The following is a 72,089-nucleotide window of genomic DNA, read 5'->3' on the forward strand; positions in this document are numbered from 1 at the left end:
TTTACTCCTCGGCCCGCAGCACCATTTGGAGCACTGACCCACCCCCATAAGAAGGAGCGGGCTGGTTGGCGCTCTGGCGCTCCTAATGGTGCTCTGGGCTGAGGAGTAAGCAGATAACAGCATGCGGCACTGAGGAGAAGGGTAATAGACATATCTTCCTCCTTGGCGCCCCAATTAGTCTAACCTGCTGATAGTTCTCCCCCTTTAAGTATAGTGACTAGGTTGCGGAGATGCAAAACATTGAAAACTTTATGAGTGAGAGTGATGAATCTCATACTGTGACCCAATCACTCCTTCTCGTTTTTTTTTAGAGATTAAAGGGGTACTCCAGTGAAATAAAAATAACCTGCAATGAAAAGGTTAGGTAAAGTTATATAACATTGCAATATACTTACCTAATGGATTCCTGCAGCTTGGTCTTCTTTTTGGTCCCAGCTCCTCCCCACAGGAAGTTGAAAATGTCAGGTCCTCCACCAGACTGTCGACCCCCGTTTTCCGCCGCCGACGATACGTCACTAACCGCCCTTCTCGTCTCTCCTGCATATGCCAATCACTCCTGGTCAGTCCGTGTCTTCCTGCTTTCCTCCGATTGGTCTGCAGTTGCAGCCAATCAGCTCCCTCCCTGTGCACTTGCTCTGTTGTCAGGAAGTGTCCTGTGCGCAGGTCACACAGGGCCTCCTGCAGAGATGACAGCTGGGAGCCCGGCATATCTGCAGACTTTCTGTTCCTCCAGGAGAGTCTCCCCTGTCACCGCACTGTCCCCAGGTAAAGCTGCCTGTAACCCGGCCTCCTGGCTTGATGTGACCCTCTCCGGTCAGGCATAGGGCAGAGTAACCATGTCAGCATGTGGAGAGCAGGAAGAACTTTCTGCTGCTCCTCTCATTGTCCCCTACAGTCCACACGCTGACATGGTTACTCTGCTCTATGCCTGACCGGAGAGGGTGACATCAAGCAAGCCTGTGTACACTGCACATATAATAATTATCCCCCGAAAGTGGTATTTCCTTGTATTACTGCTAATGGCAGCCTTTAGATTAGGGCTCTGAGGGCTGCAATAGAGCCATTGTAAGAGATCCTCTCCGGTCGGTGTGTGTGTGCGGCATACGGCTGAGTGTGCAGGAGACTCTGCTCTGACTGCACTGCGCCCGGTGAGCGATCAGAGGAGAGTCTCCTGCACACTCAGCCGTATGCTGCACTCCAGTACTGCACAGGGGCCCTGAGGGGGAGAGGGGCCAGCTGGGGACTGCAGCCACCTGTCAGGCAAGATGTGGAAGGGAAGAAAGCTCGGCTGGGGCTGGCTCTGCACACACAGCCACTCCCATCCCCCAGAGGGCAGCATCACAGAGCGGCCGCCTGTACTCCCCTCTCTCTCCTACGAACTGTGCTGTGCAGAGAGGAGCACAGTGCACGGCTCCATCACTCTGCTCCCCTCCCCCGGCAGTAGAGAGGTCTGCACATCCTGCTGATCAGAGCAGGCCCATCCCCCCCACGTCGGACTAAGGAGTAGAGCAGCCCCTCCCCCAAACCCTCACCTGGAATGGAGCATCAGAGTGGGAGTGTTGTGCTGTGCTATGTGTGAGGTAAGAAGTGTATGATGTGTGTGATGAGGTAAGGAGTGTATGATGTGTGTGCTGTGCTATGTGTGAGGTAAGAAGTGTATGATATGTGTGATGAGGTAAGGAGTGTATGATGTGTGTGCTGTGCTATGTGTGAGGTAAGAAGTGTATGATATGTGTGATGAGGTAAGGAGTATATGATGTGTGTGCTGGGGTAATGTGTGAGGTAAGGAGTCTATGATGTGTGTGTTGTGCTATGTGTGATGAGGTAAGAAGTGTGCTGTGCTATGTGTAATGGAGTAAGTGTGCTGTGCTATGTGTAATGGAGTAAGTGTGCTGTGCTATGTGTGATGAGGTAAGGCATGTATATGTGTGATGAGGTAAGAAGTATATGATGTGTGTGCTGGGATATGTGTGATGAGGTAAGGCGTGTATATGTGTGATGAGGTAAGGAGTGTATGATGTGTGTGCTGGTATATGTGTGATGAGGTAAGGAGTGTATGATGTGTGTGCTGGGATATGTGTGATGAGGTAAGGAGTGTATGATGTGTGTGCTGGGGTAATGTCTGATGAGGTAAGGAGTGTGCTGTGCTATGTGTAATGGAGTAAGTGTGCTGTGCTATGTGTGATGAGGTAAGGAGTGTGCTGTGTTATGTGTGATGAGGTAAGGAGTGTGCTGTGCTATGTGTAATGGAGTAAGTGTGCTGTGCTATGTGTAATGAGGTAAGGAGTGTGCTGTGCTATGTGTGATGAGGTAAGGAGTGTGCTGTGCTATGTGTGATGAGGTAAGGAGTGTGCTGTGCTATGTGTAATGGAGTAAGTGTGCTGGGCTATGTGTGATGAGGTAAGGAGTGTGCTGTGTTATGTGTGATGAGGTAAGGAGTGTGCTGTGCTATGTGTGATGAGGTAAGGAGTGTGCTGTGCTATGTGTAATGGAGTAAGTGTGCTGTGCTATGTGTGATGAGGTAAGGAGTGTGCTGTGTTATGTGTGATGAGGTAAGGAGTGTGCTGTGCTATGTGTGATGAGGTAAGGAGTGTGCTGTGCTATGTGTAATGGAGTAAGTGTGCTGTGCTATGTGTGATGAGGTAAGGAGTGTGCTGTGCTATGTGTGATGAGGTAAGGAGTGTGCTGTGCTATGTGTAATGGAGTAAGTGTGCTGTGCTATGTGTGATGAGGTAAGGAGTGTGCTGTGTTATGTGTGATGAGGTAAGGAGTGTGCTGTGCTATGTGTGATGAGGTAAGGAGTGTATGATGTGTTATGAGGTGAGGAGTGTATGATATGTGTGATGAAGTGAGGAGTGTGTTGTATGTGTGATGAGGTGAGGAGTGTATGATATGTGTGATGAAGTAAGGAGTGTGTTGTATGTGTGATGAGGTAAGTGTGCTGTGCTATGTGTGACGGTGCATCAAAGCGGCCCGTCCCCCCTCCCCCCTCCCCCTGGAAGATGCATAAGAGCGGACCACACAACACCCTACTGCCCCCCTCCCCGGGACAGAACATCAGAGCGGGACCAGCAACAAGGGAAGGGGGGGTCAGGTGGGATAGTGTGTGTAGGGGGGTCAGGTGGGATAGTGTGTGAAGGGGGGGTCAGGTGGGATAGTGTGTGTAGGGGGGGGTCAGGTGGGATAGTGTGTGTAGGGGGGGGTCAGGTGGGATAGTGTGTGTAGGGGGGTCAGGTGGGATAGTGTGTGTAGGGGGGGGTCAGGTGGGATAGTGTGTGTAGGGGGGGGTCAGGTGGGATAGTGTGTGTAGGGGGGTCAGGTGGGATAGTGTGTGAAGGGGGGGTCAGGTGGGATAGTGTGTGTAGGGGGGGGTCAGGTGGGATAGTGTGTGTAGGGGGGGGTCAGGTGGGATAGTGTGTGTAGGGGGGTCAGGTGGGATAGTGTGTGTAGGGGGGGGTCAGGTGGGATAGTGTGTGTAGGGGGGGGTCAGGTGGGATAGTGTGTGTAGGGGGGTCAGGTGGGATAGTGTGTGTAGGGGGGGGTCAGGTGGGATAGTGTGTGAAGGGGGGGTCAGGTGGGATAGTGTGTGTAGGGGGGGGTCAGGTGGGATAGTGTGTGTAGGGGGGGGTCAGGTGGGATAGTGTGTGTAGGGGGGTCAGGTGGGATAGTGTGTGTAGGGGGGGTCAGGTGGGGGTAGTGTGTGTGTGTGGGGGGGGGTCAGGTGGGATAGTGTGTGCAGCGGGGTAAAGTGGGGGTAGTGTGTGGGGGGGGTAGGTGTATTGCAGGCAAAGGGGGGGGAACTTTATTACTATGGTGGGTACAGCAGGAGCATTATTACTATATAGGCATAGGGCACATGAGTGGAGGCATTTTACTATGGGAAACACAGCAGGTGGAATTATTACTATATGGAGGCACAGTAGACATTATTACTATATGGAGCAAAGCAGGTGGCATTATTATTACCAACATTATTTGCATTATTTGGTAGGGGTGCAAGACCACCTCTATGCTGCAATACACACACTGCTTCTTCCTAGTAACCCAAATCTTGATAAAAGCCCCCCTTCCTTCCCCAGCACTGAACTCAATGACCTGGGGGGGGGGGGGGGCGGCTTGAAAAAGCTCTGAGTGACAGAGCGAAACGTCGCATTTGTGGGATCAATAAATCACGATTTTGATTGAATCCGGAGTGCCGTGGTGATTTACCTTCAGTAGATAGATAGATAGGAAGGAAGAGAAGAAGCAGCACTGCATAATGTTGTATTGGTGGTGCCAGCGGATCTTGATCCAGACCAGAGATCATAATAAGTATATAGCCAGAGAATCCACAGCACTCCAGCGTAGTGAAAAAGCTCAACAAGTTGTGGTTATTCAGTCAATTCATAGTGCAACACTCCAAGCGCAACGTTTCAGTGACTCTCTGTCACCATTTTCAAGCGTGAATACATGGTACAAAACTCAGGTATATATATGCAAAGCACAACAGTGCTGTAAATCCTCTGCATAGATAGATAGATAGATGGATAGGAGATAATAGATAGATAGATAGATAGATAGATAGATAGATAGATAGGAGATAGATAGATAGATAGATAATAGATAGATAGATAGGAGATAGATAGATAGGAGATAGATAGATAGATAGATAGATAGATAGATAATAGATAGATAGATAGGAGATAGATAGATAGATAGATAGATAGATAGATAGGAGATAGATAGGAGAGCAACCAGGAGAGATCAAAGTTGGGAAACTACAACTCCCATAGAGTATTGTCCCTACATCAGGATAATGGGAGCTGAAGTTTTGCAACTTGGATTTCTCCTGGTTGAATCACTACAATTTCTATCCTCATATTGTGGTGGCGGTGCAAGATGGGAGTTGTAGTTCTTCAACCCGTGAGCACTCCAAGTTGAATAACTACTAGACCCATCATCATGTTGTGGTGACAGTACAAGATGGGAGTTGTAGTTCAGCAACTTGGAGCTCTCCTGGTTGCATACCTACAAGCCCCATCCTCATGTGGTGATGGTACATGATGGTAGCTGTACTAATGTACCCAGGAGAACTCCAGGTGGCAGAACTTCAACTCCCATCATGTAGTGTCACCAGGTCATACTGGGATTTGTAGCTACGAAGCCAGTAGTGAAATACCCCTCTCCATACTATAGAGTTGCCAAGACGCACTGGGGGGGGGGGGGGGGTGGAGGTGAGCACAATTATTCCTGCATGGTAAAACTACAGATATGTATTTACAACATGACCAGGTCAGCAGGGTTGTTTCTGCTTTTCTGTGAGGACAATCTTTACACACAAAGTATGTTGCTTAGCAACAGGATTGGCAGTTGGTCCTGTGGTAGGGTAGTGAGGAGAAACAGAGGGGACCATAGAGAGGCCAGGGGACTCCTAGAGCGTCTTGACAGCCAGAGGGGAATATAGAGAGTCAGACTGGAGCGCATGCCTGGAGAAGTTGATGAAACAGGAAGCAGATAAGTTTTTGATTGAATCAACGTAGGTACATGGGGGCTACAAAGGGGAGTTTAAAAAAAAATATATCACAACAAGACAATATAATGACACACCCTACAGATGTATGAATAAATTTGTTTTTTTTTCATGATCACCGGAGTACCCCTTTAATTGATTGATACTACTCATCTGGTTATCTGATAGAGATAAAATGATTCATTAACCCAATCAGGAGCTTGTAATACCCAATAGGAATGAGAAGTAGAAGACATTGTGTGATGCTATATACTTAGAGGGGTATTCCAGGGGACTGAATATTAAAATTACATAGCTATGGAAGAACCTTTCAATCCGGTTCTGTTGAGTGTCTTGTGGGCAATATACTGTAGGACATGAGGGGAAGAGCTGAGAGAAGATAACCAAAGTTTTCTATGGACTGATTTAATATTTTTGTGTCAAAACTTGTGTGAATGCTCTCAGGATTCATAGAGAGAGTCGCTAGATCCTGCCTCAATCCCTTCACACATTGAAAAGCCTGTAAGACCTGCTCGCACATAGAGAAAGCCTGTGAGTCCTGCTCGCATATAGAGAAAGCCTGTGAGTCCTTCTCGCACATAGAGAAAGCCTGTGAGTCCTGCTCACACATAGAGAAAGCCTGTGAGTCCTGCTCGCACATAGAGAAAGCCTGTGAGTCCTGTTCGCACATAGAGAAAGCCTGTGAGTCCTGTTCGCACATAGAGAAAGCCTGTGAGTCCTGTTCGCACATAGAGAAAGCCTGTGAGTCCTGTTCGCACATAGAGAAAGCCTGTGAGTCCTTCTCGCACATAGAGAAAGCCTGTGAGTCCTGCTCGCACATAGAGAAAGCCTGTGAGTCCTGCTCGCACATAGAGAAAGCCTGTGAGTCCTGCTCGCACATAGAGAAAGCCTGTGAGTCCTGCTCGCACATAGAGAAAGCCTGTGAGTCCTGCTCGCACATAGAAAAAGCCTGTGAGTCCTGCTCGCACATAGAGAAAGCCTGTGAGTCCTGTTCGCACATAGAGAAAGCCTGTGAGTCCTGTTCGCACATAGAGAAAGCCTGTGAGTCCTGCTCGCACATAGAGAAAGCCTGTGAGTCCTGCTCACACAGAGAAAGCCTGTGAGTCCTGCTCACACATAGAGAAAGCCTGTGAGTCCTTCTTGCACATAGAGAAAGCCTGTGAGTCCTTCTCGCACATAGAGAAAGCCTGTGAGTCCTGCTCACACATAGAGAAAGCCTGTGAGTCCTGCTCACACATAGAGAAAGCCTGTGAGTCCTGCTCACACATAGAGAAAGCCTGTGAGTCTTGCTCGCACATAGAGAAAGCCTGTGAGTCCTTCTCGCACATAGAGAAAGCCTGTGAGTCCTTCTCGCACATAGAGAAAGCCTGTGAGTCCTGCTCGCACATAGAGAAAGCCTGTGAGTCCTGCTCACACATAGAGAAAGCCTGTGAGTCCTGTTCGCACATAGAGAAAGCCTGTGAGTCTTGCTCGCACATAGAGAAAGCCTGTGAGTCCTTCTTGCACATAGAGAAAGCCTGTGAGTCTTGCTCGCACATAGAGAAAGCCTGTGAGTCCTTCTTGCACATAGAGAAAGCCTGTGAGTCCTGCTCGCACATAGAGAAAGCCTGTGAGTCCTGCTCACACAGAGATTTGCAACAACGGCCGTAATTTATGCAACACATACGTTGTATGTGAATGAATGGAATCCCGGCCAGAGTGTATACACCTAGTATATGCTCCGGCCGGGATTCCATCTGGCCGCAAGAAAGATCGACATGTCAGTTTTCTGCGGCCGCTATTCATTGAATACAGGACTCAGATACTCTATTCATGGGTGGGGGCGCTGCTCCTCTGCCTGCCACTCCTCCCAGGATGCCGGGAAAAGCTGGATCCAATTCTGCAAAACTTCTCCCAGTTAAACTATATAGCTTCAAGCTCACTACCTCACCCACTATCCTATGAGGCCTGATACACTAACTTCTCAGGGGCAGCAATGAGCATAGGGGGCATGGTATTTCAGATTAGACATTGATATATAGTTATGTTACAAGACACAAAAATCTAGGTCATAGTTTTATAAGAAAACATCGGTGATGATCATTACCCTGGGCCATTATCTTTATGGCCCGAGATAACCGGCGAGAGTCCAAATAAATTATGGCTCCTACTTAGGGAAGTGCTGGAGATCTCAGGCCGGTTTATTACTATTATAGTTTGATATAACCTGATAGAGTCAGACAGTCCATACACCGGTCACACACTTTTTAGGAAGTTATGTGTCCAGGGATGACGTCTGGAGCGGCAACCGAGATAAAAAGAGAGAAGGACGGGAATCCAGGAACCAGAGCAGAAGATCCGCTACAATCTACAGAGCGTCCGACAGAAAGGGAAGAATGGTCCTTACAAGAACATCTCTGATACTGGTGAGTGTAAGGCCATATTACACCATTATGTTGAGGTTCATTATGCTAAAAATCTTTTAGGGTGCCTTCACACCTACCGTATCGCAGTAGAAAATCCGCTGCAGATCCGCAGCAGATCAGCAGCAGATTTAACTAAATGAATGAACACAGCATTAAATACGCACTGTCAAATCCGCTGCGGATCCGCAGCAGATTTGTAAGTGCGGATTTAGTGCTGTGTTCATTCATTTAGTTAAATCCGCTGCGGATCTGCTGCAGATCCACAGCGGATTTTCTACTGCGATACGGTAGGTGTGAAGGCACCCTTAATCTAGAATCCAGCAATCAGTCAATTCCAATAATTGGGGGGGGGGGGGGTTATTTACCTGCATATGGGGGGGGGCATTATTTACCTGCATATATCTATATGAAGGATACCCTGGATGCCAGATTGATTTTCCAGTAATTCCTATAGGAAGATATGATTTTATTTGTTTGTTTTGTATGGCTAGATTTACACACAGAATTTCATTTTAGTGTGTTTTTATTTTTAATGTTTTTTTATTAATAATAATAATGATAATAATTATTATTATTATTATTTTAAAAAATGCAGATATATGGCATAAAGTAAAATACTATAAATTCTCCTCTATACAGTGTTCTAGGTCAGTGTTTTCTGGGAAGCTAAAATATGAAGGAGAGAATTTATTAAGGCTGGTGTAAAAAAAGACAAAAAAGCTCAACGTTTTTGCACAAAACACAGGAAAAGTTGCTAATAAGCCAAGTGATGGTTCAATAATTTGCATCAATTTTTTTGCCAAATCCATTTTAGACACTACCGGACATATGGGGAGATTTATCAAACATGGTGTAAAGTGAAACTGGCTCAGTTGCCCCTAGCAACCAATCAGATTCCACCTTTCATTTTCAAAAGAGGCTGTGAGGAATGAAAAGTGGAATCTGATTGGTTGCTAGGGGCAACTGAGACAGTTTCACTTTATACCATGTTTGATAAATCTTCCCCATAGTGTCTATCAGTAGTTTAAAAAAAGAACTTCCTTATAGGGGTTATCCAGGCTTAAAAAAAAACATGTCGGTCTCCTTCCAAAAACAGTACCTCTCCTGTCCTCTATTTGGGTGTGGGTTTTGCCGCTCAGTTCCACTGAAGTGAATGGAGGTGAATTGTAATACCACACACAACCTGCAAACAGGGGTGGCGCTGTTTGTGCAAGAAAGTAGCTGTGCTTTCTTAAAAACAAGACACACATAAGTCTTTCTTCATTACTCAGGTGACTTTCCTGGTGTCACTCTGCTCGTCAACCATTCTACCAGATGAATATTTGTCCCAAACTAACATACAGGAAGGATCTAAAGATGAAGAGCTCCCCCTACAGGCCAGAGTCAGATGTCCAGGACGAAGGAGTCACCACCTGCCGTCCTCTGTGACAGTGGACACCAGTCTCATCTACACCAGTTATCTGGATAGGTTTGTGAGGATGAGGAATATCCACAGCCGCTCTCTATCACCCTGGGACTATCGGTAATGTACTTGCTGTTAACAACTCAAAAAAACATCTGTTTTGTGGCAAGATCATTCACTCTTAGGTGGCATGCACATGTCCATGGTATAGGGTCCGCAAAGGGCATTGTGATTTATTATGATGCCAGGAGCTCCAAAACAGTTAGTGCAGGAGCACGAAGCTTTAACTGTTTAAGAGCTCCCGGCATCATAATAAATCATGAAGCTCAGAGTTCCTTAAGATTAATCCGTGACATACAGTCCGCTTGCTGCCATATATCACAGACATGTAAATGCCTCCTCCAGTAGCCTATTTACCATGATTTACGCCTGCTAGTTCACGGGAAACACCTTGGCTGAAAACTATATACATAAGAATTAAGTGCTAATAGATAATACATGTGAATGACCTTAATTGAGAACTCCGGGCCCCATCTAAAAATCCGGTGCAGGCAGAGGTTGGGGGGAGCATAATAATGAATTTATACTTACCTGTCCCCGTGCCCCCACAGCTCTGCTTCACCACTCCCAAACCTCTGCCACCCTCCTGCAGCTTCTTCTTCTGTATCACATACTGGGTGAGAATGCCCACTCGGTTGAGACACTGACAGGCTAAGCAGGTATTTCCCACCAGGGCATGACGATGCAGGAGGCAGGGAGAAAAAGAAAAACTGCGGCTGTCAGGGAGCTGTTGACGTGGCACTGCAGGGGAACAGGGACAGGTAAGTATAAATTATTACCGTATGTTCCTTCCACCCCCTGCCAGCACTGGATTTTTAAATGGGGCACAGAGTTCTTCTTAAACTAATTGTTTCTTCTTTTTCTTCTATAATTCCAAGTAGTACATGTTATAATATCATATTGAGGAAAACGGCATTGTCCTTGTCTTGTAGCAGCCTCTAGTTCTCATTTCACTGCCAGCACATTCCCAGTAAATGCTCATAAATCTCCTAAGATCCCCAAATCCATCTAGAGTAATACAGCAAATAGGGAAAAGTGGAGGAGGGGGATGCAGCTGCAGTTCTTAAAGGGAAACTATCAGAAGGTTCTTGCACCCTGTAGCGGCCTACGTCATCTTTCCAGCGCTAAGTCTTGTTTTCTTCATAGGTCCTGCCGTTGCGGAGAACTTTAATCCGAATGAAAAATGCAAATTAGCTCATTTAGAGCACCTGCCATCGCCTGCCACCTCCTTCGGTCACGTCACCTAAAGACACATCTTGTGACTGAAGGAGATAGCGGGTCGGCCGAACTCCTCCAGTGCTCATAAGGAGCTAATTTACATATTTCATTTGGATTAAGGTTCCTCAAAATGGCGGGATCTACTAAGAATACAAGACTGGTGTTGGAAAGATGACATAGGCGGCTGCAGATCAATAGTTTCCTGTTAAACTAGTAGCAGGGGGTTCAAAATAAAAAGAATAGAACTTGCTTACTTATCAAACATGGGGTAAGAAATTGCTGGCAAAGGGAAGAAAAACATCTAAAATCGTCAGGATACATAATAGCAATATAAGAATGCAACAAGTGTAATATATTTTCTCTAATACTTTGCATTATACTTTCCAGTATCAACAAAGATCCCAACAGAATCCCCATTATGATCGTTGAGGCCAATTGTCTCACTTCTGGTTGTGCAGACACTGATGGCAATGAGAATCCCAGCCTGATCTCCTACCCCATCCAGCAGGAGATGATTGTCCTACAACGGAAAGAGAAAGGCTGCAGCTTCTCCTATAGACTGGAGACAGTGACAGTCACAGTGGGCTGCACCTGTGTCAAGCCATTCGACTCTTACTGAATTTTCAATTTTTTTTTTCTATTATGTTCTGTGCACAAATTCAACAGATTAATATAGTTGTGCAGCATTCTCTATTGTAATCAAATAAATTGAGTTTTCTATTATTATCTTAAAGCAAATAAAAAATGTCTAAAAAAATATATTAAAAATATATTAAATATCAGGAAATAAATATAGACAGAGTTTTGGGGATTTGGGGCATTTGTTTCCTTTATATTTAACTAATAAATAAGAAAATAAATTGATTCCAAATTTTTGTCTATATCATTTTAAAATTATTTATATAGCACCAACATACTCTATAGCACTGCACAATACAGAGAGGACACATATAGACAAAATCAGCATGAAAAAACAGTCAACGATGAAACAAAAGGAGAGAGGAACCTGTTCATAAGAGCTGACAATCTATAGGACATAGGAGTGATAGTGCTTGTATTGTACAATGGTACTGCCCTCTTTTCTGCGGCATAGTCAGCATAAACCTTCATGAGCCACCAGCCAGTGTATGTGTATGTACAGATATAGGTCGGAATCTCTCGCGGCACCGTAGAAAACTGACATTTTTCTGTGGCCGCTAATTAGTAAATATCGGGCGCAGAAAACCCTGTCAGTGCACACTATGGATGAAATTAGGAAGAATAATCCCAATAAACCAGAGATGGGAGGTTTGGATTATGGAAATTGTTCCAGATTGTTGTCAGATCATAGAGCCCAGATGGGGTGGTAGACAAAAATGAGGAAGGAAAATTAAGGAGAGGCAAAACTGTGAGAAATTTGTGGGTGTGAGGTATGAACCTTTAAATTGTGACCCAATCACAATTTGGGTGGGGGGAGGGACAAGAGTGTCACATCACCCACTGCTACACTCACAGTCAGCGCCAACATTGTAGCACTGTACAGAGATGTACGGCACGATGTGGGTGGCACGAAACCTGCAAAGTATCTCCTGCTACAATGACTGGTGCACTGTGGAGGCTGGCCTGGTAACTGTTATATTTGCACACACCAGATCAGCAGTGTATAGTATGGGCACAGGACTGCTTCTGAACACGGTCATATGATATGACCAGTGGGTTGCAAAGAAAAACAAAGGTATAGTGGAGGAGTCAGTAGGCCAGTTGGAAAACAAGCAAAGAGACTTCCCTGTTGGTTTGTCCTCTGTATTTTTCTATATTCAAAATAGCTAATGCCTCCAGAGAGAGGAGGAACATCTATGATCTGTCATCCTCCTCCTGTCCCTGTATGTCTTCAGATGATCCTGGGTGCGGGGTAACCTGGAGTTTTGTTGTCACCTTCATTATCAATCAGTAACCATACTTGTCATATATGGGAGTCGGGGTCCTGCGCTGTCAGGGAAATTTAACAGTGCGGGACCGCATATAATGCTTAGTAAATATTAACAAAGAGATGACTGAACAGTCTGACTGCACTCAGGATTTGTAGTCTGTAACCATGGACACACATAGGTTAATACGATGGCTGCATACAAAAAGGCTATTTACAAAGTTGTTTCATCTGTTTTTATTTTTTATTTTTTTATTTCTTCATTATATTACACACAAAATTGCATCCAAATCATTTAAGAACCTAACAATAGGTATACTTTATATATATATATATATATATATATATATATATATATACATATATATATATTCACTATATACACACTCATAGGGTGATAGTTAATCACATTACTTAATAAATATAAGTATAAATATGCATAACCTTTTCATAAATATATAATAAATAATAATAATAAATATTTGAATGATCAAACCATTAATACGGCACAACCCCCCCCCCCACCACCACCACCACCAACACACACACACACACACACACACAGAGTTCTATAATACTATTACAAATTGCATAGTTTTGACGTTTAAATAAAGTTATTGAAACTGTTGCCCATGACAACCAATCAGATCATAGCTTTATACTTGCTAGGAAACTAATAACTGAAATTTGATTGGTTACTATGGGCCACACTTTCAGTATTCTTTACAGGGAAGAATACCCAGTCCGGCCTGAAGTCCTTGTTGCTAATAGCAACTAATCTGACTTCTGCTTTAAATCATATTAGAAAGCTGACCTTGTTACTACGAGTAACAAGATTATCTCTTAATGAATGGGGCTCCGTTACAATGTCGTCTCCTATTCAAGGTAGTGGGTGATGGGCCGGACACAGGTGCAGCCCACAGTGACCATCTGCTTCTCCATCTTATACACAGGGAGGCATCCTCTCATCTCACGACGCAGGACCAGGATCTCCTGTCTGATGGGGACTGAGTTCATGCTGAGGTCCACATTACCCTCAGAGTCCATACAGCCATGGTGGAGACATCTGGCCTCATTGATGACCACAGGGAGCCTGTTATGGTCCACATTAGAGCTGGTGGAAGAAGAAAAAATATTGCAATTGAAATTAGTTTTGCCATATTCCACCTCTTAAAGGGTCTGACCAAGGATTAAAAGTTATCCCCTGCCCTCAGCTAGTCAACATTGCAGAGTGCTGGGCTTAGCAATATTCATAAGGCCTATGGAGAATGAGTGGAGCAGTGGCTAAAGAGGTCACTGCCACTCTATTCACTCAGGGAACAGCTTACCTCCATGCCTGTGACTAGTGGGGGCCCAAGTGGTCAGACCTCCAGAAAATGGCCAGGTGGATAGGGGTAACATTTAATCTTGGGACAACCCCTATAGCACCTGGGATGCTGAGGAGAAAGATATGTGTGTTACCTTCCTCCTCAGCGCTGGCCCTGCATTGTTAGTCTTGTGCACTGTGGGTCATCGGCCCACTCCTTCTAATGATAATTAATGGAGTAAGCGGGCCAGATGACACAGCAGTGCTCCTAACATTGCACCGGAGAGAAGACTACTCTGACTAACAGCGTGGGACCAGCACAGAGGAGGAAGGTAACACACATACCTTCCTCCTCAGTGTCCCGGGTGCTATAAGGGGCTATCAGCAGGTTAGATTCAGCACGTTGGATAGTTCCCCTTTTAGGGTGCCTTCACACCTACCGTATCGCAGCAGAAAATCCGCAGCAGATCCGCAGCAGATTTAACTAAATGAATGAACACAGCATCAAATCCGCACTTACAAATCCGCTGCGGATCCGCTGCGGATTTGACAGTGCGTATTTAATGCTGTGTTAATTCATTTAGTTAAATCTGCTGCGGATCCGCAGCGGATTTTCTGCTGCGATACGGTAGGTGTGAAGGCACCCTAAGAATACTTTAATAAGTCTGAACTGCCTAACTGCTTCTTTCCTTTCTAATAAACCTTTATGGTTTGGTAGTTAACTCCAATTCTGTACCCTGTGTCGGGAAGCTGAACATGAAGGGCACACCATGTTCAGCTTCCTCTCCAGCTCTCTCTACTTACCTTAGAAGTATACCCTCAGAGACAAGAGGGGGCCATGTTGCCGGCAGGACAATATCTGTCTAATGTTGCTGATGTTGCAGTGACATTGGGCAGCTACTAGTGCTCAGTTACACCCATATGTGATGCTAGCAACATGCGCCTATACCTCTCTCTTTTAGAGCCAAGCAAAGACAGGAGTAAGACCTTTTCTCCTCCTTCGACAACCCCTTTAAGGAAGTAATAAGGGGGTGTCCATTGCTGCCTGGTCACAGTGACTATAACATTAACATACTATTTTATGTTATATAATATTATTTTACATTATACATATTTTGATATCTACCTGTATTCCCATGGAGACATTGAGCGACCCTTGATGCTGTTGGTCATGAGCTGCGCAGAACTCTCACTGCTGATCTTTATATCGACCCTCATATGTGAAGGAAATGTGGTGTCCAGTGCAAAAGGACACCTCCTACTGGGCACTAGAGTGTCAGCCCACTCATCATCAATCGGTGTCTGTCCTTCTCTTCCAAAGACATGGGAGCTGAGACTCCAAAAGAGCAATATGGAAAAAACCTGTAAACATAATGAAGTGGGTCACTGTTGGTGGAAGGTGGAAAAGCCCCGATCCATAATCTAAGTGGTATGTGGTAAGGCTGTCTTTAGTTGTCAGCAGCTCCTTAAAGTGACTTTTATACCAGTGGCAGAACTTTGACAACTTCTCATTCAGTTCTAAGAACAGGTGAGTTGTCGGTATCCAGACAAAAGATATGGGATCATAATGTATCTTAGGAAACCATAGTCAAAACCTAAAATGGCTCCTTATGTAAATAGGGGGCAAGGCTAAGGACTCAATGGTGAGTCACGATTTGGTTCTATTTGAATGTAGACAATTTTTCCAGGGGTCTTAATGGACACCAGATTGGTGTTGACCTTGACCTAAGCAACTATAAAGACTATGTAACAATTGGACAAACTGGACCTCAAAATCTGGTTGGATCTCACAAGTAGACAGAGAGGAACCAGAGCTCTTACCATTGATGTTCCCCAGTGGGCGTCCATTGTTCTCATAGATGTGCTCTGGAGAGGCTCCGCTGGTGGACTGTGCTGTGGCTCTGACTCCAGGCCCCATTATATAAGGGACACAGTTCACTTTGGGTTTTCCTGAAATTTTCATAACCTAATATCCCTGTTTCAGTGGAGCAATGAATTTCTTAACAGATTTTCAATGTTAATATGAAATATTGGAAGAATTTACAGGTCAGGAACATCTGCAGCTATGGAATCCCTCCATTACTGATTAACCAGAAGACGCTGATACTGAAGTCCCTGTTATCTGTGTCCGACAGAGATAAGAGCTGTAAACCTCAAATGGGAATGGTAAAGATGAGCTGTGAATGAATTCCTAAAGGGATTTTCCATTGACGGGGTCTATAGGTATGTATGTGGTTTACATGAAAGTGCAGGTCGTTTTACATTAAAGCAAAACTGTGACCCCCCCCCCCCCCACTTACCCACACTCGTTTCATTTTATCAGTGGGCAATGTTACTTAGATGGGCTTCACGTCAGTTTAGCCCCATCTCCGAGATGAGGAGGTGATCCAACTGGTGTGTGTCACCTAAACTTTCTTTTATTGTCTGATTTTTTTTTTTTATTTAACTTTTTGTGCGTTGTTATGAGGGCTGCCATATTGCCTAGGCTGTTCTCAACAGCACTTAGTGACATGCTTTACAGCAAGACTCATGGACATAGATGACAATAGACAAAGTCTGTCCCCTTGATATGAATGAGAAACATTAGTGAGCGTACTCTTTGACCTGTGAAGAGGTCATTGCACAGAGAGCTGCTATTTTCTCCTCAATCTACTGGTGTCACATGTCGCTGCAATTCTGTACAGATCACTTTACAGCAGCCTACTCTAATTACCAGAGACACAACAGGAAGTCTCAGCTTAGTTTTAGCCCCAGTGATGGATATGAGAACTGCAAGATCTCAGGATTAGTTTATAATATAGACAGAAAAATAGAAAAAAAAAGAAAAGAATTTCACAAAAAATTCTTAAAAATTCATAAAAACATTATTTAAATCACAAATCACTTTCTGATCATATATTCCATTTAGGTATAGTATCTTAATCAGCACCATAGAGTTGAATAGGGCAGCCAATGTCCATAAAAACAGGATCAGAATGGGTTTACAGTGATCAGACTCCCACCGATCACACAATTGTCACCTCTTCTTTAGATGTGTTACAGGAAAACCCCTTTAAGTTATATTGAGGTATGGGCAAAAAAGGTCTAGGAAAACATGGCTGCATTTAAAGGGAACCAGTCAGCATGATGGTGTTGATATGGTTCGCAGCAGCACAGTACAGATATGTCCCGCAGCTTGTGAAGCATACCAGCCACGGCTGCAGCATAAGCTTTACAAGGGGTAAAAATGTTTTATTGCGCTGTGCAAGGTCAGGAGAGGGGCGACAACTAGTCATCTGGGCAGGGAGCCAACCATCACTAGTCACTGCTCTCTGCCTGTCAGCATGCAGTGTAGGGATGATTGACAGGCAGAGAGGCCACTAATGGGTTTCTCTGCCTGTCAGTCATCTGTGTACTGTGTAAAGCTACTGCTGCAGATGTGACCGGTAGCAACAGGGAGTTGCACAGTAGATCTATACTGTGCTGCTGGGAACCATATCAGCACAATTGTACTGATTGGTTCCCTTTAAGATCAAACAGCATAATAATGGTTCACAGACTGTATGCAGATTTACAGTCCAGTGCCATTCATTTCAGTAGAGATGAGCTGCTTTACCTGACAAAAGTCCAGAGACAGGTATCTTATGGGTGATGCTGCTTTTAGAATAAAGCAGCTATGTTTTCCTCAATCCTGGAAACTCATTTAAGCATCTCTTAAATTGTTCTTTGGTCACCAAGGTTGTCATGGCCAAGAGTATGGAGTAATAGGGGACTGATAAATCATGATCTTATTTATGACCTGTACACAGCTCCTACCACAAGGTGGTGCTCTAATGACTTGTATAAAAAAAATTCAAACAGATATGATAGATAGATAGATAGATAGATAGATAGATAGATAGATAGGAGATAGATAGATAGATAGATAGATAGATAGATAGATAGATACATAGATACATAGATAGATAGGAGATAGATAGATAGATAGATAGATAGATAGATAGATAGATAGATAGATATCAGTAAATGTGAGCAGCACCACGAAAGAAAACTGATAGTTGATGCCAGCGGACAGGTCCTAGACCACGAACCACAGTCAGCTAGAAGGAAATACTCCGCAGCACTCCACTTACCTGGAGTGCTGCGGAGTATTTTCTTCTAGATAGATAGATAGATGAGAGAGAGAGATAGATAGATAGATAGATAGATAGATAGATAGATAGATAGATAGATAGGAGATAGATAGATAGATAGATAGATAGATAGATAGATAGATAGGAGATAGATAGATAGATAGATAGATAGGAGACAGACAGACAGATAGATAGATAGATAGATAGATAGATAGATAGATAGATAGATAGATAGATAGATAGATAGGAGATAGATAGATAGATAGATAGATAGATAGATATAGATAGATAGGAGATAGATAGATAGATAGATAGATAGATAGATAGATAGATAGATAGATAGGAGATAGATAGATAGATAGATAGATAGATAGATAGATAGATAGATAGATAGATAGGAGATAGATAGATAGATAGATAGGAGACAGATAGATAGATAGATAGATAGGAGATAGATAGATAGATAGATAGATAGATAGATAGATAGATAGGAGATAGATGAAAGATTTAAAATCTTAAACTTTAAGACTATTGCACTAAAGAACTTCATAAAAGTAGGAACAAAAGTGTTTTTTTCTTGACCTCAGAGTTCATGATAAGAAGAAATAAATTATAGCTGACATTGGGGAAGTAGCAGGGTCCATGACTGGGTCCTGTTATCTAATAACGCAGTCACATGACAGCGCAGGAGAGTCATCGGGACAGTCCGGGGTGGCAGTCATACCTTACCTAGTGGCTGGAGAATGAAGGAAAACTTCTGGAACTTTGGAAAACTTTTTGTTTAAGGTGGAGACATATCCTGTTCCAGTAGTATAAATATAAGACCAGAATTTGGGATGCAATGTTACAAGCTCCGGATCTGTGGGAACATCACCCGCATTCAACACCAGAAGCAGAATGGTCCATCCCGGAGCAGTAGGCATATGTGTGAGTAAATTATCTGTATACTCTATCATAGTAAAATATGGGTGGAAATCATTTTCACCTTCATGCAACTTTAATAATTGAAAGATTTCTTTCTGGAGGTTCTCGAGTCAGTTTTATATTAATATCTTACAGCTCTACCTTATTATATCAGTGATCTCAGTTAACATCTTAGGCTATGTTCCCACATAGTATTGTTGCTCAGTATTTTGGCCAGTATTATTCAACCAAAACCAGGAGTGGATTAAAAACACAGAATAACGGAAATAATTTGCCATTAAATGACAGCCATCCACTTAATTCGAACAGCGTGTGAACATAGCCTTAAACTGGATGTATACATTAGAAGAACATCAGCCAACTCTGCCCTACTCTACCCTAATGGCAGAGTTTGGAGGCAGGAAAGATTGGACTGTAGGATTCTAATATGTCCTAAGGTAGATAAGTCGCCTCCAGAGATGTCTGGCAGAAGCTTATACTCCTCTACCTGTTGAGGAATAATTGGGGCCTCTATGGAATTAAAGGAAATCTCCATCTCTAAACATTGTGTCCTTTTTTTTTTCAGTCCAAAATTCAGTACTGATCAATTATGTAATAGCCAACAGCACAATAGCTCCAATTGATAGTGCCTATTTTAAGCCACCACTAGGGGGAGCTTTAAACATTATTGCATACTGTTTTATTAATGTAATGACGTAAGTGTGCAGTATGCTCCTATGCTTCTCCTAGTGGCTGCAGGAAACAAGAATTTTCTAACTGTGGACAGAGAATTAGATCTCGGTTTTAGGAAAACGCAGTTCCAGTCAGTTTAAAGATATAATATGAAACAAATTAAACACAATTTTGGACTCTTAAAGGAGAAAAAAAATGTAAAAGATGTCCAAGGGTGAACAATCACTTTAACACCAATTATTAGATACGAGCATTGGATTTTAGTAAGTCTTACAAGTTGATCTATTTCCTCAGGTGGCCGTCCTGGTGTCTCTCGTCTCATCGGCCGTTCTACCGGATGAATATTCTCCATACATCAACTCTCAGGAAAAGTTCACAGATGAAGAGCTCCCTCTAGAGGTCAGACAGAGATGCCCCACAAAGAGGAACCGCCGCCTGTCCACCTCTATGATGGTGGACATCAGTCCCATTGACACCAGTTATCTAGACAGATTGGTGGAGATGGAGGACATCAAGACCCGCTCTATATCACCCTGGGAATACAGGTAACAATCCGCTACTTTTTGGAACCCTACCTGTATAAGTCATTAAGTGGGGGTAAGATTCTGGCTTACCACTAGAACTACCTCTCCTCCTAGTGTCGCCTGTAGGAAGCTACCTTATCAATCAATGTCTGACCCAATAAAAATCCTTGCAAAATGACCAGGGATTTTAACCATTTCAGGGACATCCATCGGTAGACAGCCAGGACCGTATTTACGACTAGGCACCCGTGGTCCGGTGCCTAGGGCAGCACCTTGCAGGGGGGCAGCACCAGGGAGCAGGGGAAGGAAAAAACTTGCCAGTAAATCTGTTGTCTTTTCCAGGGGGGGTGGGGGGTATAGTAGTATTGGTCAGGTCTGGTAAGGCCAATCGGTGCGTGAAGATGGTGTGTCTTCAGGTTTAGTGCCTAGGGCAGCAGCAGTTGTTAATATGGCCCTGTAGACAGTCCAGTTGGGGTTCTTGGCCCCTCCTCTTATTGGACAAGGAGGAAAAGTGTCAAAAAGTAGCTTTTTTTGCCCATATGATTCCAGAATCCTGACACATTAGAAGTAATAAATCTTCCCCGATATTCCTAGATAAAAAGTATGTCTGTCTTCATATACTGGTTGGATCTCCGCAAAGTCCAGAGCACATTACCTTTAACCATTAACAATAATATTAGGGGGAAATTCCTTCTCAATTGTTCTGGCCGATGTATGAATCAAAGTACAGTAATTGCATTGAGAAAATCTGCAGTGTATATCAGTACCAACAAAGTGTACTGTATACCGCTATATAATAATGATAGTTACCAAATAATTACAGCATCCCCAGTCATTGCATTTGTCTCCAGCCATCATGGTCATCAACTTCACCCTCAGGGATTCTGCAATCTGCCTCTTGAGGTGAGAAACTCATCTCCCCTCATGGTAGGTATGGCCTTAGAGATAGATAGATAGATAGATAGATAGATAGATAGATAGATAGATAGATAATTGATAGATAGATAGATAGATAGATAATTGATAGATAGATAGATAGATAGATAGATAGATAGATAGATAATAGATAGATAGATAGATAGATAGATAGAATCATTTAATTGATTTTATATTTTAATCTTTTTTTTTTCTCTTTCAGTCTGAATACAGATCCCAACAGATTCCCCTTTGTGATCTCCGAGGCCAATTGTCTCACTTTAACTTGCATAGACGCTGATGGAAATGAGAATCCCGACCTGATCTCCTATCCCATCCAGCAGGAGATGATGGTCCTACGACGGGAGCAGAAAGGCTGCAGCTTCTCCTATAGACTGGAGACTGAGGAGGTTACAGTGGGCTGCACCTGTGTCACACCTATCGTCACCTATTACTGAATTTTATATATTTATTCTAATATGCTCTTTGTAAAAGTTGAACAGATTAATATAGCCGTGCAGCATTCTTTATTGTAAGCTAATAGATATTTTTTTATTGTTATTTAAAAGAAAATTCTAATTTTCTAACCTAGATATGTCAAAAAATTCTTTGCTGATAATTTTCATAATATATATTTTTACTGTATATGAGATAGATATGACATAGATAGATAGATAGATAGATAGATAATAGATAGATAGATAGATAGATAGATAGATAGATAGATAGATAGGAGATAGATAGATAATAGATAGATAGATAGATAGATAGATAGATAATAGATAGATAGATAGATAGATAGATAGATAGATAGATAGGAGATAGATAGATAGATAGATAGGAGATAGATAGATAGATAGATAGATAGGAGATAGATAGATAGATAGATAGATAATAGATAGATAGATAGATAGATAGATAGATAGATAGATAGATAGATAGGAGATAGATAGATAGATAGATAGATAGATAGATAGATAATAGATAGATAGATAGATAGATAGGTAGATAGATAGATAGGAAATAGATAGATAGATAGATAGATAGATAGATAGATAGATACAGTCTAAAGAATCATGATTACCTATACAGGAGATCAGGAGGATGCGGTACCGGGATGACGTACAGTGACCTGGGGTGATGCAAACTCTTGGTGGATTCTCCCAAGTAACGGATCGCCTCCGAGCTACTTTGTTTATTTGTTTTTTTCATGCTATGTTCACCAACCAATGAAGTAACAGAGCGCGAGTATGCGCAGTTGCTGCTAAGGTTCGGGAATCCTCTTCTATGGTGGTGAGCCGGAATTGCTGTGAACAATCAAGGACTATGTTTCTTCTTGTATAATTTTGAATAATTTTGCTCTGCCGTCTAGCTTGAGCGTTGTTTTTAATTACTACATATTGCACGTATATATTGTAACACTTATGTGCATTTATTAACAATGTATACAATGTCTGCTAATGAGACTCTTATCACGTGCACTATACACACCAATCACTTACTCACATTGATTATCTCACCTGTATAAGAAGGTCTGTTGTTTGTAGTGTGGTCATGCTTGAAAAAGACGACAGTGGTCGTTGAAACGTTGCTATGGACTGTTATTGCTGTGCTGTATCACTATGATTTGAAATAAATCACGTTTGATTTCACCGTATCTGGAGTGCTGTGGACGATTCCTTGAAGTAGATAGATAGATAGATAGATAGATAGATAGATAGATAGATAGGAGATAGATAGATAGATAGATAGATAGATAGATAGATAGATAGATACCAAAACGATATCTTGGAGCAGCACAACTGAAGTCGCTGAGTTGGGTGCCAGCAGGTATAGTCTTGACAAGACTTGCTTGATAGATATAGAAATCGCCCACAGCACACCGGTCGTATCAAAGAAAAGTGAATTTATTTCATTGTGAAACAGCACAGCAAACAGTTACATAGCGACGTTTCGACGACCTCCGTCGTCTTTTTCAAGCATAATAACATAGTGAATATCAGACCTTCTTATACAGGTGAATTAATTAGTGTGAATCCATGATTGGTGTAGAAAGTGCACGTGATTACGGTTTGTCTAGCAAACATCATTTCATTTACATATTATAAAAACAGTTATATCAGTGTTTATACATGTGTATAAAAAAGTGAATAAAAATAGAAATAGAAAAAGCTCGAGCCAGACGGCGAGTACATAGTAAGTCCATAGGTGAATATAAATAGTTAAATTCAGTTGAAGCAGGCTTCATCTCACCACCCATAGAGTCAGAGATCGAACCAGGGCAGCTGTCAGCTGGATCATGTTGATGTTCAAACAACAAGACACCCATCAGAGTCAGGTGTAGGAGGAGCATGATAGGAGTAGTAGTGCTGGTGTTGCTCAGTCAGTTCAGTGATAGATCGCATCACCCCAGCGGTAAAAAACACGCCAGTACCGCAATCTGTAAACACCGGTCTAACTTACCAGCCAACACGCATATCATGATTATATACACAGTTATAAGCATTAGGCATTTCGTAATAAACATAGGCAATATTCGGTACTTGGGACGAATTCTTAGGGAAGTGCAACACCCCAGATCATGCATTGTGTTCCGGTACCGCATCCTCCCGTCGTCCTGTGGCCACTCCAAGCCCCTTTCCCAGAAATCACTCTATGTTGCCCAACATGCTAAAATCGCTGTGTGTGAATAGTGGCAAGCAACTCTCAACTTGATAATTTCAAATGCTGCCTCAAATCCTCTTTAAGAGGGAATAAATGCTACCTCGGTACTTATTAAAGATGGAATTCATGCTGCCTCGGTTCCTCTTTACATCAGTAGGTGGTGAGTGAGTCCGCTTCATAACTTCATACATTATCTAAAAAAGAAAATATAAATATTAGTAAGATACAATAAATTATATAGAAGATCCAATATGTATAAATTTCTACCCTGGATTAGTTAGTCAAGGCTACAGGAGAGACCCAGTACGTACACATCTCATCTAGTTGTGTGTTTAGATGTTTTGTATTCCACATTGAGTCCGTCCGGACCCAATGCGTCAGTCTTGAATATCCACTGCAGTTCTCTTTTATGTAGTGCAAGTTGTCGATGGCCCCCTCGTGCAGGCATATCAATTCTGTCCACTATCATACATTTAAGATCGTTCTCATTATGTTTGGCCTCAGTAAAATGTTTGGAGACTGGAAGATCCATTTTTTGTTTCCTGATACTATACCGATGTTGTGTTAATCTGGCTCTGAAATCCCATGTAGTCTCACCTACATAAATTTTTTTACAGGGACACCACAAAATGTATACCACATAATCAGATTTACAGTTGAGATAATGTCTGATCTTATACTCTTGTTTTGTTTTAGGATGAATGAAACTCGGACCTTTTACCAAATACCTGCAGGTCACGCAAACCAGGCAAGGAAAACAACCTAAGTTACGCGATCCCAGGTAAGTTTGTGTGTCTTTTTTCTTTTTAGAGATATCCGTTTTTACTAGTTTGTCACGTAAATTTTTACCCCGTCTATAGGATAAGAGAGGAGGGGTTTGAAATTCTGGGATTCCCGGGAAGCTGTGTTTTACCATGGACCAATGTTTATTTATTATATGTCCAATTTTAGGGGATACATGTGTGTACGTAGATACAAAAGGGACTCTAGCCGGTTTATCATTTCTCCTTCCACCTGTCAGTAGAGTTTCTCGTTCAATTTCTGTCACACTTGTTTTACAGTCTCTAAGTAATTGCTTAGGGTACCCCCTTTCCCTAAATTGTTGGGTCATCTGATCTAAAGTTATTTCTAGGTCATCAGTTTTTTCCACTATTCTCTTGGCTCTTATCATCTGACTCTTTGGAAGAGATCTAATCATCTTCCCTGGATGGCAACTGTTGTACAATAGTGTATTATTACAGTCAGTCGGTTTTGTGAAAAGGTTAGGTACCAATCTATTGTTCTCCAAGGTCATATGTATGTCCAAAAAATTCATTTTTGAATCACTACATGTACAGGTAAATTTTATGGTGTCATCAATATTATTCAGCATAGATGTAAATGTGTCTAAATCCGTGCGGTCGCCAGTCCAGACCACGAAGATGTCGTCGATGTAGCGCCACCAGGCCAGCACATGCTGGAACTGGTGGGCCACATAGACGCTCTCCTCCTCAATGGATGTCATGACCAAATTTGCGAACGTGGGGGCTACATTAGCCCCTATCGCCACGCCACGTGTCTGTAAATACATTTTACCATCAAAACTAAAATAATTGTTGGTTAGATTCAATTCAAGGAGTCGCAACACAAAATCCTGTTCTTTCGGTGTTAGATGTAATTTAGGTAACATTTTCTCAATCACTTTTAGGCCCATGTCCAGTCTAATAGATGTATACAGGCTAACCACGTCAAACGTCACCAACAGAGCACCATCAGGTATATATAAATTCTTGATATAATTAAGAAATTGTGTAGAGTCTCTTAGATAGGACTTTGATTCCAACACAAGAGGTCTCAAAATCCCATCCAAGTAAATGGAAATGTGACTCCATATGGAGTCCCGTCCGGAGACAATAGGTCTCCCCGGAGGGTGCTCCACATTCTTGTGAATTTTGGGTAATAGATATAGCATTGGTAATTTGGGATGTATAATAGTCAGATATTCACAAGTTTTCTCATCTATAATGTCATGTCGCAGGGCCTCCTGCAATATCACCTCTATAGATGCGGCAATTTTAAATCTCGGATCCCCTGCTAGCTCTCTATATACCTGTGTGTCCCGCAATTGACGGTAAGCTTCATTCAAATAATCTTCCCTGTCCATAACCACGATAGCGCCCCCCTTGTCGGCGGGATTTGAATGAAGCTTACCGTCAATTGTGGGACACACAGGTATATAGAGAGCTAGCAGGGGATCCGAGATTTAAAATTGCTGCATCTATAGAGGTGATATTGCAGGAGGCCCTGCGACATGACATTATAGATGAGAAAACTTGTGAATATCTGACTATTATACATCCCAAATTACCAATGCTATATCTATTACCCAAAATTCACAAGAATGTGGAGCACCCTCCGGGGAGACCTATTGTCTCCGGACGGGACTCCATATGGAGTCACATTTCCATTTACTTGGATGGGATTTTGAGACCTCTTGTGTTGGAATCAAAGTCCTATCTAAGAGACTCTACACAATTTCTTAATTATATCAAGAATTTATATATACCTGATGGTGCTCTGTTGGTGACGTTTGACGTGGTTAGCCTGTATACATCTATTAGACTGGACATGGGCCTAAAAGTGATTGAGAAAATGTTACCTAAATTACATCTAACACCGAAAGAACAGGATTTTGTGTTGCGACTCCTTGAATTGAATCTAACCAACAATTATTTTAGTTTTGATGGTAAAATGTATTTACAGACACGTGGCGTGGCGATAGGGGCTAATGTAGCCCCCACGTTCGCAAATTTGGTCATGACATCCATTGAGGAGGAGAGCGTCTATGTGGCCCACCAGTTCCAGCATGTGCTGGCCTGGTGGCGCTACATCGACGACATCTTCGTGGTCTGGACTGGCGACCGCACGGATTTAGACACATTTACATCTATGCTGAATAATATTGATGACACCATAAAATTTACCTGTACATGTAGTGATTCAAAAATGAATTTTTTGGACATACATATGACCTTGGAGAACAATAGATTGGTACCTAACCTTTTCACAAAACCGACTGACTGTAATAATACACTATTGTACAACAGTTGCCATCCAGGGAAGATGATTAGATCTCTTCCAAAGAGTCAGATGATAAGAGCCAAGAGAATAGTGGAAAAAACTGATGACCTAGAAATAACTTTAGATCAGATGACCCAACAATTTAGGGAAAGGGGGTACCCTAAGCAATTACTTAGAGACTGTAAAACAAGTGTGACAGAAATTGAACGAGAAACTCTACTGACAGGTGGAAGGAGAAATGATAAACCGGCTAGAGTCCCTTTTGTATCTACGTACACACATGTATCCCCTAAAATTGGACATATAATAAATAAACATTGGTCCATGGTAAAACACAGCTTCCCGGGAATCCCAGAATTTCAAACCCCTCCTCTCTTATCCTATAGACGGGGTAAAAATTTACGTGACAAACTAGTAAAAACGGATATCTCTAAAAAGAAAAAAGACACACAAACTTACCTGGGATCGCGTAACTTAGGTTGTTTTCCTTGCCTGGTTTGCGTGACCTGCAGGTATTTGGTAAAAGGTCCGAGTTTCATTCATCCTAAAACAAAACAAGAGTATAAGATCAGACATTATCTCAACTGTAAATCTGATTATGTGGTATACATTTTGTGGTGTCCCTGTAAAAAAATTTATGTAGGTGAGACTACATGGGATTTCAGAACCAGATTAACACAACATCGGTATAGTATCAGGAAACAAAAAATGGATCTTCCAGTCTCCAAACATTTTACTGAGGCCAAACATAATGAGAACGATCTTAAATGTATGATAGTGGACAGAATTGATATGCCTGCACGAGGGGGCGATCGACAACTTGCACTACATAAAAGAGAACTGCAGTGGATATTCAAGACTGACGCATTGGGTCCGGACGGACTCAATGTGGAATACAAAACATCTAAACACACAACTAGATGAGATGTGTACGTACTGGGTCTCTCCTGTAGCCTTGACTAACTAATCCAGGGTAGAAATTTATACATATTGGATCTTCTATATAATTTATTGTATCTTACTAATATTTATATTTTCTTTTTTAGATAATGTATGAAGTTATGAAGCGGACTCACTCACCACCTACTGATGTAAAGAGGAACCGAGGCAGCATGAATTCCATCTTTAATAAGTACCGAGGTAGCATTTATTCCCTCTTAAAGAGGATTTGAGGCAGCATTTGAAATTATCAAGTTGAGAGTTGCTTGCCACTATTCACACACAGCGATTTTAGCATGTTGGGCAACATAGAGTGATTTCTGGGAAAGGGGCTTGGAGTGGCCACAGGACGACGGGAGGATGCGGTACCGGAACACAATGCATGATCTGGGGTGTTGCACTTCCCTAAGAATTCGTCCCAAGTACCGAATATTGCCTATGTTTATTACGAAATGCCTAATGCTTATAACTGTGTATATAATCATGATATGCGTGTTGGCTGGTAAGTTAGATCGGTGTTTACAGATTGCGGTACTGGCGTGTTTTTTACCGCTGGGGTGATGCGATCTATCACTGAACTGACTGAGCAACACCAGCACTACTACTCCTATCATGCTCCTCCTACACCTGACTCTGATGGGTGTCTTGTTGTTTGAACATCAACATGATCCAGCTGACAGCTGCCCTGGTTCGATCTCTGACTCTATGGGTGGTGAGATGAAGCCTGCTTCAACTGAATTTAACTATTTATATTCACCTATGGACTTACTATGTACTCGCCGTCTGGCTCGAGCTTTTTCTATTTCTATTTTTATTCACTTTTTTATACACATGTATAAACACTGATATAACTGTTTTTATAATATGTAAATGAAATGATGTTTGCTAGACAAACCGTAATCACGTGCACTTTCTACACCAATCATGGATTCACACTAATTAATTCACCTGTATAAGAAGGTCTGATATTCACTATGTTATTATGCTTGAAAAAGACGACGGAGGTCGTCGAAACGTCGCTATGTAACTGTTTGCTGTGCTGTTTCACAATGAAATAAATTCACTTTTCTTTGATACGACCGGTGTGCTGTGGGCGATTTCTATATCTAGATAGATAGATAGATAGGAGATAGATAGATAGATATGCAAAGAAGGGGTCCGTGGAGCCTCAGTTATGAGTCTCAAAACACAGGAATAGCCAGATATCCCTCTCTCCAGAAAAGGAAGCCCATTGCCAAGGGGTGCCTCCTAGTGGGGAGAGCACCAAACCACCCTGATACGTAGTCCCTCAGGTCCTCACTCTGTTGCGAGCTTTAGGACCTAAATAGGGAAACACCAGTTACTTACAGGGGCCACCCTGGTGTTTCCCTATTTAGGTCCCAAGCTTGCAACAGGACCTGAGGGACTACGTATCAGGGTGGTTTGGTGCTCTCCCCACTAGGGGGCACCCCTTGGCAATGGGCTTCCTTTTCTGGAGAGAGGGATATCTGGCTATTCCCGTGTTTTGAGACTCATAACTGAGGCTCCACGGACCCCCTTTTTTGCATAGATAGATAGATAGATAGATAGATAGGAGATAGATAGATAGATAGATAGATAGATAGGAGATAGATAGATAGATAGATAGATAGATAGATAGATATGAGATAGATAGATAGATAGATAGGAGATAGATAGATAGATAGATAGATAGGAGATAGATAGATAGATAGATAGATAGGAGATAGATAGATAGATAGATAGATAGATAGATAGATAGATAGATAGATAGGAGATAGATAGATAGATAGATAGATAGGAGATAGATAGATAGATAGATAGATAGGAGATAGATAGATAGATAGATAGATAGATAGATAGATAGGAGATAGATAGATAGATAGATAGATAGATAGATAGGAGATAGATAGATAGGAGATAGATAGATAGGAGATAGATAGATAGATAGATAGATAGATAGATAGATAGATAGATAGGAGATAGATAGATAGATAGATAGATAGGAGATAGATAGATAGATAGATAGATAGATAGATAGATAGATAGATAGATAGGAGATAGATAGATAGATAGATAGATAGATAGATAGATAGATAGATAGGAGATAGATAGATAGATAGATAGGAGATAGATAGATAGGAGATAGATAGATAGATAGATAGATAGGAGATAGATAGATAGATAGATAGATAGATAGATAGGAGATAGATAGATAGATAGATAGATAGATAGATAGATAGATAGATAGATAGGAGATAGATAGATAGATAGATAGATAGAAGATAGATAGATAGATAGATAGATAGATAGATAGGAGATAGATAGATAGATAGATAGATAGATAGATAGATAGTTTCCTGATTCCAGAATAAACATGTATGGTAAAATCAGGCCATGCTATTAGAATCTCAGGATCAGCAGGACAAGAGACCTGAATGTCTACAGAGAGTGCACTAATATACTGTGTGGGGAGTGCACCACAAATCATTTTTATTACCCACATGAAATCCTTTAAGGACGCTCTCTAAGTCTCCTCACGCAGTATAATGCCTCCTTTAGTGCTCCCACAGAGTATAATGCCCTCGCAGGGGTGTCTTCTCTCATCAGAGTTGTTCATTTTTCCTTTTTCTCACCATCCAACCCGAGCCATCTTGAAGTCTTCTCCTTATCATGAAATGAGAAACATTGTAGGCTCCTTGTTCCAACACATATAGTAGTACATCTTCTGTGCCCCTATATAGTAGTTAGGTCTCTCTGTGTCCTCATATAGTTTTAAGGCCCCCTGTGGCCCCAAATAAGAGTTAGGTATGCTCTGTTTGTCCATATAGTAGTTAGGTCCCCCTCTGTTAAGTCCCCATTAGTATGAAGATCCCTCTTGTGCATCCCCCTTATGGTATCAGCTTCCGCAAGTAGACCCCACATGGTATTAGTTCTCCCACCCTGTGCAGCCCCCACTTATAATATAAACACCCCCCCCCCCGCCCCTTATAGTATCTGTAACCCTTTATGCAGCCCCATATAATATCACCCCCCCTGCAGCTCCCATATAGTATTAACCCTCCCTTGCTGCCCCCATATAGTATCAGTTACCCCCCCCCCCTGCAGCCCTCATACCTATATAGTATCAGTTCCTCCATCCTCACAGTCACATTTAATATCAGGCCCCCCTGTGCAAAATAGAGATAGAAACACTTATACCTACCTAGCTTCCTCTGGCTGCTGGCTCCTATGGCGTCCTGTCTTCCTGTGCCTTCATGTAGTGATGTCAGTCAGAGATCACTGGAGCATAGAGGTACAGAGTGGTGATTGACACCATTGGCTCCTTGCGATTTCAGTCAGGACGCCGTATATAACTATAAGCACTGTAATAATAACTGTAATTAGACATGCTTATACTTAAAGGGGCTGGCACAGCACAGTAACTTGCCCAGGTTCGCCGGATGGTGGCACCCCCTTATTATTAATGTGCAACCTCTGTGGTCGCACATGGCGTAGGCGGCAGGAGGCACACAATGACATTCTTTCATCCTTAAATTGGAGGTGTAAGCTCAAGATATAGAATCCAACCTCTCATTCACATTCACTCGAACTGTTAAAGTAGGAACAGAGGTCTTCCTTTGGTTTGACTCTTGTCATCTAACCTAGCTTTCTGTGAATTACATATCAGTCTTGCATGGGGTGATGACCTTAGATATACCAGTGAAGGAGAAGAGGTGTGAATTCTTAGAAAATCATCTCTCTTAGAAAGTTGTTTCTGTGATCTTGAGAAATATAGCTGTAGGCATTGATGTTATCATTATAATACAACACGCAGCATCAGTACTTCCTATATACCAGTCATGTCAAACTCTGGCCCGTGGTACCATTATTTTAGGCCCACCAGGCAATTCAGACTTTGAATTACATCTGGCCCGCCATGGCTACTATAAAATAGACTATGGGGGAGGGCTGTCTACTATATGAGACTATGGGGAGGGCTGGCTACTATATAAGAGACTATGGGGGAGGGCTGGCTACTATATGAGACTATGGGGGAGGGCTGGCTACTATATGAGACTATGGGGGGGGGGGCTGGCTACTATATGAGACTATGGGGAGGGCTGGCTACTATATGAGACTATTAGGGATGGCTGGCTACTGTAGGAGACTGAATGCTTGAAAGTAGAAAAAATACTTGTGTCCGTGTTTTGACTGTTCGGTCTTTGCACCACCTATTGCCTACCAGTGTCGGGCGACCCGTCCTAGTGGGTGACACAAGCCCCAGACCTTGTTACCTGGAATGAGCAGAGTAGTCAGAGTTCTCTGATTACACCTGCACTTCGAGATAGAGTGCATAGGCTTCTAGCAACTTTGCTCTATCCGGATCAGTTCCTTTAATTCTTGTGGATACTGTCCTGCACTGTGTTCCTCTTGTTAAGATGTTAAGATGATCCCTGACTTGTCCTCTCTAGTAATGACTTAAAGGGAACCATTCACCCCGTGGCCCCCGGCAGAAACTGACATACAGTGACATAAAGGTCAATATACTTACCACATCGCTCCCGGTCCCGTCCCGGATCCCGTTGTTGACACGGAGAAATCGCTGATTCTTCTTCTCCCGCCCATTATGGTAATGAGCTGAGATGAGTCCAACGTCCATAGGAAACGACGGACGAGTCCAACTTATTCATGAGGTCCTCTTCTCGTCGCCGCCCATGCACGCCTCCTGCACTTGCTGAATGCTAGGGGGCCCAATACAGCCAATATTTTCTGGGGATCCCAGTGGGCCCCTGCCAGGGTGGGCCCAGGGGCGGCCGCCCCCTCTGCCCCCACCTAATTTCGCTACTGTCTACAGCGGAGCTATCTACAGGGAAGGAGACAGAGGGCATCTATTATATGGGGGCACAGGGGCGACCTAACTACTCTATGCCAGAGATCTATAAACTTACATTGTAAACCCCCAATGGGTAATAGGGACTAGTAATGGGCAAACCTGTTCGTAAAAGTTTATATGTCTGTACATACATGACACTAATTGTTCGTGTTTGCCGATCACAAACAATTTTTTCGTTGATCAGAATGGTTATAATGATCCTTTTTTAACATATTCGAACTTGCGAACTTACGCAACTGTATAATTTACACTTAGCACCTGATAATCTGTACACATGTGCGTAGACTGAAACGCACGCTTCTACTGTATATTCGTTATTTGTTCTTGAATGTTCGGCAAACACAAACCGATCACAATCATTTTTTTTTTTTTTATGTTCATGTTCAAGATCCGAACTGAACATCAGGATATTCGCTCATCACTAATAGGGACCAGGTTGAGGGATGATACTGTGTACAGTGCTACAGAATATGATGCTATATAGGTAACCAGGCTACACTGTACTAGGCTATCATTACTATAGGACAGAGATACCTTGGTTTAAGAGTTACTTGGATTAAGAGCATTTTGCAAGAGGAGCTCACAGTTTTTCAAAATTGTAACTTGGTTTAGGAGCATTGTTTTAAGAGCTCCCTGTTCTGTGTGGGAGGGCGAGTGGGGGAGGGGCATGGTCTCCATAGCGGGGTCTACAGCACTGTACTCTGACCCAGGAAGTCTCCCTCATCTTCCAAATCATAGCAGATCCACTTCAGGCTGGGGCTTGCATCAGGGGACATGACTCTGGAAGTAATCTCTTTATAGCTGTAACCCCTCTATGTACACACATCTATCCTGCTCATTCCTTCATGCTCCCTGCAGTCTTTATTAGCCCTTGTTTCCCATCCTATCCATTCCTGCTACAATCTGCCTGCACTCACACTCAGCCATTGACACTACTGCTATTCTGTGCCTGCACTTACACTCAGCTATACACACTACTGCTATAATATGCCTGCACTTACACTCAGCTATACACACTACTGCTATAATATGCCTGCACTTCCACTCAGCTATACACACTACTGCTATAATATGCCTGCACTTACACTCAGCTATACACACTACTGCTATAATATGCCTGCACTTACACTCAGCTATACACACTACTGCTATAATATGCCTGCACTTACACTCAGCCATTCACACTGCTGTAAAGAGAAATTTCTGTCACTGTACAGCAACTTATATGACATATTTAGCTGTTTCATCTGTTCTATATGTTATTCAGAATAAAAAAAATCATTATATTTGGAGTGTGGAACCAGTTGTCTAAATTTCAATTATTTCTTATGGGAAAATTTGCTTTGATTTAAGAGTGGATTTGGATTACAAGCGCGGTCCCGGAACGAATTATGCTCATAATCCAAGGCACCACTGTATTATTATATTTAGTGTTACTTTTTTGCCCGTAATTACAGGAGCAGTTTTCTTGCAGTTTATTTACAATATCCTGGAGCTGCGGAGCCCACACGTCTGTCAGGGCTTCAGCTATTAGTCAGCTCTTTTTAACGGGGAAATCCACCGTACAAGAATAAACACAAGTAGCAGTGACCACAAAATGCAGAAAGCAGAGCAACCAGTAACTCGATGTCTTCACCATGTGTAACCTAAATAGCAGAAAGATGCAAAACACACAGGCCAGACCAGGTATAAGACTGGAGCTCTAGAAGGAGGGGGTGAGAAGGATCGGGGGACGTCCGAATACAAGAAGTCTGGGAAGGAGTGAGTATCACAATACACCACACTGTCAATAATTTGCATACTAGGAGGACGCTGATTGGTTGCCTTAGAAAACCAGTATGTGGCGGAACGTGGAAATAGATAACCTCAGTGGTTTTGGTTTAGAGGGTCTTGATACAAAGTGAGAGACTATGATGACATCTGTAGAGTAAAACTGAGCAGATGAAGAACAACAAGGTATGTCAGGCGCTCTAAGATGATGAAAATATCTATATAGGAAATTCTGAGTTAACAGTAAGGAGTCATCATCTAATAGTTGAAAGTAGAAGCCCCTGAATGCCAAAGGTGACTAGAAGGGCATCCCGGTATCCCACTAACATACAATTTCCAATTACAAATTAAAACTAAACTAATACATCTCACCATCCGGACGTCATCTGCCAGAGGCGGACCAGGGCTTTGGCCGTCCAGACATGATAAGGATGGAAGCTGTATAAAAGGAGGAGGGCTGAAGGCTCCCCATCCATGGTCTACACAAAGTCCAAAGGCTAGACTAATGCTGCGTTTACACGGAACGATAATCGTACCTGTAAACGCAGCAAACGATCAAACGACAAGCGAGAAATCGTTCATTTTGATCTTTCAACAACTTCTCAAATCGTCGTTGATCGTTCGCAAAAAATTTGCAGATCGTTCCGTGTGAACAGTCGTTCGCCGATTTAACCAATGTGTGAGATAGGCTTAAGCGATCGCAAAACGTATTTTCCGTACGATATATCGTACCATCTAAATGCTGATCGTTATGAAAAAAAAAAATCGTTACTCCGACATCGTTAATCGTATGATCGGGCGAATTATCGTTTCTTGTAAACGTAGCATTTGAGAAAACAATTGCTGATGGTAGAGAAAAATACAAGGACACTTGTACAATTGCTTATACCAATGGGTTTCTTTTTCATTAAGCGTCTGTAGTATCCTTCCCCCGACAGTGTGGTTGGCTCCTAGCGTTCAGTGGTCAACAGCTGTTTAAAGTGAAAAGTAAAGTTGCTTTGTTGCTATATATGTCTATTTTTAATTTTTATTCTTTATTTTTTGTCACTTTTTTGATCACTTTTAGCTGTCCTGACTACCTACACATTTGATAACTGTCAGCCAAACAATAACTCCCATCCCCCCACATACACAGGAGCATTCACCGCAGCTTAAAAATCCTATGTTCTCTATCATGCCCAATCACTATCTCCACTCAGGAGACCTCCATATATTGTATACTGGCGCCTGAACCTGCAGTGAGTGCTAGGTTTGTCCAACATAAGTATAAAGTGTATGGAGACCTTTAGTGTTAATACTTACCTTGAGTTGCCCCCCTCCATCAGCCATACACACCTCTTCACTTCCATTGGTCAGAATTCAGTCATGTGACTCCAGCTTGACATTACAGAAGGACTGCAACCTTGCTTGACTACTGACAGGTGTAACTAACCAACTGTGTGGTGCAATGTGTATGCTAAAATGATGACAGACCACTGGTACTTTTTGTTAAACGGTAGCCGGCCACAGCGTTTATTTTAACTCTGATAGCTGAACTTTTGAACTTCAACGTAACCCCTCAAGAACTCTTTGCTGATTGGTTGATAGATATGTCTGTCAGATGTCATAGCCACCATAGACGCTGCTCTGTCTCCCCATACATCCCATGGGGATCACATGAGTTCAACATGAGTTCAAGGGAACAGAAACCTACTAATTTACTCATTGTTTGTAATTTAGATATGATCACTGCAGCAATGATGTTATCGGAACAGGAATCTTTCTCTAAATGAGTTTTCTGAGCTTATAACAATGTAGAAAGTAACTAGGTGTTTGTGAATGCTGAGCGGATGATGCAGCCTTAGCTCTGCACTAGTGAGTTTCCATCATGATAGGTGGTGTCCATGCAGACATACTGAGACACCGCTCTGAGTACCGGCAGTGGATGTGGATCCACTCCGCAAGTGAACAACCGGGCCCAAGAACCCAAGAACGTGACAGTACAAGTGCAGGGCACTGGAGAACAGGGGAATAAGCTTAGTCAGCAAGCCGGGTCATCAACAAGAGGATCGGCACGGTACCAGGGATGAGACAGCAGTGAAGCCACTAAGGTACAGGACAAGCGGCTTGAGATGCAGGTCACACAGTCAAAATTGTCAAGGGGAGAGGCAAATGATACAGAAAGGGTCAGGCAGGCAAGCAAAATCCGAGAAACAGGCACAGGTTACAGGATACACGGCATAGCAACGGAATAGCAAACACAAGAACACATCTTCACGAACAGGCTAAAGTTCCTCCAAGTCGATGTGCAGGGATACACAACTATTACTGGAAATGTTTGAGGTCAAATTAATGCAGAAATCTAAATTGTCATTAAAAACATTTGCTTAACCCCTTAGTAATCGTCCTATTTTTATAGCTTAAAGGGGAACTCCAAGTAGAGGTAAAAAAAATGAAACTTCTGCAGAAGCATAAAGCATTACTTACCTGTCTATCCCAGTTTTGAATCTACCAAAAATCTATTTGTTTGGGGGTGTTTTGCTCTGTTTTGTGTTTCTGTTGTTCCTGGTTGAGCAGTTCCCAGAATACAATGCAGTACAATACAATCAGTAAAATTAGTGCTGCAGCTGCTTCTGGCTGATCAGAGATGGTGAATCACTCAAGGGATTGGGGGATCCAGCCCTGCCTCCTGTGACATCACGCCTTGCCCCCTGTCTGCATCATCAGTAAACACACACAATGTGAGACAGAGGCATGGAATATTTGTCTCCTAAGGGGGAATAGCAGAAGGAGCAGGAGACAATATGGATTTGCACAGGGGCCATTAGATGTGACCAAAAATCAGCAATTTTGCACTTTGGTGGGTTTTCGCGCTTACACTATTTAACATGCAAGATCAGAAATGTGATAATTTAGTCATTCAGGCGATTACGCACGCAGCAATACCAAATATGTTTTTTTTTTATTTTTGTAAAATGGGAAAAGGGGGGTTTTAGTAGGGCATGGGATTTTTTATTAATAAAAAAAACTTTTTTTCAGATACATTAATTTAAATTCCCCCTGGGAGACTTTTGATACAACTGCACTGATCTCTCGTAGAGATCAGTGCAGTATACATAATACAGCACTGATTGATTAGATCAGTGCTGTATTACTCAGGGCTGCTGCAGCCCAATTCTACAGATTGCCGAGCCGGGATCAGTGTCAGTGCGACACTGAGGCCCGACCGGGAGAGATGAAGGGATCTCCCCTCTGCAATTCTTTTTTTGGATGCTCTGGAATAGTTATGATCAGGGTTATCACGCTGTAAACACCAGCAGTAGTCTGCCATCATCTTTGTGTCCCATCTGCCCTGATACCTATGTTACATAAATGTATATAGCCACAAAATGCCAGACGCAGCAGTTCTAAACTACTTATTAAGTATTCTTCCATTTATACCTACTGCATATCTGTTTGCACACTATTATCCTTTTTCACACACGCATTTCCAAATAATTATATATAATGTTACGTTATAACTGCAAAAGTTTACTAGTAAACAGCGTTTTGCGGAAAAACTGAACGTCACTGGAATCAAGGGACATTGTCATGCTGTATGTTGTCTGTGCGGTTTGTGGCCTGCGGCGGCTGTGGAGTCAAGGGACATTGCTATCCTGTATGCGGCCTGCGTGAATATCACTTGCTAAGCCTGGATCGGGAGGATGAACTTGGCTATGAAGGACGACAAGTGATAACAATGACAAAGCGATACTTGAATAACTGTGTAATCCATGTTGGACTTTGTTTTATTAATATGAACATCTAGTGGGGTTTGCTGACATTTGTGTATTACAGCGCCTGTGGTTGCTATGACAGCGGTCAGCTGACCGCTTGAGGTAGTGCCCACAGAGCAGCCATTGGTTGGTGCTAGCGCATGCGCAGTGGACGCGGCAGAACACCGGCGTTTGCACATGTCGCGCTCCTTCCTCGCTCTGCTTGGCGGTCTCAGCTGTTGGGAGGTGGGTCTCTCTGTGTGTTTTTAACCTGTGTTACACTTCTATGAGTTCTAATAAAGTAGATGTATATAGTTTTTGTGACACAAGGATGATGAGGGTTAATTTATATTAATTGCAATGTGATGACTTTTGGCTACTACTGCTTTATATAGCATGATATGTTTCTAATCCTGTATGCTTGAAAAAGACCATAGTGGTTGAAACGTTGCATCTGTGCCATGCTGGAATAAATTCTATTTTTTCATTAATTTCCGCCTTTGTGGGATGCTGTTACCCCTCTTGGATTTAGAGGGAAAAAAATGTCTCCAAATCAATTGATGCCAGAAAGTTATAAAGATTTGTAAATGACTTCTATTTAAAAATCTTAAAAATCTTCCAGTACTTATCAGCTGCTGTATGTTCTGTAGAAGGGGTTTATTCTTTCCAGTATGACACAGTGCTCTCTGCTGCCACCTCTGTCAGGTTTTCTATGGGGATTTGCCATTAGTTCCATTAGTGTACATTAACCAGTAATCTGCTGATCACTGTTACAATACATTGCACTTTATTACAGTATACTGTTTATGTCAGCAGCATTAAACCTCTGGCGTGGCTCTGTAGAGGCATATCAAGGGTAGGTCGGTGGGCCTTCAGAAGGGCTACCATGGAGACAGATCAGAAGCCAGTCCATCAGAACCCACTACATTCCGTGGTCATTATTTGACAGCAGTATGTAACGGGTTAAACTGCCGAGACCAGAGGATTCTCCGCTCCGGGTTGTTACAACAGGAGCCCAGCATTTACTTATTCCGACCGCACTGTAAAACAGACTTTTGTAGGAACATTTGTGATCGCCGTAAAAAGGTGTATTGGTGGTCACTAAGGAGTTAACAACATAATGCAATAAAGCATAATATGACAATTAGGAAAATGCAAGTCTGACTGTCTGCAAATATTACGGCAAAAAAAAATTATCTGCCAAAACAAGCAGAATCAGGCAAATATCGCAAATGTCACCCCTGACAACAATCAGCTGAGGGGCCGATCATAAGCTGATCGTTCTCTTTCAGCCTGTTATAAATTCATCGGCCGATGACTGCGCGTCACTTTGTACGATGTAAGGTGCGGCTGATTAAAATGTATAGAAAATAATAAAGTTTTATACTTACCTGTCCATGCTTCCCAGTGTCCTCCTATGTGTTCCCCACTGACCGGGGTTGCTGCTGAAGCTTTTTCATCCTTCTCTGCAGTAACAGGCCGCTCAGTCTATCACTGGCCGCAGTGCTGTCCTGTCTCGGTCAGCGGTTGGCTGAGCTGCCTTTTTTACTTCAGAGATGGGTGTAGAAGCTTTAGCGGTGGTTGTGGGCAGCGGGATCAGGCAGGAGGACACCAGGGAGCATAGAGAGGTAAGTATAAAACTTTATTATTTACCATATAAAGCAAGGGCTGCACGGACATTGTTTACCCCATGCACCCCTTGCCGCATGATAATCAAGCCTTATAACAGCCTTCATAAGTAAATGCCCATCTAGCAGCCCTAAGATTCGGTATTTCATGGTTTTTCCAGAATTTTTACATTTTTTGTCTAGTTACTGTGAGGATGTGAAGAATGACAGTTCAGCGGAAACAGGAAAAGAAATCTATATTTAAATTTAACCCCTTAATTACACAGGCCATTTTAATTTTTGCAGTTTAGTTTTTCTCAAAAATATTTGGTAGGTGAAAAAAAGAGATATTGTTTTAACTGATGAACAACTGCATTTATTATCCAAGGGTCTATCATTTATTCAATGGACTGGTTTAGACTGGATCTGGACTTGCATCATTTTTTTCATAGAATAAAATTGAAAGTGTTTTTTGAAGAGCAAACTAAGAGTTAACCTAAGATGAAGCAGCAACTTTCAGCCACCTGTGCATAATCATTGTGCTGAAGCGTATATGCAGATTGTTTTGAAGGAAGTGGAGTTGTTGAGACAAAGGGCACAGAAGGGCATCATTAACCATAACCTTACTAGGCTAGAAAAGGTAGCTTTGGAAGAGCTGATCAGATGTGCGCATCACCATCAAGCCCGCCGACAAAGGTGGGGCCTTGGTGGTGATGCGCACAGAAGCCTATAAACACCAAGTTGTCTAGCAACCCCATTTTTGAGTTTCAACGAGAGTTGAAGAAATTGGTGAAGGACGCAATGACAGCGGAGATCATTGATGAACACCTACATGAGTATTTGTTGATTGAGAATTCTACTACACCAGTAATATACATGCTACCTAAAATTCATAAGCGGTTGGAAGCCCCACCTGGACATCCAATCGTTTCTGGAAGGGGTTCACTTTGTTCTAATGTTGCAATTTTTCTTAATCGTATACTCAGACATTTTTCTATAGAATATGCAAAAGAAGAGCCCGTGGAGCCTCATCAAAGAGTCTCAAAACACAGGACTAGCCAGATATCCCCCCGGGAAGGACCCAGCCAAGGGGTGGCTCCTCTAAGGAGACCACCAAAACCACCATATTAAGTGGCCCTATAAGTCAGTGTAAAGACAAGTGAAAAACCAAGGCCAGGTAACCATCCACATACAGCTGTTTCGGGGTATTGCCCCTCATCAGTGTGGAGCAGGATTCTGGCTAGGTGGGAGCAATGCCTAGTAGAGCCATAAGAGAAACAGATCACTGATCTCAGGGAGACCAGCCAAACGACAACACTGCCGGCTGCTAGTAAAAGCGTTCAATGCAGTGAAGTCCTAGGTGCATTGCCCCCTGGGAAACATGCCTAGTAAAGCCATAAGAGAAACAGATCACTGATCTCAGGGAGACCAGCCAAACGACAACACCAAAGTCCTAGGTGCATTGCCCCCTGGGAAACATGAATATGCAAAAAAAGAGCCTGTGGAGCCTCATCAAAGAGTCTCAAAACACAGGACTAGCCAGATATCCCTCCGGGAAGGACCCAGTGATCTGTTTCTCTCATGGCTCTACTAGGCATTGCTCCCACCTAGCCAGAATCCTGCTCCACACTGATGAGGGGCAACACCCCGAAAGAGCTGTATGTGGGTGGCTACCTGGCCTTGGATTTTCACTTGTCATTACATTGACTTATAGGGCCACTTAATATGGTGGATTTGGTGGTTTCCTAACAGGAGCTGCCCCTTAGCTGGGTCCTTTCCGGAGGGATATCTGGCTAGTCCTGTGTTTTGAGACTCTTTGATGAGGCTCCACAGGCTTTTCTTTTGCATATTCATGTTTCCCAGGGGGCAATGCACCTAGGACTTCACTGCATTGAGTGCTTTTACTAGCAGCCGACAGTGTTGTCGTTTGGCTGGTCTCCCTGAGATCAGTGATCTGTTTCTCTTATTTTTCTATAGAAGCTGTCTCTTATGTAAGAGACACAACCGATTTTTTAACCAAAATTTCTACCTTGCATGTTTCAGATCAGTGTATACTAGCGTCTTTTGATGTGGTTTTGCTATATACTGTACATCAATTTCTCATGATTTGGGCTTGACTGCAGTTCAGAAGAAACTTGCCAGCAGGGACATGCCTCCAGAACACACAAACTTCCTCCTGACGCTGCTTGGGTTCGTCCTGCGTAAGAGTTTTTTTGCGTTTGGTGATGTTTTTTTTTTTTTTTGCAGCGTCGTGGGACCGCCTAACATCTATGTGGTGGTCCTGGAGGAGGAGTTTGTGTATCTTCCTGGAGTCATGTCCATTGCTGGCTCTGGTATATAGATGATATCTTTTTGTTGTGGGAGAAGACAGAGGAGGAGCATCTTCAAGGTTGACAACAGGCTGGAATCTGACCTATTTGTAAAGCCTAGCGATAGGAATAATATCTTACATTTCCATCATCCAAAGAGGATGTTGGAATCTTTGCCATGTGCCAAATGCTCCGAGTCAGATGTGTGGTTGGACAAGAGGTAGATGAGTAGATTAAATTCTATGTGTGAAAAGTTCATTGCCAGGGGGTACCCTCCACAGTTGGTTCATCAGCATAAAAATAAGGCTTTGGATATGCCAAGATCTGATCTATTTAAACCTAAAATGCGTTCTATGGAGAAGCGGGTACCTTTCATTTCTACATTTAGACCACTGATGTTGAAGGGAGATACATTCCATCATCCATACACAGGACAGAAGTTCACGATCAAACAAAGGTTTAGTTGCAGGTTTATTTTATATGTTTTTAACATTGTTTTATTTTCACAGATTGACAGCTATTCCCTGGTTGTGATCTGCCAAAACAAGGGCCTGTTGGTATGAGGAGGAGTCATTTTGTTCACATAATGTGAGCAATACCACATTGTCTCCTGGATGATGAACTATATGGAATAACCTGTCCGTGCCATAAACGATAGCGATTGGTTGGTGTTAGCGCATGCGCAGTGGACGCGGCAGGACACCGGCGTTTGCACATGTCGCGCTCCTTCCTCGCTCTGCTTGGCGGTCTCAGCTGTTGGGAGGTGGGTCTCTCTGTGTGTTTTTAACCTGTGATACACTTCTGTGAGTTCTAATAAAGTAGATGTATATAGTTTTTGTGACACAAGGATGATGAGGGTTAATTTGAATGAATTGCAATGTGATGACTATTGGCTACTACTGCTTTATATAGCATGATATGTTCCTAATCCTGAATGCTTGAAAAAGAGCATTGTGGTTGAAACGTTGCATCTGTGCCATGCTGGCATAAATTCTATTTTTTCATTCATTTTCGCCTTTGTGGGACGCTGTTACCCCTCTTGGATTTAGAGAAAAAAAAAGGTCTCCAAATCAATTGATGCCAGAAAGTTATAAAGATTTGTAAATGACTTCTATTTAAAAATCTTTAAAATATTCCATTACTTATCAGCTGCTGTATGTTCTGCAGAAAGGGGTATATACTTTCAAGTCGGACACAGTGCTCTCTGCTGCCACCTCTGTCAGGTTTTCTATGGGGATTTGCCACTGCTCTGGACAGTTCCTGACATGGACAGAGGTGGCAGCAGAGAGCACTCTGTCCGACTGAAAAGAATACACCACTTCCTGCAGGACATACAGCAGCGGATAAGTACTGGAAGGCAGGAGATTTGTAAATAGAAATAATTTACAAATCTATATAATTTTCTGACATCTGTTGATTTAAGAACAAAGCTGAAATCCAACATTCCTGATCTGTCTCTGCTGTGTACTGAGGTCTATAAAAAAGAAGTGTATAAAAAAAAAAAAAAAATAAACAAATAAAAACATAACCATAGAAAACAGTTCTATAGAAATAAGTTGAACATATCAGTGACTTGCAGCCCGGATAGGTTTCAGGGCATAATAGGAGATATATTAAGATTAGGGCAAAAAAGGTTAAAAAAAATACAGATTAACCCGCCAATAACTTCTGATAGGAATCCAAGAACGCCTCCATCTCTTCTATGTTATCAGTCCTAGTAAAGGACACTTGTTTCCTGCATTATCCACCAGCCATACAATAAATACTGACTCCTATAGAACTAAACAATAGATCTTAACCTTTTGTTTTAACCGTATCTTCTAAATAATTTTTTTTTATGTTTATCTTGAAATGTAACCACATCTAAGTGCCGTAAACCGCCTGGTAATGACATTACTTGAGCGCACTTCTCTCCATGAGCCAGAAATTATGACACCCTATTCATTCTGAGAACAGGTAGGAGGCCTGTGGTGCAACTAATGGGGGGATGGTAAGAATATTCGTCTATCTATACTTTATATATAGATTCCATAATGTGATCAGCAAAAAAAGATGTGGTGCAGGAGTGCTGCTGTATGTATGGAGGTTCAGGGTTCTGGGGAATTTTAACCATACGTTATATCCGCCTGTCAGAGCAAACACCAGGCGACAGAAGAAACTTAGCAAATTCTTACAGATTTAGATTTTAGATAAAATAATTTTTATTATATATAATATATTACATATTCTGTAGCACTGTACAATTCGGGGGGCTTGTACAGTACACTTACTCTGAACATTTACATGTTGTACAGAAGCTGAATCACAGAACTCGCTGCGCTCCAACTATTGCAAAACTACATTTCCCATCAGGCCTGGACAGCTGAAGCTAAAGCTGGAGGACTTATGGTCCTTTTACACAGGACGATTGATCGTTCGTTTTTGCACGATAACGGTCAAATTCGAATGATAATCGTACGTGTAAATGCAGCGAACGATCAAACGACGAGCGAAAAATCGTTCATTTTGATCTTTCAACATGTTCTCAAATCATCATTGATCGTTCGCAAAAAATTCGCAGATCGTTCCGTGTAAACAGTCTTCCAACGATTTCACCTATGTGTGAGATAGGCTTAAACGATCGCAAAACGATCGCATAGCGAATTTTCCGTATGATGTATTGTTCCGTCTAAACGCTGATCGTTATAAAAAAAACATCGTCGTTCAAAATCGTTAATCGTGCGATCGGGCAAATTATCGCACCGTGTAAAAGTACCATAAGAGTTTGACACACATGGACTGAATCATCCCAGCAACTGCACAGAGGTGCTTTGATATTGGTAAGATCCCATAGTTATTTTTAAAGTAGTCAATGGAAATTGCCCAGAACCGCCATGGGCACGCCAAGATTTCCTGAACAGTTATATAATACAATCATCCCATCAACAATCACAATGGTCTAACAGCTTTGATAATGATCAGACATTAGGTCAACTTGAATCTGTTTCAATTTGTCCATCACTTTGTTGCCCAGGACCGCTATGGGCACATACAACTACCCTGAATAATTATATTATGTAATAAGTAGCTTAACAGCTCTAGAATTGGATCCTCCTAGCAATAACATACAGATGGAAAACTGTTAGTATTCTGCTTATATCCAACAGTTAACTGTGCCACATTTTACTGAAAAAAGCAGTGCTAGGTAAAGCTACACTAAGTGAATGCAAACCTGCCTGGGATATCTAGCCTAAGACAAGAATTAAAAAGAAAATAATATATGGGTGAGCTATTTTTTCTACCAATCATCTATCTTTCTACTATACAGAAGTCAGAGCAACAACCATACCCCATAGTAGTAGCTCAGAACAATAATGGACATATATCTATTACTCAATGAAAATTGCCCAGGACCACCATGGGAATGTCAACTTTCCCTGACAGCTCACTAATACACAAGATAAAAAAGATTGGTCATCTTAGCAACATGACGGTGGTCAAAATTCTTTAATGGTTTGACTACAAGGCAACTTGCCTTTCTTTTACATTGTCTTACATATCATTATGTTGTCCAGTACCGCCATGGCCACGCACAGCTACCCTAAAGTCATATTTTGTAATAACTAGTCAGCAGTTTTGGAGCTCATTCAATTGACTGAAGTATGACTACTATAAGACTGTCTCCTATATATAATAGCCTTAATACTGCCCCTTCATACAATTACTATATAAATTATTTCTTTTACTTACATAGTGCTAACATATTTGCTGTACAGCAAATCAACACTCAGATCAGTTCCTGACCTCATTGAGGCTCACAACCTAAAAGTAACTTATAAAGGCTGTATAAGATGGCTCACCTTGCACTGTAAACAAGCACTGAATTTCTCATATTACACGGGGAGATGTGCAGCCAACATCAGATGATTTTATGACATGTCAGAATTGAGCAAAAAGACAGTAAGTGAGCATTTTCTTGTTTATCAGCTGATCACTGACCGTATTACATGGGGAGTATTACCTGAATTGACAGATAATCATTGCACATAATAGTTCCGTTGTGTAAACTATAGACCCAGGAGACACCTACATCAGCATGACAACATACAAACCACATGGCATACATTACTTCCAGTTATTCTTATTAGTCCGATTATAAACCAGTATTCCAGCTCTGCAAGGTAACAATGCCAACCATATAACTGCTATAATGCTACTTTGAAAAAAAAAACAACTAAAAACCTGTCCAGAGGGATTGAACTAAACGTGTAAGTCTTAGGTGCTCATGACCATGTTTTTGGTTCACCATTTGCCATTCCCAAAATGTTCTTAACCTATATAGGTAATAAAAGACTTTAAATTGAAAATGTTGGTCCCCTCAAAAATAATCTGCGTTTAATGTTTGAGGGGGATGAGGAAAAGGCCAATCTACTAAATACATTATTCTCCTCTGTATTCACAGAGGAAAATCCTATAACAGATGACATGACTAGGGTTGATGTAAAGTCTCCCATAAATCTCACCTGCCTAACACAAGAAGAAGTGGGGCGACACCTTAGAAACCTTAAAATCCATAATTCATCGAGTCCCATAAGTCATCAATACCAGAGATTTGCAGGAATTTGCAGGAATCCTATTAGACGAAACAATTTTTAACGATTAACGATAATGATTGCCAACAAGAGCTTTTGGCAACAACCTGAAATTGTTCATCATAACACAAAGAACCATAGTCATCAGCTATGATGGTTACTACAACCGTTTACGCCTTCTGATCCCAGCAAAAGAATTAACTATGTGCACATTTAGCGAAAGATAAACGAACGATTAACAATGATTTTATGATCATCTTAAAATATGTGATCAACAGCGCACAAACAATTTTTTTAATAGTTGCCTGCATACACATGAAACGAATATTACTATATAACGATTTTTCGCATGATAATCGTCACATGTAATAAGACCCTTATTCCTAATATGTAAAGATTCTATATTGAAAGGGACTGTTCCACAAGACTGGCGCATAGCTAATGTATTACCAATATTCAAGAAGGGGTCAAAGAGTGATCCTGGAAACTATAGGCCTGTAAGTCTAACATCTACAGTGGGTAAAGTATTTGAAGGATTTGTAAGAGATGCTATACTGGAGTATCTTAATGAAAATAATCTTATAACGCAGCACCAGCATGGATTTATGAGGGATCGGTCCTGCGAGACTATTCTAATCAGCTTCTATGAGGTCAATTATAGACTGGACCTGAGGAGGCTGTGGATGTTTTTCAAAGGCATTTGATACTGTGACGCATGAAAGGTTGTTCCATAAAATGACGATGTCGGGACTAGGGTGATAGAAAACAGTGGGTGGTCAATGATGAAACAGTGGGGTACCACAGGGGTCAGTGTTGGGTCCACTTCTTTTTAATATTTTTATTAATGACCTCGTAGAGGGGCTACAGAGCAGAATCTCTGTTTTTGCAGATGACACTAAACTGGGTAAAGTAATCAGCACAGAGGATGATAATGTCATATTACAGAGGGATTTGAAGAAGCTGGAGGCTTGGGTAGAGAAATAGCAAATGAAGTTTTATGTGGCTAAATGTAAGATTATGCACTTGGGCCATAGAAATAATAAATACAGTTATCTGCTAAATAATAAAACACTGGGTAACACTGCTTCAGAAAAGGACCTGAGGGTATTGGTGGACAGTAAACCGAACTTTAGTGATCAGTGCCAGGCAGCAGCTGCCAAGGCTAATACAATAATGGTATGCATCAAAAGCTTAGATGCTAAAGATAAGAATAAAGTTTTGCCTCTTTATAAATCATTGGTCAGACCACATATGGTATATACGGTGTCCACTTTTGGGCAATTGTATAAGCTTGGGGCTATACAAGATGTCTTATGGGGGGTTCTGATCTTTATAGTGATATCTTTACTCCTAGGCCCTGTAACCATGACAAGGGGCATCCTCTACGTCTAGAGGAAAGAAGGTTTCACCACCAGCACAGACGGGGATTCTTTACTGTAAGAGTAGTGAGACTATGGAACTCTCTGCCACATGATGTTGTCATGGCTGATTCATTAAATAAGTTCAAGGAAGGCCTGGATGCTTCTCTATAAATATAATATTAAAAGTTATGAGCACTAGATTATATGTGATAGGACGCTGATCCAGAGATTATTCTGATGCCATTAGAGCCGGGAAGGAATTTTCTCCCTGAATGGGGCAATTGGTATCTGCCTCATAGGGGGTTTTGCCTTCCTCTGGATCAACACAGTAGGGTTATAGGGTTAGGCGGGCTTGCCGGGCATTCAGTTTCAGCATTTGGCTCTTGGTTGTCTAGAGAAGTTGGATGCAGCTTTGGGGCTGCTAGGAGAACATGATACAACCAATGGCTGCGTCCATATTTTCCAAGACTCCCAGGGGCTGTGTCCTGTTGGGAGTCAGGTGCTGGTCATTCAGGCTTGGCCAAACCCGAGTGTTCGGCAAGTTCACTCTTGATGGACTCTTGTCTTTTTTTAATCTTATTAACTCTGTGTATGCATCTAAGCAGCTAAAAGAAATATAGACAGCAGGTTTATAGGTTTATCTGTAACACTCAATGTCAGGTAGCTGCTGATAAAGCAATAGAATATAGAGTGCATATAAAACACACTAATGTACATGATAATCATCTAGTTTATGCCGTATAGCACAGACCTTTTAGAAATGATCTGTAAGTAGAATGTAGGACAAAGCAATAAGTCAGGAGGAAAATGTGTTGCAGTTGCAATTTTTATTTTTTTCTTCTTTGCAGTGGAAATGAAAGTTCGCAGATCTCTCTATCGCATTGACTGTTTATGCGGTGGCTTTTGAGGTAAATGTGATAAATTTGCAAAATATTCTCTAAGATTACTGCACTACCTCGGATGTATGGGCAACCAGTCCCCATGTGTGAAGGATGCCCCAAAGCCACAGGAAGAAAGGTGTGGCCTCACCAGATTTATAATGCAGCTACAGGAGCCTAGCATCTTCCCAAACCGTATCCCCCATACACACCGCTCACAAGAATGAGGCAGCTAAGGGGTTGGCTACTGTGGCAGGTAACACATAAAGTTTTGTTTTTTCTATTTTTTTTTTATTATGATTGATTTTTTTATGTTTTTTACTATATTTTAAATAATTTTTTCATTATTATTTCTGCACAATTAAATTGTTGGTACTATTTATTATTTTATTACTTTTATTATTAATTTAAAAATAATTAAAAATCACAAAAAAATTACAAAATTGCACCTTTTTATGTCTTTTTTTTTATAACAGTATACTGAATTGGTAGGCCAAATTAGTTGACTCTAGAAGCGAGTGAAAATTGTAATGTAGAGTATTCCTTTCTATCTGCTCAATTCTAGAAGACATTTATATAAGTGTATATTTACATAAAGTTGTAGAATTGTGAATTAAAGGGAAGAGTGGCTACAAAGAGTGTCTCTCACTCTGGAGGACTCAATACATCCACATATTATACAGCCTATTGATGTGAGTGGGCACTATGTAATGCTTTATTTTTCCTGTGGGGGTGCTGCAGACAAACTGAAGACTTGTTAGGTTTGCCTACAGCTTACTTAATCCCCACAGCCATGTCCGGGATGCCCTCTCCCACAGTGTCAGGCTAGTTTGTGTTTGATTTAACTAAGTTCTAGGAGTTTTAAAAAAATCTATAATATATACTGGTTTCACCTTCCTAAAACAGATGGTCATTTGCTTGACTGTACATTGAAGTGAATGGAGAAGATATTAAAGGGGATAAAAAAACTCAAGCCTTCCAGTACTTATCAGTAGTTGTATGTCCTACCAGATTTTGAGTAATTTGTTTCAATCTGTATCAGTTCCTGTCACAGACAGAGGGAGCAGCAGAGAGCACCATGTCAGACCGGAAATAATACAGCAGTTTATACAAGTAATTTACACATCTTTATAACTTTTTTAGCACCAGTTAATTAGACTTTTTTAGACATCATGGGTGCTATGGCATAGCAGTGATCAGTGTATGCAATCTAATGATTGCATGTAAAAGTCCCCCAGGGGGACTTAAAATGTGTAAAAAAAAGTAAAAAAAAAAGGTAAAAATGTTAATGTTAAGTACCCCAAAGCCCCTCCCCCAATAAATATTAAAATCACCCCCTATCCCATAATATAAATAAAACATATAAGAATAATTAAATAAACATATTATATACTGTAGTGTACAAAATTGTCCAGTCTATTACAATATAACAACCGTACAGTGAACGGCGTAAACGAAAAGAGGCATGGGGCATGAGTGAGCACGGAGAGGAGAAGAGGCAGCCCTTCAAAACACTACATCCTGTAATTTTCTCTCACCAAGCTACCAGATAAGCACTGACCTTTCTGACCTCTGAATCCAGTGTTGTATGTGCCCAGACAGTCTCTACACTGCTGGGCTGCTTCTCTGCTCTCCCTGCTCACTCATCCCCCTCGACTTCTCCCCCCTCCATAGCTTATAATGGACTTAGCAAACCCATCTTCCCTTTGCTTCTCTGTAATAAAGACGGCGGCTGGGGAACAGCTTGTTGAGCACAGAAAGAGGCTTTTTTGCCTAATAAACCCTGTTACAGAGTTTCTTTAAATCGCCTGTACTATTGATGGAGGGGCTTTTTATGATTCAAGTAATGTCGGATCTTTACTATTACTTCTGCAGGTCATCATCGCTATTATGGCGGTAGTACTCATCACTCACCCTGTGGATGGCGCTAGTGATTCCATAAAGAAAAACAAAGGCTCCAGGAATAAAACGGGCTCAAACTGCATCGAGGTGCAAGTGAACAAACCGGTCAGGCCTCAGCAAGACTACAGTGACATCAGAGCTTTTAAGAAAAGAAGCATTGTGCCCTTCGAATACAGGTAAGTGATGCTGAACTGGGAATATATTCCTGAAACTTCTTTATTTTTTGGCAGTTATGGGACAGAATTTAAAAGTAATAATAATAATAATAATAATAATAATAATAATAATAATAATAATAATAATAATAATAATAATATAATATATATAATATAATATAAATAATAATATATAATATATAATTTATAATATATATATATATATAATATATAATATAAATAATAATAATAATAATATAAAATATTGTCATTGTGCCACTGAAGTAAATGGGTCCTGTGCCACTACAACAGCCCAGACACATATACATTGTCACCCGATTTTGACAGACTGCTGACATATCTGTCCCTCTAAAGCCAGAACTGTAATGTGAACCTTCCCTAACACCCAATAGTATCAGCCATTAGATATGCTTCTCACCCTCCTGTGAACGCTATCACAGTATCTGCCATTACTACCTCTTGTAGTAGGACTTTCAATAGTTTGACTGCACTTACTGTAAAGAATCCTTTCCTATAGTGATGTCTAACCTTTTCCTCTACACATTTTCCAATTTAACAAATCCTATACAAATCCCAGCCAATCCCAAATCATTCTGACAATGTGGAGCATGAATTTTATATGTGAGATGGGATCTTAAAGGAACAATGTCATCACTTAATTTTTGATCCCAAAAGTTTAAAACTTTTTTTTGCTTTCAAATCAACTGGTCCCAGCAAGTGCCAGACATTTGTTATTTAACAAATTTGTAAAAATTTGTAAATTTATTTGTAATTAAACAAAAATCTCAAGTCTTCTAGTACTTATCAGCTCCTGTATGCCCTACAGGATTGTGATGTATTATTTCCAGTCCACAGAGCAGGAGAGGTTTTCTATGGGTTGCCGCTGCTCTGGATGGTTCTTGACATGGACAGAGGTGGCAGCAGGGAACACTGTGTCAGACTGGAAACAATACACCACTTCCTGCAGGACATACAGCAGCTGATAAGTAGTGGAAGTCTTGAGGTTTTTTAAATAGAAGTAATTAATAGTGCCTTTACACAGAGAGATTTATCTGACAGATGTCTGAAGCCAATGCCAGGAATGCATTTGAAAACAGGAGAAATCTCAGTCTTTCCTTTATGACCTGTTCTCTGTTTATAGTCTGTTCCAGGTTTTGGCTTCAAACATCTGTCAGATAAATCTGTCTGTGTAAACGCACCCTTACAAATCTATATAACTTTCCGACACGAGTTGGTTTAAAAACTATAATATTTTCTGTGGAGTACCCCTAAAATAGTTCTAATAAAAACCTACAAAAATATATATATATATATATATATATATTTGTAATACAAAGAAAACGCTTTCTCATTAGAGGATAAAAATAAAAAATAAGAAAAAATAAAAAATGCTTATATAAAAATTTGTTCTTTCATTTCTACAGGAAAATCCCCATCCCCGGCGGGTACCCTGAACAGATTGTGGAGGTGGTCTGCTCCAGTAAATGTATGGGCAACGAGCTGAATGTCGCCCCTATTAAGAGGAACATTCATTACCTAAGGAGGAAGGGTAAAAAGCTCGTGCTGGACGAGATGTTGGTGACGGTCGGCTGTACGTGCGTCTACCCGGACGTAAGAGAACAGCATGTGGAGTGATCTTCAGGGACCGCACCATTATGTCCTACCGTCCTTGTATATGTACTGGTCCCACGCAGAGCCGAAACCAATGGTGGTCTAAAAAGAACCACAATAGGGGGTGTCCACAGCCTACACCAGATATATATTTATATGTATTTTATTATATTTTTCTGTATTTAAATCCTTAACGGTGTTAATGTATTAGCAATGCTATGTAAATGGCGATATCACACAGGACACATTTATGCAGCTGAGGAGAGTGGTGGTGCAAGGAACTGCAGTATGGTCCCATTTAAAGGACAACTACGGCCAATACATATTTTTATATGTTATTACATAAGGAAAGTTATACAAATTCCTAATGTACACTAATTGCGGGAAATGCACATCTAGTGCTATTTCCCTTAATTTAGTAGATCAGGCAAGGTTCAGATTCCTTAAAAAACTGTGACGTCACGAATCAGGTGTAATTTATATGGAGTGTCCAGCAGGGGGCACACTATATGGAGAAGTCTATGTAGTGCATTGTCAATGGAGGTGTGTAGTGTTAGTGTGATGATTTGTTACAGTACAATATCCCTTATTGATTTTTATGGATTTATTTGGGGAGCAAGGACACTTGGATGTCCCCCTCACAGCACCGAGCAGGGAGGTGCCCGCGCATCTAACTATCTCCCCCCTCCCTTCATGCATGGTGCCATGAGCCGGATACACACTGTACTACTCCTCCCATCATCTGCTCATACTATGAGCGCTCCTGACCCGTGCTCAGCCCGCACGGCACCCTGCCTGATCTACTAAATTAAGGGAAATATGTGGATTTCCCATAATTAATGTACATTAGGAATTTGTCTAACTTTCCTTGTGTAATAACATATATAAAATATGCTTTGGCTGGAGTTGTCATTTAAGTTAATGAGGCAGCCACTGCAAGAAAACATTGAAGAGACTGTGGCTTTAACAGCTGATGGTGCTGGTGTCAGAGGTCAGACTCAGCCAATTATTGGTGACCTATCATTATGGGCTTTTTTTTCTTGCAATTAAGGCTGGGTTCACACTGCGTTTTTGCAATCCGTTTTTTTTTTGTTTTTTGGGGGGTTTTTTTGGTTTTTTTTTAACGGATGAAAAACGGATTGCAAAAACGGATGCATTTGTTTGCATCCATTTTTCATTGACTTCCATTATAAAAAAAATAAGATCAAAACGAATCCGTTTTTTTTTTTGACGGACACAAAAACGTTGCTGACTTTTTTTTTGTCCATTAAAAAAGACGGATCCGTTAAACGTATGCTAAAAACGCAGTGTGAACCCAGCCTAAGCTAGTGTCAGAAAGTTATATACATTTATAAATAAATTCTATAAAAAAAAAAATCTCCAGTCTTTCAGACCGCTAAGAGTATGTAATGCAGCCGCCCCCTTAACCCCTTCGGCTGCCACGCTGTCTGTATATACATTACCTCTCTCGCACGGGGTCCCAGCTTCCTAATCTCCCACCCGGCCAATCAGTGACTGCGGCTGGGCAACACACTGATTGGCTGGGCGGCAGAGCAGGAAGCCGGGACCCCGTACAGCAAGGAGATAGGTAATGTATATACAGACAGGACGGGAGCAGATTAAGGGGTTAAGGGGGCGGCTGCATTACATCCGTATGTAGTCACAGAGGCCTGCCAGGACCTTACCTCGTAGCGGATCTCCGCTGCGAGTCGGTATGTGTGAGCTGCACTGTCCTAGATGAGGTGCGGAGCATTTACCACTCCAGTTCCTGCATGGTCAGAATTTCATGTAACAACAGAAGGGGGGGGGGGGTTAATTCAGGATAAAAAAAAATTGACCATGTTTTTCTAATTTTTGATAACCCTATTTTGGAGGAAGGGGGCACTTCACTCTAGTCCTGTTCCCTATTAGGGCTACTTCCACAACCTTCAACTTTATCTGCATATCCGACAGACAATAGTTAGTTTAGTTTTAAGGTTACACATATGCTGTGCAGCTCACTGGTAAATTTGCAGGTCATTTTATTCATGTAACACGCTATGCTGAGGTGCAGTTTTATAGGAGTTTAGGTATAGCCTGGACAGTGATCTAGCACCACCTAGTGGACACATTTAATATTTTTCGTACCTCAATGCACACAGAGCTGGTGAATGCTGAGATTTTTCTTTCGTGCTGTAAAGCAACAAGAGTTCTATATTGTATTTCTATCACTGCTTTACAATGTGTCTTCTGCTACTGAGATTATAACATGTACATGGTGAACTGTGAAGTATATTTATTACTATTAAATATCACTTATTATGGAAGTTTTTTTAAACATTTTTTAAACAATCCACTTATCAGCTGGTTGACATTTAGCTGACTTGCGCTTCGCCTCGAGTGTTAAGAAAAGCTGAATCCAGGAAGAAATTTCCCAGGACTGGATCCAGCTTTTCCCAGCACTCGGAGAGAAGCGGCACAAAGCGGCAGCCAGCTAATGAATGGATTACAGAGATATCGAAGCACTTCACTTTATTACTATAAATCTCTATCCAGGATCAGCAGCCATTAGGGCTTATCACATTCCCACAGTCTATGCTCAATCCTTGAGTGAAGTGTTTTTAAAGGGGTACTCCAGAAAAAAAAAGACACGATTACTTACGGGTAATCTTGATTTTGGTAGCCCATGACAGCACCCCTGGAGAGGACCTCCCACCGCAGGACAGGAAACCTGAGAATGTAAAAGCTTGACACACCTCTCCAGACCTCAGTTCAAATAAAAGTACTCCAGCGGAGGTAAAATAAGGAAAGGTAAACAATATCTAGGCAACATTCGGTCTATATATATATATAGGGTAGGGTATGCATGAGGGGTGCTGTCATGGGCTACCGAAAACAAGATTACCCGTAAGTAATCGTGTCTTTACCCTAACGCCCTATGACAGCACCCCTGGAGAATTAGAATAGGAGCTAATAACTAATTAGGGGGGGACTACTGCCAAACGGACTTTCCGGCCAAGGATAAATCAGATATTGGCCTTAACTGTACTCTGTAGTGTTTAAAGAAAGGGTGAACCGAGCCCCAGGTGGCGGCTTTACAAATTCGATCTAGGGTAGCTTCAGCCCTTTCAGCCCAGGATGTTGCCATTGACCTAGTAGAATGAGCTGTGAAGAATGGAGGGGGATCTTTATTCTTACTAGTATAGGCCAGAGAGATTGATTGTTTGATCCATCTACTAACAGAAGCTTTGGAGGCTGCTTTACCCTTATTGGGCCCTGAGAATTGAACTAATAGATTTTCAGCGGACCTAAACTCCTTTGTTTTATCAAGGTATTTCAACAAGCATCTCCTTACATCCAGAGTATGGAAAGTGGCTTCCTTCTGGTTTTTAGGATTGTTACAGAAGGATGGCAAAATAATCTCCTGATTTTTGTGAAATTCTGAAACTACTTTCGGGAGAAAGGTAGGGAGCGTTCTCATAATTACTCTGTCATCCAGGATCTGTGTATATGGAGGATGAGCGGATAACACTTGTATTTCTCCCACTCTTCTAGCAGTTGTTATTGCCAAAAGGAACGCCATTTTGATTGTGAGCATCTTGATTGAGATATCGTCTATGGGCTCAAAGGGAGTCACCGTTAGGGCATCCAGGACTAGGTTTAAGTCCCTTTGAGGCACCAATATCTTTTTGGGTGGATTGAAACGAGAGGCCGCTGTTATAAACCTCTTTACTAAGGTATTATCTGCTAATTTAAAATTTAGGAAAGAGCTCAAAGCCGAGACCTGAACTTTCAGCGTACTCGGACTTAAGTTCATCTCTAGACCAGCCTGCAGGAAGCTGAGCACAAGAGGAATGTTGGGTTTGTCTAAAGGATTCTGCTTACCTTTAGAGAAGGCACGCCAGACTCAAAAATAGATGTTAGATGTAACGTCCTTCCTACTTGCCAGGAGTGTATTGATTACACTGTCAGAGAATCCCCTTCTCTTTAGGATGCTCCGCTCAGCATCCAGGCCGTCAAGTGTAGATTCGGAGTGTCCGGGTGTACCACTGGGCCCTGCGACAGAAGATCTTTGATGTCCGGGAGTACCCAGGGTTGACTTACTGACATTTTCCTTAGGCAAGTAATCCATGGCCTTCTGGGCCAAAATGGAGCTATGAGGAGTATTGTCGCCCTGTCTTCCCGGATTTTCTTGATAATTTTTGGGATCAGACGGAATGGAGGGAAGGCGTAACCTTTCTCCTTCCCCCAATTGAAGGAGAAAGCGTCTACCTTTGTCGGGTTGTCCCGAGGGTTCAACGAACAGAACCTGTTTAGTTTTCGGTTTCCTCTTGTTGCAAATAGATCTATTGATGGTGTGCCGTACCTTTTAAGAATTAGGCGGAATATCTGTTCGTTCAGAGATCACTCCGTCTGCCTTAGCTGTATTCTGCTGAGAAAATCTGCAACTCTGTTCTCCTTTCCCTTCAGATGGACTGCTGCTAGTGATGACAAGTTTATTTCTGCAAAGGAAAAAATTTGATGGGACAGATTCAAGAGTGTCTGGGACCTGGTGCCCCCCTGTCGGTTCACATAATACACTGCGGTTGTGTTGTCCGAATAAACTACCACATGTTTGTGTTTGATTTGAGGTTGAAAGTTCTCCAGAGCTAGTTGTATCGCCAGTAATTCCTTGTAATTTGAAGAGCTTTGTTTGGTTTGTAAGGTCCAACGCCCCTGCTGATTTTGGTTGTACATGTGAGCTCCCCACCCCCATGGGCTGGCATCTGTTGTGATTCTCACAATTGGGTGAGGAGACCAATGGATCCCTGAAGGGAGATTGTCTAGGTTTAACCACCACCGGAGGGACAATCTGGCTTTGGAAGACAGGAGAAAGGGGCGGTCTAGGGTCTCCCTGGTTTTGCTCCAAGACGTCAGGATATTCTGTTGTAGGTCTCTGGACCTGGCTTGTGCCCATCTTACCGCTAGTATACATGATGTTAAAAGTCCTAAGACCGACATAGCCTCTCTCAAGGATGACTTGAAGGTCCAAAACAGGGTCTGAACTCTGTCCATGATTACCCGTTTCTTGATTTCCGGCAGAAAGGTCATCTGAACTGTTGAATCCAACAGGTATCCTAGAAAAATGCTGCGGGAGATGGAGTCAGATTGGACTTCTTTAGGTTGATGTTCCAGCCTAGATATTTTATCATATCTAAAGCCTGTTCTAGATGGAGAAGTAGGGATTGAGTAGTGTCCGCCACTAGAAGGAAGCCGTCAAAGTATGGAATGAGAACTATATCCTTGGTCCTGATGAAGGCCGCCATGTCTGCCACTACTTTTGTGAACACTCTGGGGGCCTGAGATACCCCAAACGGGAGGGCTTTGTACTGAAAGTGACACCATTGCCCCTTGATGTTTACTGCTAGCCTCAGGAACTTCTGATGCGATGGATAGGTATATGATAGTATGCATCCTCTAAATCCACCGATGCCATCAGGCACCCTGGATAGATGGATGGCTGATTTGAGAGTCTCCATAAGAAACTTTTTGTATTTTAAGTGGACATTGAGACTCTTTAAATTGATGATGACCCGATAGGTGCCATTTGGTTTCTTTACTAAAAACAGTGGGGAATAAAATCCCTTTCCCTGTTGAATCACAGGGACTGGGATTATAACATTTTTGTCTACTAAAGAGAGTACTTCCTCTTCTAGTGCGATCTGTTTTTCCCGGTCTGACATTAGTCTGGTGGGAAGGTATCTGTCCGGGGGAGTGCTGACGAACTCCAGAAGCAGTCCCCAAGCTAAGGTATTTAAAGGACAACTGTGGCGGGACCCCCCCCAAAAAAAAAAAAAACAGACACACACAGACACCATACTCACAATCCCTCCGGTGACGATCGCCACTCCATTCGCCCGCCGTCCGCCTCACCGTCACCTGCGTCCGCCGTCCAGCGATGTCTCTTGCTTCCGGGTCCATGAGAGAGAAAAGGCTGCCGATGCGCTTGCGCACCGGCAGCCTTTTCATTGGCTGGAGCGCATCACATGGCTTCCAGCAAGCTCAGCCAATCAGGGCTGCGCAAGCTGGAAGCCATGTGATGTGCTCCAGCCAAAGAAAAGGCTGCTGGTGCGCATGTGCACCAGCAGCCTTTTCTCTCCCATTCACTCTCAATGAAGACACCAAAGAGGAAGAAGACCCGAACCGCCCCCCAGCTCTGACGTCACCCGTCACCAAATGCCGCCCGGGAGAAGAGGACCGTGACGACCGTAATAGGTAATGTATACATTCTTTAACTTCCGGTGTGGGGGGTCGGGAGTCGGAAAGTGGGGGAAGGGGGCCAGACCGGGTATTTAACCACATTACAAAGTTATATAACTTTGTAATGTGTGTTAAATAAGCCAAAAAGAATTTTCGCCGGAGTTGTCCTTTAACACCCAGGGACTGGAGGAAATTTCCCTCCAGGCTGGGAGAAAAAGGGACAGGCGACCCCCCACCGGATAAATGTCATTGGGAATCTTTGGGTTTGTCTTTACCCGAGAAAAGGAATCCCTTCCCTTTCCCGGAGACCCTAAATCTCTTGCTGTTGTCCTGTCTAGGTCGAAAGGGTCTTTTGAAAGGTCTCTTCCCCTGCGCCGGCTCTTGAGATTTTTGTTGGCCTGGGAACTGTTTCTTCTTTTCAGATGCTTTTTCTAGCAGAGTGTCAAGAATTGGGCCGAACAGTGATTCGCCATTGCAAGGGATTGCACATAGTTTACCCTTAGAGGCTATGTCACCTTTCCATGGTTTCAGCCATATCGCTCGTCTGGCTGAATTAGATAGGGCTGCTGCTCTGGCTGACATCTTCAATGAATCCACTGATGCATCTGCCAAAAAATCGGCCGCTTTGGATAGAACGGGTAAATCCTCCAAGATTCTAGCACATTCTCGTTAACCAGCTGAGTCTTTAGGTCCCCCAACCACAACCTCAAGGATTTGGCCACACATGTTGCTGCCACATTAGTTCTTAAGGCACAAGTGGACGCTTCCCATGTTTTGCGGTTGAAGTGGTCGGCCTTACAATCCATGGGGTCTGATAGGGACCCTAAGTCCTCGAATGGCAGGCTGTTTTTCTTGGCAATCTTAGCCACAGGAGCATCCACTGCAGGTTCTCTATCCCATGTTTTACAGTCAGCTTCTTCAAAAGGATATTTCCTTTTAAAGACCCGAGGAATAAAAAATTTCCTATTTCTCCCACTCTTTATTTATGAGGGCTTTAATGCTTGTATGGAGGGAGAATGTGCGGATCTTCTTAGGCTCTAAACCTTCATATAAGGCATCCTCTGCTGATTTAGGCTGTGTGACTTCTTCTATGTTCATTGACTGCCTAATGGCTTTAATAAGCTGATCCGTATCATCTACAGGGCATAACGTATTACTAGTAATAGTTTTCTCTTCTACTTCTTCCTCCTATTGCTCTACTTCTCCCTCCTCCACGTCTACCCAGGTAATAGCTGGAGCAGGGTTAGAGTCTACCCGAGTACCAGGTATTTCTTGTTGGGGGGTTAGGTTAAGGTGACTAAGGGATGATTTAATCTAATCCCTCACCATTTGCTTAATGCTATTTGCCAGCGCGGAAGATTCTTGTGCCACTAACTTATCAATACATGCAGGGCATACAGATCTATTATAATCCTCCTTAAGCTCCTTCTTGCATTCACCACATACTTTGCGGTGATGCCTCTCAGATGATTTACTGGAGGACTTAGAGGTTGGTGTTGATTTCCAAAATACAAACAGCAAACAAATACTCCATTAAAATAAACATAAGGATAAAGGACCTCTCACCAAACCCTGGTCTTCACTGGTACCGGACTAGAGGTCTTTGAGCTTCTCTTTTCACCCCCTTCAGAGCGATCATGGCGTCCTTTATTCCCTCCTGGAGGTTCCGACATTACTGCAGGAGGTGTACCAGCAGACCTTTCTGTGTAGTAGTAGTAGGGCCGGCTGGTGGGAGTCTCAGTGCCTCAGGAGGCAAGAGGCTTCGGACGCCGATCACAGCAGCTGGGGCTTCAAATAGGCATTCCCGGGCGATGCGCCGAAGTGACGCAACCCGGCCGTGTCGTCATCCGGAAGCGCCGGACGTCACTAGGCACGCGCACGTGCGTCCTGACGTCATACGCCCGGGGAAACCGGAAGCAGACACTCACGGATGCCGGCATTCCACCGCAAAACCACGCTACCCCATCAGAGATCATGGCGCGGTCCCACGGCCCAGTACCGTGTAGCCATCCAGTGAGTCCCCCGACAGACTTCCAGGCTGCTCCCAGGGAGAGACTTATGCCTGCAGGGAGCCTCACTGTGCAAAAGCAGATGGAGGACCTGCGGCCTGACTGGTTGTCAAACTTCTTTCTTCTGCTCACACAGGAGCGTCTTCTCAGACCTCCCATCCGCTAGGACAGGAAACCTGAACTGGGGTCTGGAGGGGTGTGTCAAAGCTTTTATATTCTCAGGTTTCCTGTCCTGCGGTGGGAGGTCCTCTCCAGGGGTGCTGTCATAGGGCGTTAGGGTAAAATTCAAATAAACTAGTGTTAAGTTTATATAGATCTTTAACTTATTTAAAATCTCGTCTTCCAGTACTTATAAGCTGCTGTATGTCCTGCTGGAAATGGTGTATGCTTTCCAGTCTGAGTGCTCTCTGCTGCCACCTCTGTCCATGTCAGGAAATGCCCAGCGCAGGAGAGATTTTCTATGGGGATTTGCTACTGCTCTGGACAGTTCCTGACGGACAGGATACTGTGGCTCCCATTGCTCATCTAGGAAGCACTGAGCATGCCCGACCACTGCTGCTTCACAACACCCCTGTATCATGGCCATGCACTTAGTGGTATCAGAGGACTTTGAGTTAATAGGGGAGTCTATTTCAGTGGCAGCTGACAGCTATAGCCGCCAGCTCTCAGAGCATGATGGGAGTTCTGTTTTGCAACAGCCAGAGAGCTGCACTGTCCTAGATGAGGTGCGGAGCATTTACCACTCCAGTTCCTGTATGGTCAGGATTTCATGTAACACCAAAATAAAAATAAAGCACAAAAAAGCCAAGACATCCAAAACATTTGCCTTTATTTGGCGATATATCAGTATAATATACAAAAGGAAACTGCGGAAGAATAAAAAAGTTACTTTACAACTCGCTCAGGGTAAAAGTTCTGTACAAATAAAAGGGTCACAATGAGGAGACATAAGAGGGTATAATACACAACTGGGGATTTTATATCAGAATTTAAAAACTGAAATGTTATGAAATAGGTAACAACCTAAAAAAGAAAAAAAAAAAAACTGCAGAATACTCCCAAATGCTAAAAACATAAAACCTTCAGATCAGGGAAAGCCAGAGGGCACTATATACATACTATAGGGGTGGTCACAGTCTAGTTAGGACTGTGCTATAGACTCTTAGCACTGGGAAAGCTGAGTGACTGCTTATATAGTATATACTTAAACTACAGTTTTTTTAAAGACTATGTAAATACCCCAAATATACCTGGTGTAAAAATCAAACAGATGAAGGAACACCTAAATTTAAAGAGACATTCCATTAAAATAAAAACATGAAGTGCCATGCTTGGCAAAGGACATTGTGCAACATACAACGGAAGAATACCAGAGAAACCCTGCACTGCCCCCTCCAGGCCTTGCAGAGCATAGCTATCACTTCTTCTGGAGTCTTTTATACACTTAAAGTGTAAAGCAGTAAAGACACTCGTAGACGTTATAAAGTCCATTAGATTAAGAAGACGATGTTCTCAGAAACCATAATATGGTTGGCTTCCTCCATGAGCTCCAGCGCAGCCTTCACCTCCCCCTCCGAGAAGGGAGACTCATTGTTCTTGTTAATGGACTCCATAAGGACAGGCATGGCCACCGACTGAGCGTGTACAGATTTGAAGGTATCTAGAAGGGCGGCCTTGAAATCCCTTAACCTGGAGAGGTAAAAATGAGACCGAAGGTTATCAATCAGGGAAATAAAAGAATGAACCAGTCAATGTATATAAGAATGGCTGCTATAGATGGCGGCTGAGAAGAGATGAGGGTCTGTATAACAGACTGGCAGCTATAGATGGTGGCTCAGAAGAGGAGGGGCCGTATAACACATGCTTGTCCCCTGTGCCAGACAATGCTTATGTTATGGCATACAGATGCCCTCATTGAAGACTGAAGTTTTCCAGTCTTTGCAATGTTCACAACCTCTGCTGGCAGTCAGTGATGACGCTTTATGATCACAACCTCTGCTGGCAGTCAGTGATGACGCTTTATGATCACAACCTCTGCTGGCAGTCAGTGATGACGCTTTATGATCACAACCTCTGCTGGCAGTCAGTGATGACGCTTTATGATCACAACCTCTGCTGGCAGTCAGTGATGACGCTTTATGATCACAACCTCTGCTGGCAGTCAGTGATGACGCTTTATGTTCACAACCTCTGCTGGCAGTCAGTGATGTTGCTTTATGATCACAACCAACTCACACGTCAGTGCTCATTCTAATGTAAGGTTTTCTCACTCACTGACAGCAAGCAAAGGTAGTGACCTGAACTTACACAATACCTAAAACCACTACAGGAAAAGGTGAGTAGGGATGTGACAGGTGCTCTCACCTCTCTCCAGAAAGTCCAGTCTTCTCAGAGGACTCCGCTCCTCTGCTAGTTGGAGTCTTTGGTGACCGAACTGCAAGTCAAAGACGACAGGTGAGCCGTGGTACATTGTATAGACATCCTAATGCAAAGTAACCAATTGAGATAAGCCTTTCATCCTGAGCTGCATTCATAATTCTGCTTAACACAAGAGTGCATGGGAACATGCTGACTAGTGATAAAAAGAACTTGCTAAAGGTCTAGGTTCAGCAGAATGCAAACATACTGCAGGTTTGCTGATCACTAATGCAGACAATCCACAGCAGCACAGAGGGATCCCATCATGCAAAACATTGTGTGAGGAGATCTTCAGGACATGCATCAACAGTGGCTATAAGCCTGATGGAAACTTTTAGACAAGGGATGGGTAATCTTGAGCCCTCCAGCTGCTGCAAAACTACAATTCCCATCATGCCTGGACAGCCTTCGGCTGTCCAGGCATGATAGGAATTGTAGTTTTGCCACAGCTGGAGGGCCAAAGGTTCCCCCCTCCCAGTTGTAGACTCACAATAGAGAACAGACTTAACAGGTAACAATACAGCAGCTTGTGTACTTACCATCAGGTGTTGTCTCTTCTGTATCGCTGAAGTCATAGGGGTCATGTGACTCGCCTTCTGCGGCAGTTTTCCTACAGACAGAACATGCAGATGGTCAGCAATGATATTACACACAGACACCTTGCACATAGCAATACATCAATTGTGCGCACACACACACACCTCTTCTTCCTGCTCTTCCTCTCCGTGGACGCCTCCTGATTCTCCTCTTCCTCTGTATCGCTATCCTCATCCCTCTTCCTTCGTTTCTTCTCCTTCTCCAGCACCTGCACAGCCAAGAGAAGCAGAAATTATAAATCACACACATCAACTTCAAATTTCTTAAGTCTAAAAATTGTATATTTCCCACAAAAAAAATGTCAAGGAATCTGTGACTATAGATGAAACTGAACAGTGACACACGGTGGCCACAAATGGCTACTGCACATTAGTTAACAAAAGGTTAAAAGGGTTGTCCAGCGAAAATCTCTTTCAAATCAACTGATGTCAGAAATATAGATATGTAATTTACTTCTATTAAAAAAATCTCAAAGTCTTCTTGTACTTATTAGCTGCTGTATGTCATGCAGTAAATGTTTTATTTTCAGTCTGACACAGTGCTCTCTGCTGCCACCTCTGGCCGAGACAGGAACTCTCTCGGTTTTCTATGAATCCCCATTGAAAACCTCTCCTGCTCTGGACAGTTCCTGTCTCGGACAGAGATGTCAGCAGAGAGCACTGTGTCAGACTGAAAATAAAACTTCCTGCAGAACATACAGCAGCTAATCAGTACAAGAAGACTTGAGATTTTTTTTTTTAATAGAAGTAAATTACAAATCAATATAACTTTCTGATATCAGTTGATTTGGAAGGAAAAGATTTTCGCTGGAGTACCCCTTTAAAATCTATCCACCTGCTTTGTAGCAAACACAAAATGGCTCAGTGCTGCCCCCTACAGGTGCCATGCAGAACTCTACCCATAGAAAAGTGGGCATGGACACCCAGAAGGCACAATCTTTGTGTCTGAGTATTCCCTGTATGAGATCTCATCTTGCAAACAGATTAACACACTGGCACTTGTTCCTCATAAAAGCTTCCTGACCTTCTTGAAGTAAGCGTACTGGACAAGCTCCACCGCTGCCTCAGCGTCCTGCAGCTGCACGGTTTTGCTCATTCGCACTTTAGCGTGAGCCGTGGACAGACGGATCAGAGTCTCCAGAGAACGTGCCGTCACAGGTGAGGTCTGCAGACAGATGAAAGAATAGGATTAATATTATACATTCTACAGAGGTAGGATGTCTATTCATTACCTGCAAGCAGAGATCCAACAACTGAAAAGCTATTCAGACAGAAGTAAATGCCCTATAAAAACCTAAAGCAGCAGCTAACAGATACAAAACTACAAGTACCATCATACGCCTTAGGCTGTCGGCCATGATGGGAGTCATAGGTAGCAACATAAAGAGCTAATTCCAATGGTGTCACACCTGGGGCCCTCCAGCTGTTGCAAAACTACAATCTCCATCATGCTAAAGCCTTGGCTGTCCAGGCATGATGGGAATTGTAGTTGTGCAACAGCTGGAGGGCCACGAATGTGACACCATTGGAAGTGAATGGACACAACTGGACAGCTACAGAGATCTCTCAAGCACTTACCCGGGCCACATCTGTGCTGGTCTGTTCCTGGCTCCTCAGGCGGGCATACTCCTCAGCTATGTAGTTTGCAGCTTCTGGGGTCAGCACTGGCTTGAACAGCTTGGCCACATGGATGTACTTGCGCATAAACTCCATGCTGATTAACTTCTCCCTGCAATGGATTAATATGAAGTGAATACTCCATGCAGCCAGGAGGGGGCAGCATTGTCCCATCCATTAACACTAAGGTTCTTACCGCTTCCTCTTTGTGCCATGCAGGAGGCTATCATGCTTCTCATACACCTGCAATTCCTGCTGCTCCTCGTGGCTGACACTGGGGTCGTTGGTGGCGAGGATGTCCACGGCGCTGCCCAGGGGCATAGCTGGAAAACAATTCACATCAGGTAAGTATACCAGAGCACATTCGTGCCATATTCTATACCCTACAGCTCTGAGATCTGATAATGCCAAGTGCTGGGCATTAAAGGGGTTTACCAGGCTTAGAAAAACATAGCCGCTTTCCTCCAGAAACAGCACCACTTCTGACCTCACGTTGGGTGTGGGTTTTGCAGTTCAGTTCCATTGAAGCAAATGAACTGTAATACCTGACACAACCTGAGGACAGAGGTGGCGCTGTTTTGGCAAGAAAGCAAAGCCTGGATAACTTCTCAAATACTAAATGTACCACAGCATGGCATGCTGCAAACAGGCAGGAAGCTGCAGTGAGATTCAGGGAAGCAGCAACATTGTGAATGCAGCTTTGGATGTAACTGGAATAGAAGACAACACAAGTAAAAGACATGTACTGCATGTATCCTTACCATCGCCATCTTGTTCCCCAGCTGCTCTGTAGCGGTGCATGCGCAGCACATGGTCAGAGATCTCCCGATCCTGCTCTGGATCCATCTGATCCAACATAATAAACAGGAGATCGAAACGGGAGAGCAGAGAGTCCTGGAGGCCGATGTTATCCATGGGACTCTTGTACTGATCGTACTGAAAGCAAAGAAAAAATATAACATCAATTAACAAAATCAAATAGTAAATGGCTAGTGGGAAAGCTGGGTGACTAGTATGGTGACAAACCTACCAGCTTATTTAGTAACCTACATACATTATGGGGCTGCAGAGGCTGCAGAGAGTACAGGATTAATGCGGAGTGGCTCGGCAAATTTGTTCGGTTTTGGCAACATTCTCCGAACCCAAACACTTGGCATTTGACTAGCGGCGGCTGGAGAAGTTGGATGCCATATAGGAAGATATGGTTACAGCCTTTCCAGGTTTTCCTGGCAGGCCTGATGTGCATTCAACTGGGTTCAGAGAACATTTCTGGATCTGAACAGTTCGCCAAGTCCGCTTAACACTATACAGGACACAGTGTAGGACTCACCCTTCCATAGACTGGATTGGCGGCAGCCAGCACGCTGCAGCGGGCGTTTAACCTGGCGTGGATGCCGGCTTTGGCAATGGTGACGCGACCCTGCTCCATGACCTCATGGATCGCCGTACGGTCTATGTCAGACATCTTGTCAAACTCGTCAATACAGACAACGCCCCTATCAGCCAGGACCATGGCGCCGGCCTCCAGTCTTCTCTCCCCTGGTTATAAAAGCGTAAACCATTATTATAGAGAGGCGTGACCTGGATGAGGTAAATGTCGAAATAGAATATCAGTGGCTTTACTCACCGGTTTCTTGGTCAGTGGTGACGGCAGCAGTTAAGCCCACCCCCGAGGACCCTCTGCCTGTGGTGGGGATGGCGCGGGGGGCTGTGCACAGCACATACCTCAGGAGCTGGGACTTAGCCACGGAGGGGTCACCTATATTGGGAAAGAAATGAAGTGTTTAGGGTCTGACTGTTCTGCTCTTGTATGGGGCTAAACACTACACAAGAATGAGCGGAGCCTGTCTGGTAGAGCTCTACTGGACATGGCTACTAGTAACATATGCAGAGTTACCCATAGAGGCTCTGGAGTGTATCTATAGCACTTCAGCCTGCATGGAATGATGGGTCACAGCTAACATTTACATAGAGAAGTATGGGAACAAAGATACAGTCCAGGTGAGACACTAAGACACCAGGGCCGTACCTATAAGGAGCACGTTTATGTCTCCTCTGATGCGAGATCCATTATCCAGAACCTTCTCCACCCCTCCCAGCAGCATGCACAGGATGGCCTTCTTTATGTACTGGTGGCCATGAATACTGGGGGCAAGAGACCTGGACAACTGCTCGAACACATCCTGAGGAGAGAAGCACAAAGACGCCGGTAAGGAGAGTAACAAGATGGAGACTCAATACCAAGACAGTAAGAAGGACTGCTGTGCTGTTACCTTGGAGTGGTGCTTGCTGAACTTCTTAATTTTGGCCAAGTCATCGGCTGAGAAGACTGGGGACACCTCCTTACTCATCTGCACCACGTGGCAGGCTATCAGTATCGTCCTGAAAAAGAAAGGCATTTTAATGGAGTATCTGGTTTCTTTATTTTATTTTATTTATTTTTTTAAATAAAAAAAGCTTAAATCAATTGGTGTCAGAAAGTTCCCAGTACTTATCAGTTGCTGTATGTCCTGCACTGTGTGCTCTTTTCTTTCCAGTCCGACACAGTGCTCTCTGCTGCCACCTCTGTCCGTGTCAGGAACTGTCCAGAGCAGGAGAGGTTTTCTATGGGGATTTGCTACTGTTCCAGACATGGACAGAGGAGGCAGCAGAGAGCACTGTGTCAGACTGGAAAGAATACACCACTTCCTGCAGGACATACAGCAGCTGATAAGTACAGGAAGACTGGAGCTTTTTAAGTTAAAGTAAATTACAAATCCATATAAATTTCTAGCACCAGTTTATTTAAAAAAAAAAAAAAAAAAAAAAAAGTTGCTCTTCTTGCTTTCCTTCTATCACCCCTCACACATGCATGTCCACAGGGCCGAGCTGCCCCATACCACATACAACGTGTGGACTGGATACATGGAGGGCAGGGTGACAATTACCGTAGTAGACAGTACTGAATAGGCATATAGTTACCTGAATGAGCCCGACGTGTAGCCGTTCTTCTTGGATGGTAAGCAGCGATAGGTCCCGATGATCTGCACACGGTCCCCGGGCTTCACCTTATCTACCAGGTCATCATCCAAGATGATGTCCACAGAGCGCGGCAACTGACCGGCAGGAGCCTTCTCTGGCATCTCCTGAATGGTGATTGTCTGGTGGTCTTTGTACAGAGAGAGGCCAAACTCTGTCTCCAGCGGGTTATTATCCTCATCCTGACGGAAAATAAGTAAGATGTGAAAAACACAATAGAAGATACGGAATACGTATGGTGGAGAGAAGTCACATATTAACCCTTTATCTACCAGTAATATGATTAACACCCCCAAAGCAAACTATAGTAACATTGTTAGAGGTCTGAGCTCTGCTGACATCTAGAGGACTATTCGGCAACTACAATGTCCAACATAATTAGATTTGGTCCTTTCTGTAACCTGTACCACTCTGCCCATTTTTAGGATCTTTTCACTCAGCTGTCATGTGACGTTACAAAGGTTTATTCTGCACAGACTCACCTTGGTGGGGTAAATTGCACTGGAGGGAAATGCATCAAGGCTGGTCATATCAGAGTACTTGCGCTCAATTGTCTTCTTTGTTGCAGCACAGTAATGGACACTGCGAACAACTTTAGGGCGAACCAGAGAGCCTGGGTAATAAGAGGTTATAAAGTCAATATGCAGCTGCATTACAGTAATTATATTCTTGTTATATAAGCAGTATTATAGTAGTTATATTCTTGTATATAGGAGCAGTATTATAGCAGTTATATTCTTGTATATAGGAGCAGTATTATAGTAGTTATATTCTTGTATATAGGGGCAGTATTATAGTAGTTATATTCTTGTATATAGGAGCAGTATTATAGCAGTTATATTCTTGCATATAGGGAGCAGTATTATAGTAGTTATATTCTTGTATATAGGGGCAGTATTATAGTAGTTATATCCCTGTATATAGGAGGCAGTATTATAGTACTTATATTCTTGTATATAGGAGCAGTATTATAGTAACATAACATTAGTGTCTTATACTCACACTTTGTGACAATTCCCTCCACACAGACCATACAACCCAGGAACCGTGACGTCAGTGTCCTGGGTGTCACATGTCTGGCACCAAAGCTTCCTTCAAGACCAATGTAGAAGTCCTCGAACTGTTTGGCATAGGTGCCATCAATGGAGGCAACAAAATCCTTCAGGGCTCTCTGGAAGGCAATGAGTCCGGTGAAGGCTTTGCTCAGGAGCCTGTGGAGAAAAGATTGTATCCTATAGACTACTATCGATGTGATGAGCAGGGCCAAGGGTTACACAGCACAATAAACAGCCAAAAAGTAAACTCCAGCCGTTTCAAAACTACAATTCCCATCATGCCTGGACAGTCAAAGCTTTAGCCATCCATGTATGATGGGAATTGTAGTTCTGCAACAGCTGGAGCACCATAAGTCTGACAATAAACCGTGGGGGTCTCCATTACTTACTCATTGGCCCTCTTCTCGTTCTTCCTGCGGAGGTCATTGATGTTCACAATCAGCCGGTACTGGTTGTCGCTGATCATGTCCCGCACTTTGCTCTGGTAAATGCCTTGATCTTCCTGTACGAGAGGAAAAGACAGGCCTACACTCAATACGACATCAATGTCCACTTAGTATTAGATCAATAGAGTCTACAGCCTCTAGATACATGTTAACCAACCTGTGGCCACTCAGCTGTTGCAAAACTACAACTCCCAGCATGCCCTGACAGCCGAAGGCTGTCAAGGCATGCTGGGAGTTGTAGTTTTGCAACAGTAACACGTTTTCCATTCACTGCCAGCAAGCAGAACTCATAAAGGGGATGAATTGTGGATAACAGTTGTGTTGTAGCCTCATAAGATCTGAAGCAGATCCGCAGCGGATTTGATGCTGTGTTCAATTACTTAGATCAAATCTGCTGCGGATCCGCAGCAGAAAATCCGCTGCGGTCCGGCGTGTGTGAAGCTACCCTTATGCACCCAATCCGATTACATCGTTACAATTAGTGGCCGATCTGATCTGAACAACTTATAAGAGACTGGGTCGCCTCACACACCCACCTCATCGTCCAAGAAGTCGAGGAATTCCCGCTGTGCCTCCCGCAGCTCCTGTTCATCCACCTCCACGGCCACAGGAGCGTCCATTTCTCTTAATTACTATGTAGAGCAGTGAGAAGACACGAGAAGATGAGGAGCCGGGTAATGGCCGCCAAACTTCTTACCACCGCTGCGACTGGCGCGAAAATCCAGCGAGGCTCTAGTTTTCCCGCGAAAGCGCTGGCCAGCCCCTCACTTGTGATAGGAGGCAGAGGTTGCCGCGAAAGGCCCGTCACCCAATCACAAAGCTAGACTCGAGGTAGGAGGCGGGGCCATGAGAAGAAGGTAGAGATTGGCAATTCGAAAAGCTCATTGCGCAAAAGCGGAAATGACGTGGTAGAACTTCCTGTATCTCTCAACGCCATGTTTGATTTGGGGAAAAGGCGTATTTGCCCATTTCTTTTATATAATAAATTTCGCATAAAAAGTGTTGAACTATCAGACCAAAATGTCGGCAACTGCCTTTAATGTATATGACTAAGTTGTATGGAAACTTATGACTTGAGCCATATGGTATTTACTGTTCATGGACTGACATTATACATTTACACTTGTTGATTGCAAAGTTTGTCATTCCAAGTTTTTGTCCCTTTGTGGCACCTTTATTTAAAGCGGTATTGTCTATATAATAAGGAAGCACAACTTCATATTCTGTGACTGGAAGATATAAGATTGGATAGCAAGATAGGACATGGTCGGCGATATTCTGCCCCACAGTGCCCTTTACATCACTAGAAAAATAAAATAAATTACAGAGTTGAATTGGAAGGTTTTGATGGTGAACGGCTTGTTGAGGATAGGTGATATGGCTGTATGTTTGAATGATGAAGGAAAGTCGCCAGTGGATAGTGATGGATGGATTAGGGCCAAGATTAAGGCCGGGTTCACAATCCCCCATTATAGTGCCCCACATAGTATCCAATGCCCCATATAGTGCCCCACATAGTAGCAATTGCCCCATATAGTGCCCCACATAGTAGCCTATGCCCCCATATAGTGCCCCACATAGTAGCCAATGCCCCATATAGTGCCCCACATAGTAGCCAATGCCCTCATATAGTGCCCCACATAGTATCCAATGCCCCCATATAGTGCCCCACATAGTAGCCATTGCCCCATATAGTGCCCCACATAGTAGCCTATGCCCCCATATAGTGCCCCACATAGTAGCCAATGCCCCATATAGTGCCCCACATAGTAGCCAATGCCCTCATATAGTGCCCCACATAGTATCCAATGCCCCCATATAGTGCCCCACATAGTAGCCAATCCCCATATAGTGCCCCACATAGTATCCAATCCCCATATAGTGCCCCACATAGTATCCAATGCCCCTATATAGTGCCCACATAGTAGCCAATGCCTCTATATAGTGCCCACATAGTAGCCTATGCCCCCATATAGTGCCCCACATAGTAGCCAATCCCCCATATAGTGCCCCACATAGTAGCCAATCCCCCATATAGTGCCCCACATAGTATCCAATCCCCCCATATAGTGCCCCACATAGTATCCAATCCCTCACATAGTGCCCCACATAGTATCAAATCCCCCATATAGTGCCCCACATAGTATCCAATGCCCCATATAGTGCCCCACATAGTATCCAATGCCCCATATAGTGCCCCACATAGTAGCCTATGCCCCCATATAGTGCCCACATAGTAGCCAATGCCCCCATATAGTGCCCCACATAGTAGCCAATGCCCCCATATAGTGCCCCACATAGTA

The 72,089-nt window shown here is 42.8% G+C and overlaps 3 protein-coding genes across 6 annotated transcripts in view; 2 read left to right on the plus strand and 1 right to left on the minus strand.

Annotated features, from left to right (window-relative positions):
* Positions 1 to 682: 682 nt before the first annotated feature.
* LOC138796058 (interleukin-17F-like) lies at positions 683 to 11,475 on the plus strand. Its single transcript, XM_069975950.1, has 4 exons — positions 683 to 765; positions 7,760 to 7,914; positions 9,186 to 9,436; positions 10,982 to 11,475. The coding sequence occupies exons 1-4, from the start codon at positions 687 to 689 to the stop codon at positions 11,211 to 11,213; spliced, it is 717 nt and encodes a 238-aa protein (XP_069832051.1). The 5' UTR covers positions 683 to 686; the 3' UTR covers positions 11,214 to 11,475.
* Positions 11,476 to 13,343: 1,868 nt separating this feature from the next.
* LOC138795091 (interleukin-17F-like) lies at positions 13,344 to 22,600 on the plus strand. 2 transcript variants are annotated; one of them, XM_069974048.1, is made up of 3 exons: positions 13,344 to 13,385; positions 19,809 to 20,059; positions 21,177 to 22,600. In XM_069974048.1, exons 1-3 carry the CDS (start codon positions 13,347 to 13,349, stop codon positions 21,409 to 21,411), a joined length of 525 nt encoding a protein of 174 aa, XP_069830149.1. In that variant the 5' UTR covers positions 13,344 to 13,346; the 3' UTR covers positions 21,412 to 22,600. The 2 variants fall into 2 exon arrangements, with proteins under 2 accessions (XP_069830149.1, XP_069830150.1); XM_069974049.1 differs by lacking the exon at positions 13,344 to 13,385 and adding an exon at positions 18,602 to 18,845.
* Positions 22,601 to 61,448: 38,848 nt separating this feature from the next.
* Positions 61,449 to 72,089, minus strand: part of MCM3 (minichromosome maintenance complex component 3) — a 15,931-nt gene continuing 5,290 nt past the window's right edge. For 2 of the 3 annotated variants that reach the window (XM_069975954.1, XM_069975955.1), the window contains exons 2-17: positions 69,730 to 69,842; positions 69,288 to 69,496; positions 68,768 to 68,898; positions 68,229 to 68,467; positions 67,541 to 67,649; positions 67,297 to 67,450; positions 66,895 to 67,026; positions 66,598 to 66,806; positions 66,029 to 66,203; positions 65,464 to 65,590; positions 65,229 to 65,379; positions 64,675 to 64,815; positions 63,756 to 63,859; positions 63,594 to 63,664; positions 63,001 to 63,070; positions 61,449 to 62,325 (exon numbers count right to left, since the gene is read on the minus strand). In XM_069975954.1, coding sequence (XP_069832055.1) covers positions 62,127 to 62,325; positions 63,001 to 63,070; positions 63,594 to 63,664; positions 63,756 to 63,859; positions 64,675 to 64,815; positions 65,229 to 65,379; positions 65,464 to 65,590; positions 66,029 to 66,203; positions 66,598 to 66,806; positions 66,895 to 67,026; positions 67,297 to 67,450; positions 67,541 to 67,649; positions 68,229 to 68,467; positions 68,768 to 68,898; positions 69,288 to 69,496; positions 69,730 to 69,806 — 2,298 coding nt within the window. In that variant the 5' untranslated portion in view covers positions 69,807 to 69,842 and the 3' untranslated portion in view covers positions 61,449 to 62,126. Of the gene's footprint in view, positions 62,326 to 63,000; positions 63,071 to 63,593; positions 63,665 to 63,755; positions 63,860 to 64,674; positions 64,816 to 65,228; positions 65,380 to 65,463; positions 65,591 to 66,028; positions 66,204 to 66,597; positions 66,807 to 66,894; positions 67,027 to 67,296; positions 67,451 to 67,540; positions 67,650 to 68,228; positions 68,468 to 68,767; positions 68,899 to 69,287; positions 69,497 to 69,729; positions 69,843 to 70,322; positions 70,603 to 72,089 lie in introns of those variants that run through there. The other variant, XM_069975952.1, reaches the window with a different exon arrangement.

The sequence above is a fragment of the Dendropsophus ebraccatus genome, chromosome 6 (assembly GCF_027789765.1).
Source record: "Dendropsophus ebraccatus isolate aDenEbr1 chromosome 6, aDenEbr1.pat, whole genome shotgun sequence".
In the NCBI taxonomy this organism is placed as follows: Eukaryota; Metazoa; Chordata; class Amphibia; order Anura; family Hylidae; genus Dendropsophus; species Dendropsophus ebraccatus.

Bases quoted from the DNA above. Each gene is read 5' to 3' on its own strand.
- LOC138796058 (XM_069975950.1), top strand. From the start codon at position 687: ATGACAGCTGGGAGCCCGGCATATCTGCAGACTTTCTGTTCCTCCAGG. The intron at 766-7,759 runs GTAAAGCTGCCT...CACACTTTTTAG, and splicing joins TGTCACCGCACTGTCCCCAG to GAAGTTATGTGTCCAGGGAT. The intron at 9,437-10,981 runs GTAATGTACTTG...TATACTTTCCAG, and splicing joins CTATCACCCTGGGACTATCG to TATCAACAAAGATCCCAACA.
- LOC138795091 (XM_069974048.1), top strand. From the start codon at position 13,347: ATGAATGGGGCTCCGTTACAATGTCGTCTCCTATTCAAG. The intron at 13,386-19,808 runs GTAGTGGGTGAT...CTATTTCCTCAG, and splicing joins AATGTCGTCTCCTATTCAAG to GTGGCCGTCCTGGTGTCTCT. The intron at 20,060-21,176 runs GTAACAATCCGC...TTTCTCTTTCAG, and splicing joins ATATCACCCTGGGAATACAG to TCTGAATACAGATCCCAACA.